Below are 70,705 nucleotides of genomic sequence, written 5' to 3' on the forward strand. Positions count from 1 at the left end.
TTCTCCGCTAAATAGCACCTCAATTAACTATAGAACCAATTTACCCTTATGAGAGTATTCTTCTTTTTCTTCTTCCCTCTTCACTACTGATTCTACTATAATCACAGGTCTTATCTTAAGTCTAAAGCAATTAAGATCTTATAACAACTGGAAAAATATATACTGAACCCATAAATCTGTTAATCCTTCTCCACCAACCCTAATCCAATTCTCCATTAAATAGCACCAAATTAACATTAGAACCATTTTACCCTTTATAGGAGTATTCTTCTTCTTTTCCACTATAAATAGTACCAAATTAACTATAGCCTAGAACAAACAAGATAAGATAGGGGTGAAAATGCGATTACGGTTAGCGGTTATTAGCTAAAACCGCTAACCGTAACCGCCTAGCGGTTATCTAAAATATGGAAATCGCCTAGGCGGTTGGCGGTTATGAAATAATCGCCGGTTGGTGGTTATGAACCGCCAACCGTCAACCGGCAACTGATTTTATTTTATTTTATTATTTTAATTTTTTTTTTCGGCCTTTTTGCTGTTGGCCGATCGCCGATCATACACAAAAAATAGCAGATTTCACATCATCAACCACAAACATTCAGATCTAAGACCTAGAATAACAAATCAAGGCCTAGAATAACAAATCAGGGCACAAAAATATTCAGATCGAAGAACTTATCAAAAAAAAAAAAAAAATTCAGATCTCACTGAAGTCCGACGGTGTTGATTGGGTTCATGGCGACCTAGAATCATCCATGTAGCGACGAAACTCCAAGTTTCTGCCATCCTAATCGACATTGCAGACCTTGAAGAATTAAGAATAAAATGTGATCCATGGAGAATCTCGGAGATGAGAGACAGAGAGGGTCGAGAGGTTGAGGGTGAGTGGCGGAGTGGAGAATAGAGATTGAGAAAATGGAATGAGGTGAGTCAGAGGGTTCATTTTGTATTCTTTAGGGTTAGGTTAAAAACGGCGTCATTCATTTATAATCTTTTGGCCTTAGTTTTAGGATGAAAATAGCGTCGTTCTCATATGTAAAAATATATTTTTTTAAAAAAAGTATATATATAATAATAATAATAATAATAATAATAATAATAATAATAATAATAAAAAAAAGGCAGTTAGCGGTTATAACCGCCTTTCTAGGGCGGTTACCGGTTTTTAGGCGGTTTTAACGGTTTTGCGGTTATACGATTAGCGGTTATAGACAGTTAGCAGTTAGCGGATGGTTATTGCGGGCGGTTATTTTCACCCCTATAAGATACCAGTCTTTCAACTATTTTCCACTATTTGCTACTTGGTCATAGCCCCTAGCAGAGAGATTAACATTCAAGAGTAGTAGTGTACTTAGGTTTGAAACATTTCACATGCAGCCACAAACATTTCACACTTCCAAAAGAGTTTCCTCCCTCGGGGGTCGTCACTTCGACGAAAGATCCTACTAACAAAATCAAGTTCTCTCAGCAGAGCCTCCCGGTCCCAGGTTGGTGCACAGTGGTGGAAAACATCTTTAACCCAACCAAGCAGTTCAGATGTCCGATTGCAAGCCCGGCACCTGAAAACCATCTCAGATGGGCCTGTTCCGCTATTAACAGAAGGGCCCATACAAATGAGTCCATCACGAATAGCACAATCCGTATGAGTCCAATGCGAACACAAATCACACCCAATCCAGCGGCAGGTATTAACTTCAAAATCAAACTTGTTACAGATTACACACATGCAAAGATTGCAGAAACCATTTCTGTTGGTGCATATCTCACAAGTACAATCGTCAGATGGGAGCTGGTTTTGGCATGCTATATTTCTGCATCTCTTGTAAACAAAGATCTCAATCAGCGAAGTCTGAGAGAGACTGATACTAGGATGCAAGAATGCCTGAATCCCACTATTTATTGCAACAAGAATTTCAAGTTGTATTCTGCGAGCTCTAATCAACGTCTTAGCAGTTAAGTCAGTCCTACTCTGGATAAGCTTCTGCAACATCAAAAACTCTTCTCTTTGCTGCGAACTACCATTGCCTTCAAGGATACCTCGGAGTCCATTCTTCAACTCTTCTAGAAACTCATCAGGTAAACGGTGCATCTTTTCAGAGATTATATCAACTCTCTCTCTCTCTCTCGCTATCTCCCGAAGGGATATCTTATCTGCAGAAGGGATATCTTATCTGCAGAAGGGATATCTTATCTGCAATAGAAACACGGCGAATAACCGACTGTTCAGGACAATCATTCTCCCCTTTACCATTCTCCATCATCTTCTTTGCCATAATTGCATCGGCAGTAGGCCAAGTTTCTCGAGAACTAGCACTCTCAGTAGGGGATTCACGAATTTGATCAGAATTTGATCTGGGTTCCTCAGGGGAGAGGCGGGCATTTGAAGAGACGACAGACAGAGAAGTTTGTAGTCCTCCAGGCCATGGTTGCTGACGCGGAGGTAGCATTTTGGACGAAGATTGTTGGTGGATGTTAGACCCAGATGATGTACCCATCAATCAATATCCCTAATCCTGTAACCATTTGCACAAAAAATAAACATTTACTTATTATCTATCATCAAGACCCGTATCCCAATATCTCTATAACTTCTTATTTCTTATCCTAAAGAGCACATTGACTTAGAAGGACAAGCAAATTTACAAAAACAGAAATATCCAACAATTTACAGTCAAAACAGAAAAGCCATATAGCATGCAAACCATCTTAAATGTTTCTCATCATCAAAGGGCAAACAACCACTCAAAATACAAACACAAAGGGACACAAGTCCAAACACACGCACACGTACACTGCACAAAAAGACAAACACAAACACAAGCATCTGAAATATTTCTCTATCAACGAGTAACCACCCACTCAAAATACACACAAAGAGACACAAGTCCAAACACACACACACACACACAACTTTTCTTTTTTGATGAATGCACACACAACTTTCATTTCTTAATAAAGAGGACAAATAATGATTATCATTCCAAATAGCATATGCTGAGCAAATTAGACAAACTGTCAGTGACCAAAAACGGCCAAGAGAAACAGCATATTTTCAAGCTTCCACTGTTTTTTCCATATACCATGGTTGCATACAAACTAGTTTAACCTGAACAATATTTTCAGTGCACTTTTCAGCTTCCAAAATTCTCACACACACCCAAACCTTATATTGATGCTGTTGTTGTACATAATATCCATAATTTCATTAAAAAAATTATTTTCTAACAAAAATATTGAGTAAAAAAACAAACATGCTGCTACAGATCACTGGCATAAACAGACCAAAGAATCACAACACAAATTCAAGCAATAAATATACTTCACCAAAAAAGTTATATTTTCCTCTTTTTTACATAGCAAGAAGAAATCACAAAAATAATTCAGCATGCCAAACAAATCAGCAGATCTCAGCCAAAAAAGCCATGCTTCTACGGATCAGCTCAGAACAAGATTTCCCCCTTGTTTGATTACTGAGAAAACGCAGGAAAACCAAAAATTAGAAACCCCCGAATCCCAAAGAGTTCCATATGCAAACAAGAAGAAAATTAAGCAACGAAAAGAAGAAAACCCTCTCATTTCAGCGCAAACAACTACTTCCCCTCTTCGCAAAGAGTACACCTTTTTTCCATTACTTCAAATTAAGAAAAAATAAATAAAGAGAGCCGAAATTTTTCTTTCGGTTTTCCTCCGTTTTCTCAGCGACCAAACACAAACACGCCAAAACAAAAGCGAGAATTTAAAGAGAAAGAGTACTCATACTCACCAGACGAAAACGCGAAGCCTGAGATGAAGGTGAGCTCAAATCCAAGGAACCTGAATGAACAAAAGAAATGATTTTGTTCCCGTTTTGCCCTTGAGAACACAGACGGGGGTTTTCTAAAATTTCTACACAAAGAAAGTCCACTGGTGGTCAATGATCGGATATTTGTGGAAATTTGGTAAATGACGCGGTTGGAGTTTTCAACGCTGAGAGTGACCGGCTCGGCCGGTCGCGAGCTGGGCTTGACTGGTTTAGCGGGTCTTTTTGTTTTATAATACTTGTGTTTGCGTTTGCCTCGGGTCGTGCTCATCTGTCAGCCGTAGTCGGTTCTGGACTTCTGGTCACGGCTGCGTTTGTTGTTCAATTTTAGATTCAGTATTTTATTTATTTATTTTTTATTTTTAAGGAAAAATCTGTTTTACCTTTTATCAAAATAAATATACAATAAATAATGGTGCACATTTACCCTAAGGCCCTTCGGGTTGAGGGTACTTAAATTACCTAACTACCAACAGCCCATAATTCTTGTCTATCTTAGGGCTGCTCAGGCCCAAACACAACTAAACTATACACTGACAAGGAATTCATGAGGCCTGTCTGCCAAAGAGTAAATCATTATTAAATATTACATCATTAAAAATACCCTATCAACAAATTACTAAATCTCGTATGAATTTAATAATTATGATTCTAATAAATATAATATAATACTCTAATAATTTCATAGGATCTTGATCTATTGTTATATGATGGGTGGTGTTGTTTACATAATCTAGAGAAGGAAAAAAAAAAAATAATAATTTGCATGAGATGGAGTTAAAATGGCAACGGCAGTTTGATAGTTTTAATGAAAGCATAGGTGTCAATTGAGTCAATTGATGAAGTACATGATTACTCCCATCCATATGCCCCATAAAAGATTATACTATATCTTCAATTAATAAATATCTTAATACATTATTATTGTTTTTTTTTTAACAGAAATACTCATACTCTTCATTCATAACAAAATACACTTGACCCTCAAAATCAAGGATCTAGGGACATACAGCTTCCCTAACAACAATACTGGAAATACTAATGGGAGTATCCTCCAGTAAACACAAATCACTCAAAGAACTAGCAGCCTCTTTAGCTAGACAATGAGCTGCACAATTGGCTTCACGATAAACAAAATTGAAACTACATGTATGTAATCTTTGCCGCTCAACATGAATGCTTTCCAAAATATGGCCTGATCTCGAAAGGTAGGGAGGATTTGAGTTAATCTCCTCAATAACATGGGCTGCATCTCCTTCAAATATAGCATCTAAAAACCCAGCTTCTCTAGCAAAAAGAACGGCTTCCAACGCAGCTAAAGATTCTGCAGTCTTAGCATCCACCTGTAAGATTTTAGTGAGACTACGAACTCCCAAACAATTCCCCAAATAGTCCCTTGCTATGATGCCCAAACCAATCCATCCCTTTTTCTTATTTATAGCCGCATCCCAATTAAGCTTTATGGACCCGTTTGGAGGAGGACTCCAAGTAACTGTATCACGGCTATTGTCAGGTCCCTTTACAGACTGCATGGGAACTGACTGGTCCAATTGCTTGCTCTCCTTGTATTCCCGAATAAACCTCACTGCAGCAGTATAGACTTCATCTGGATGGTTAAAAGTGCCTTCAAAAACAAATTTATTTCTCCTAAACCATATTCCACGGGCCACTACTATCAACAGTTCCAAATTTTCCTTGCTAAAGCGCTGAAGACCATCTTCAAAAATCTCCTTGAAGGTCGCTCCTGAAACACAACACTTTTGGAACGGTGATGTTTTACTTCCCCAGACATCCTGAGCTGCCGGACAAATCCATAAGGCATGAATTAAAGACTCCTCTTCTAATCCACAACAAGGGCATTTAGCATCTTCAATAACCCTTCGCTTAAATAGGTTTCGGCGTGTGGGCAGAATATTTTGACAAGCTCTCCATGCAAACATTTTCACCGCATTTGGCACTTCCATTGCCCAAAGAGCCTTCCACAATTCCTGCCCTGTGTTCAGTTGGGAACTTTGAGCTGCTCGTCTCTCCTTTTCTTCTTTGCCGAGATGGTAGGCACTCCGAACTGAAAAAATACCATTAGCAGTTCCACGCCAAATCAACCTATCTGCAGGCAGCAATGGGCTTAGAGGAATATTAACTATGACTTGAGCTTCTTCTTCCGTAAACACTTCTTTAAGTAAAGCCTCATTCCAATTCTTGGAGGTGGGATTAATTAATGAGGCCACCATAGACTGTCTATCAATGATCTTTGGAGGAGATTGGACCTGAAAAGTTTGTGGTGTTGGGAGCCAACGATCTCCCCAAACCTTTATATTGCATCCATTGCCCACTCTCCAAACCAAGCCTTGTTGCAACAATTCCCTAGAATTCCATATGCTCCGCCAAACAAAAGAAGGGCGAGAGCCTAGGGAAGCCTCCATAAAGCCACTTCTAGGATGGTACTTGGCTCGGAAAATTTGTGCTGAGAGAGATGAAGGGTTTTGAATTAACCGCCACCCTTGCTTAGCAAGTAAAGCCTGATTAAACAGCACCAAATCCCGAAAACCTAGACCTCCCACTGCTTTGGAACGTCCCATTCTTTCCCAAGACATCCAATGAATTTTAGCATTTTGAGACATGTGATTCCACCAGAAATTTTGCATCAAACAATTTATCTCCTTGCATAAGGCAATAGGAAGTTGAAACACACACATGCTATATGTAGGTATCGCCTGAATTACCGCTTTTAACAACACTTCTTTGCCAGCTTGGGAGAGGAATTTGACCTTCCAATTACTGATCTTCTTCGTCACTCTATCTTTAATAAACCCAAAGGACTGAGCCTTGGACTTACCCACAAAAGAAGGAAGTCCTAGGTATGAATCAATCCTATGTGTTTCCATCAACCCAGACAGGCTCAAAATTTCCTGTTTCCTTTCATGGCTGGTATTGCGGCTGAAGAATAAAGATGTCTTCTGCAGGTTAAGCTTTTGACCCGACCCTTTTTCATAAATGCCCAAAATCTTCATAATTCTTCTCCACTCAACTGAGTTCGCCTTACAAAAAATAATACTGTCATCCGCAAAGAATAGATGACTCAATCTAGGTCCCCTCGGAGAAGTTGGAACACCCGTAATTATCCCCTTCCTTTCAGCTTGTTGTAATAAGGCACTCAGGGCCTCTGCGCAAAGTAGGAACAGATAGGGAGAAATGGGATCCCCTTGACGAATCCCCCTTGATGGCTTAATATTTCCCACCGGGCCACCATTAATGAGAATTGAATATGACACTGATCTAACACAGACCATAATGAGAGTAATCCATTGCTCCGTAAACCCCATCCTCCGCATGATCACCTCTAAAAAAGGCCATTCCACTCGATCGTAGGCTTTACTCATATCAAGCTTGAAACCCATATATCCAGTTTTACTCCACATCCGGGTCTGCATTGAGTGTAAAGTCTCAAAGGCAGCCAAAATATTATCTGTTATCAGACGACCTGGAATAAAGGCACTCTGCGTGCAGGAGATAATCTCTGGTAACACTAGTTTAAGCTGATTAGCCAAAACCTTTGAAATAAGTTTGTAAAGCACATTACAAAGACTTATAGGTCTGAAATCTGACACACAATTCGGTTGCTGGATTTTAGGAATAAGAACTATATGGGTTTTATTTAAATTGCTATCCAGCAGCCCAGAATGAAAAAAATGGAAAATAGCTGAGCATACCTCAGTGTGAACAGTTTCCCAATTATGTTGAAAGAAGCAAACAGAGTACCCATCGGGGCCAGGAGCTTTCAAAGGGGCCATTTGCTGTAAGGCTGTATAGATTTCCTCCTCTGTAGGCACAACCATAAGTTTAGTATTCATCGCCGGTGTCACCTTACAGTCAATTGCACTCAGACAATTCTCCAGCTCTAGATCAGTTCCAGCAGTAAAGAGATCATCATAATAACAGATAAAAGCATTTTCAATATCCTCCTTTGAGCAGCAGAGCCGGCCTCCCATATCCATAATTTCCACAATATTCTTCCGACGGTTCTTTTGACTAGCACAAGCATGAAAATATTTAGAGTTTTGATCCCCATACCTCAGCCAGTTTTCTTTTGCCCGTTGACTCCAGTGAAGGTCCTCCTGCTCAAGAAGTGAGTTTAGTTCCTCCTTCACGGTCAGTTCTTTCTCTACTGTCTCCTGATTTTCCTCCATTTGGATTGAGTGGAGCTCTAATGACTTCTTGTGAATCTGGGAAGCAATATTATTTTCAGATTTTCTCACCCATATCTGTAATGACTTCCTGCACCCATTCATCTTTCTATTAATCATTCGCCAAGGGTCAATTTCCTTGTGTTTTACTCTCCAAACTTTCTTGATAATATCTGCATGATCCTGTTTTTTGGTCCAGCTAGCTTCATATCTGAAAAAATGATACTTCTTCCATTTGATGTCCTCCGAGTGGGAAACAGTGATCAACAAGGGGTGATGGTCAGAGACACTGTTAGCTAACACTTCAACCTCTGCAGCATTAAACAACTGATTCCATTCAGGATTGGCCACCGCCCGATCCAATCGTTCCCGAGTAAAATCTTCTCCTTGCCTTCCGTTCCACCATGTAAATTTCGGACCACGGAACCCCAAATCTGCTAGATTGCAGTCCCCCAATGCTGATTGAAATGCCTGCATTTGACTTCGAGGTCTGATGGAGTTGCTAGTTTTTCCCGAACTTGAAATGATTTCATTGAAATCTCCCATACACATCCAAGGAGTAGGATCCAGCTGAGATAAGTGTCTGAGGAGATTCCAAGCTTCCATCCTTTTCCCCACATCCGGGTGCCCATAAAAACATGTCAGCTTCCATACAGGCTCATTACTTTGATTCAACACAACTGCATTAATATGACGTCTACTGAAATTCTGGATTTCCAGATGAGAATCCGAATTCCATAGGAGTAATAGACCCCCACTCTTCCCCTTACAATCAACTACAAACATCCTGTCAAACCCAAGTTTTATTCTGATGAATTCCACTTTATTCTTCATCATCTTTGTTTCTATAAGGAACACAAGATGGGGCTTCTTAATTCTCACCATACTAGTGAGAGCTCGAACTGCCCGGGGGTTCCCAAGCCCCCGGCAGTTCCAACTTAACATCTTCATTGCTCCGGGCGGGGCTGTACACCAGCCACCGCCTGTTGTTTCTGCTCTTGAGGAGCGAGGGTGGTAGAACGTCTACCTTTTTTTGTAGCCACATGATCTCCCAAAGATGCCGACACCACTGCCTCTCCCGCCTCCCTTCCATTAGCATGGGTCTCCAAAATAGTTACAGTATTAGCACAATCCCTTGCTCTTTTCTTCCAGGAGCCTGATTTGCCCTTTACACTCGCTGGACGTGATACAATGCTCCGAGGATCGGAGGAAGAGTCCAGCAACTTCGTAGTTGATTTGGTTTCACTTAAATGGAAGGAATTCAAATACCCAAAGTAATGTGAATTTCTTTCCCACATTACTGAAAAGTGAGAATCCACATTCTCTTGTCATTGAAAAGTTTTATTTATTTTAAATGACAAAAATGCTTAAATTTTGCTTAAATTTTAAAAATCCTAAACTTTTTTCTCACACACACACACATATAAGCCGATGCTTAAATTCCTGTATCATGTGTTTTTACTAATAAAGTGCTAAACTTTTTCTCTTATATGTATATAAGCCGAGTTTTTTTATAGAATGGTGATACATGGCATGAACTCATATTTTTTAGTAACTAAACCGGTCCTTTAAGTACTGAATTGGTCTTTTAAATAAAATTAAACCGGACTATTTAATATATATTTCTCCCTATTAATGATACAAGTAGTCTCTGGTTCTTTCAATTAATGATACAAGTATAACTCTTTTGTGGAAAGAGGTGTTTCTTTAGTATTTTATATTTTTTATTGAAATTTAGATATGTTTCCATTTTGTTTGTGAAATTTTTGGTTGAGCAATTCTTCATTTGAATGTTTATGAGATTTTTTGTTTTTTTCGTTCATTTGTAATGTTCAGAATTATATAGGATTGAAATATAATAGGCATGACATCGACAATATAAAAAATTTCTGCTAATTTTCTATTTTATGCTTTGATAATCAAAATCATGGTTTTCTTCTTGCTATTTTTCTTCTTCATATAAATGCTTTTAAAACATTAAAGAATTAGTTAAGCATTACATTTGAAATGATTTTTTTTTTTTTTTAATGTTTAGAATTATATGGATTTTAATTTTATTGAAACATAATAGGTAGACAATATCATAGATTCCTACTATTAATCCTACTATTAATGCTTTGATAATCAAAATCCATGTTTTTTCTCTTGCTATTTTTTTTTCTTTCTTTATACTTCTTTCAATTTTAAACAACACATATGAGAATATTTTAAATGTTTTAATTGATATGGATTAAAACTAAAATTATGGTTCTTTTGATAGTAAAATTTTATGTAATTTACATATGAGTAATGTTTCTTGCATAACTCTTACACACTTTTATACATCTCTAACAATGGAGAATTATGACACGTGGTGTGAACCCATAATTTTTAGACACTAAACCAGTTTTTTAACTAAAACAAACCGGTGAATTTTAAAGGTTGAATCAGTTGTTCATGATTTTAATAAATTTATTGTACTTTAATGAAAAAGATCATGAGTGTTAATCTTCATAAGACCAAAATAAGAACTTTTTTGCATTATATCATTAGGTATCATTATAACCGCATTAAGTTGTGAGATTTTTTTAAAAAATAAAATAAAATTAAAAACATTCATTAATTCTAAGTGGTCAGATTTTTTTTTTCTCCAAAATTTTATTTCAAAAATTTTCCTTATATGGAATTTCATTAAGTTCAAAATTTTAATGTACAATAGATTATGGTTTCAGAATTTACTACTCTCCAAAATTATAGAGAGACAAAATTTAAAACTAAGAACATACTACATTAACTATCTAGAATTAATCAAATAGGTATTGTATGCATTAATTCTAAAGAAATCGTACAAGTAAGCTGAAAAGTCATATTACTCTCTTAGATTGGTTAATTCTATCTTTTTTTCTTTAGGGTTTGAAACATCTTGAATTGTGAAATCAAGAACATCCAACAGCGATATTCAAGAAAAGATCAGGGTGTTGAAATACATAATTTTATTTTATTTTGTTTTCTTTAAGGACTTAGCTTTTTTTTTTTTTTTCTTTTTCTGGTTTTGTGGAGGTTGAAGGACTCTGTGTTTTATGCATTTTTATAATTAGAATCTAGATATTCTTCTTGCTATTTTTTTTTTATCTTTATACTTTCCGTTTTCAACCATGTCTACTTATGGGAATAAATTTTCATAAAAAAATGTTTATTTTTCTTTGTAATTTTTTTCCCTAGTGTTCATAATTATTTGCGTTTTATTTGTATTGAAATATATAATAGCAGGGACGAGGGAGGGGGGCTGGCAGGGGCCATGCCTGCCCCCCCCCCCCCCCCCCCAAATTTCCTAAAAACAAAATTTATTAGGTGGAATTTTTTTTTCTAAAAAATTAAAGAATATAAGGTAAAAAAAAAATAAAATAAAATAAAAAAATAAAAAAAAATAAAAAATTGACCATTGGCCCCTGCCCATAAAAACTTCTGGCTTCGTCCCTGTATAATAGGTATCACACAAAGATTGCTACTAATTTTGTATTAATGCTTTGATATTTATATTAAACTATGTATTTTTCTTGATATTTTTTTTTCTTTATACTTTTCATTTTAAACCATGTATATCTATGTGAACAAATATTTAAACATGTTTTAATATATATAGATTAAACTAAAATAAAGACTCTTATGTTTTCTAGATTTTATTTTTTTCATTTATGTGATTCACTCCATTTTTAGCCAATTTTTGAAAGTGTTTTTATGCTTGTGAACAAAACAAGGCAAATATTTATTTGATTGTTGTGCATAAAAGGAATATAAATGGGAAATGTTGAGGTATCCACCAACATCCCACCAGAAACCTACCAAGCCTGCATGGCTTTCATTGTTTAAATGTAAAGAAATGAAAGCCACGTAGGCTTGGTGGGATGCTGGTGGATACCCTAGCATTTCCCAATATAAATACTTTTGGAACACCAAAGAGATATTAAGCATTAAACATGATATGATGATTTATTAGATTGCATTATATGTTTAATGAAATATTTTTTTTAATTTGTTCAATATTTTGTTTAAATGTTTATAATTACTTTAGTTTTATTTGTATTTAAATATAATAGGTATCATACTAACAAAATCATAAATTTCTGCTAATTTTTTTATTAATGTTTTGATAATTAGATTAAACCATGTTTTTTTCTCGCTATTTGTTTTTTTTTTTTTTTTTTTCTTTATACTTCTTTTTGTTATAAACTATTCATATGGACACAAAGATTTTAACATGTTTTAATTTATATGAATTAAACTGAAATTAAGTGTCTTATTTTTTAGTTCATTTGAATATTTTTGTTTTTGTTTTTATGATTTACTCAATTTTCAGTCATTTTGTTTAATTTGTTATGAACTTTTTTTTTTTTAGAATGTTCAGAATTATATGGGTTTTATTTGTATCGAAATGTAATATGTATCACACTAATAATAATCAAGACTCCTGCTAATTTTTTTTATTAATGCTTTGATAATCATAATCTACAAGTTTTTTTCTTTTCTTTTATTCTTCTTTTTATTTAAAGCTATTGATATGAGAACAAAGATTTTAACATGTTTTAATTTATATAAATTAAAAAAAAAACTAAGTGTCATATTTTTTAATATATTTGAATGTTTAATGGTTTTTTTTTTTTCCAGATTTTGAAAGCAAAATAAGGCAAAAATTTATTTGATTAAGCATTGAACTGATGTGAAAGGATTTATTTGATTGCATTAAATGTTGAGTGAAATTATTTGTTTTATTTTGTAGGATTTGGCTTAGGTGTTGTAAAAAGAAAAAAAATTACAGCAACATCTTGACCATTGAAAAAACTGTAGCACCTATGCTGTAATATTTGAAATTTAGATTTTCTTTTTGCTATTATTATTATTTTTTTATACTTATTTTCATTATAAACTACAACTACGTGAACAAATATTTTAAAAAGTTTTACTTTTTTTGGGTTATAATAAAATTAAGGATCTTAATCTTTATTGTCTTTTTATTAAAAGATGTGTGATAATTTTTTTGACAAGTATTTTTTAACCTATAATAAAATGTAGGATGAAGATGTATTTAAATTCTGAAATTAAATTATAATGAAGAATTTCGCACATAGCGCGGGTTATGAGCTAGTATCTATCTTTTTTTTTTTTTTTATATGTCCACACAAGAGGGAGATGATAGATTCGAAGTAATGATCTTCACTTCATGAAGTGTAGTTCCTATCCAATTGAGCTACCCTTTAAAAACATGAGCTAGTATATATCTAATGCACGGTAAATAGCACATGATGGAATATGGATCAGCAACATTTTGCTCATGATCAACTAAAAAGCTTAGGCATTGAATCATAAAACCATAAAAAGAATGTAAAGAAACTATAAATAATGCATTTAAGACAGTTGATAATTAATATAAAGAAAGAAAAAAGTTTCCAAGTAAAATCAATTATATATATATATATAAGCTGAGTTTTGCTTTAGTGGTGCGTAGAATTGTTCCACGTGGCATGAACCGGCGATTTGTTAAATACTGAACCGTGCGTGCATGTTTGCTGAACCGTAAAAATTACTCCCAATAAAAGCAAACCGTCAAAAAAGAAGAAGCAAAACCGTCACTCCCTGCTCTGTCTAATTCACAGACGGACGTTCTCTCCCTTTCCCTCTCCCTCTCCCTCTCCCTCTTTATTCTCTCCCTTCTTTCGTCTTCTCTGCTATTCTCTCTTCATTTTTCCTCTGTTTTCCTTTTCTCTCTCTAACGTACATATTCTTCTCCTCTCTCTCTCACTCTCACTCTCATCGAGTTCCTATTTCTCTCCCGCCGTAACCTCCTCTCGATTTTCTCTGGGACTCTATCTTCCAGGTTTTTGTGCCTTTGTTTTTTTTGTTTTTTTAATTTTTGTTCGAATTTTCGAATGATGGCTTGGTTGGGACTGATCCAGTTTTTTTTTTCTCTGTTTTTCTTGATTTTTCTATTTTCTATTTAATTTTCTTGATTTGTTTGTTTGTTTGCTATTTTCATTGGAGAAATCCTGTATCAGAGCGACAGTCCAGATTGGGGCTTTCGGTATGTATATTCTTCTCCTCTCTCTTTGTCTCTCTACAATTAGGTTTTTCTTTTTTTCTCACTCGCTCACTCTCAGAAGATTTTCTCAAATCTTCCGTATTACGCTGAACATAGTTATGGGTATCATTCTGATTCTTCAAGCTTTTTTCTTTTTTGTTATTCAATTGCATATCCTATGATGCTTTTTGTTTGCATTGAAAATGTAGGAAATAAAAGAATGTAGAATATTGAGGGAACTAGATTTTTTTTTCTTACCCTTATTTGCGACCTGGGAGAAAATGGGCGTTACGTTTCTTTTGGATATTGCCTAATGAATATTGTTAAATGTTGTTTGATTGGAGAGAACGTATTGGGAAAGAAAAGCGTAAATAGAATATCGGAACTTTGTTATGTTATTCTTTGTGGATTTGGCTTGGGTGCTTTAAAAAAAAAAAAAAACTACAATAGTTCTTTGTTCAGATTTAATTTCACTTTCTTTATTTCTCATGGAAAACTTGGAATAAATTTCAACCATTGAAAAATTGAAAGATTTGGGTTTATTTGACTGATGGGTGCTAATTGAATTTGATTGTGATTGTTGTTGATGGGTTTTTTTGAGATATAATTGAGTTTGTAGCTTGCAAGTTTATGATCCTGAGGAGTTTTGGATTTGAATTCGTCGCATCTACTCTGATATATATCATATTAAATCATGTGGTATCCTAAAAGTTTAAGCTGGTTGGAAATTGTGAATTTAATTAGTTAATATTCTAATAATTTTTACATACTTCTTTTGAAATAAGTAGATGTCCAAGACCTGTACCACTAATTATTTCCTAATCTGCTTTATAGTTGTTTTCCCCTATGCCTTTCTTTTTCTTTCTCACCCCCCTCCCCGCTCCATCTTCTGGGATTACTCATAAGAAGGAAATATATTAGATGGTTAAAAATTTGCACTTTACGTACATGGACTATTGAAGGAAAGTGCAGATGGTATAAAGCATTGGGCATATGGAGTTGACTTTGTGGGGATATTCCTAATGATTTGAATTTCTGTTTGAATGGGATTATGTGGCCAGATCGAACTCCTCATCCTGCAATACATGGTAACATGATGTTTTGTGTCATACTTAAACTTAACAACGTGCTCAGAGTTTTTCAACACAATAACTGTGTCACTTACCGGTTTGTATGATGGCTCATGGCTATAATTATTATTTTCAGAAGTTAAGTATCTCTATCAACCGATCAAGGTTTCATTAGAGAAGGGAACACTTAAGGTGCTTACATACTTCACTCACCTTCAACTTATCTTTTAGTGGAACCTATTCTTTATGTTTGGTTGGAATTTTATATTGCAGATAACAAACACCCAATTTTTTGAAACAACAGAAGGATTGGAATTCAGCTGGCCTGCTAATGGGGATGGATGTGAACTTGGAACTGGAGTTTTATCTCTTTCACTGATAGAGCCACAGAGCAGTTTTGGTATTGGATGGAAGTCGGGTCCATGGTATTCTCTATGGGATTCATAGAAATTAAGCCCAACTAGATTCAAATTCATTTTGCAACTTTATTTTCTGAATGCACTCAAAACTGGAATCAATTTCAAAACATTTTCAACTTTAAGTATTTGAATCTCTCTCCGTCATACCAACAAAGTGAACATGATTTTTAGCATGCTAAACATTTTGCACCGTAATTCCATAAATTACTCTCAGGTTTAAAATTTTGATGTTACCACCATTCTCTAGAGCCTTTTCACTAATAATATTGTATTAATTATGACATTGTGAACAATGGTTTTACACCAATTCTTTTTGCATATGATTTTATCGTATTTTGTTATTGTCCATAAGACCTTATTACCTCGAGGGAAATATTCCTCTTGTTCTGCTAATGGTAGATATTTTGAGATTTCAAATTAAAAATAATCGAAGTTATTGTGTGCTGCACACATGACCTTAGGGACCCACCTCACAGCATGGCTTAAATCACACCCTCATATGTTAGAATCTGAATCCTAACATGTAATTCTTTGAAGTTCTAAGGGTTTTTTTTTTTTCTTCAACCACACCCCAGAGCTTTCTTTCTTTTATTTTGTGTTTTTTTTTTTTCCCTCCCTTTTGGAGATATAATGGATTATAATCTATTGCAGATCAAAATTGTGCATCTTGTGAGATTGAGATTATAAAGAATGCATTGCAGATCAAAACCCGGCCCGTTGACAAGAATGTATTGCATTCTTTCAATAAATTTGGTTCTTTCTCTGATAGATTTGTTTGTCATCTCTTGATGAAAATTACAATCATTATGTTAGGTTTTTCATGTGAGATCTTGATTAGTGTTTCTGTCAGTTAGGGACCCAAAATAATGATGTGTCCTATAATGTTCATGTTTGAGTAATAAACAGCAGACAGGAAAACTAAAGAAAATTATTCTTATTATGTTGGTGTCCATTTACTTTTTGTGAAGCATGTGATTAAGGACGTATGAAACTTCACTACAAGAATTTTGGGTTTTAGTAACCTAAGTTTACTAACGTGCAAAAGGCTTTTGCACGTTAGTAAACTGTAGTAACGTAAAAACAGTGGCGTAATTTTAACGTCCCTAATCCCATAGTTACTAAAATAATTTTAGTAACGCCCAAATCAATATCACGTTACTATGTAGTAACGCAGAAAAAATGCACGTTAGTAAAAATATAGTAACGTGGAAATTTACGTTAGTAAATTATGGTAACGTGATAATTTACGTTAAACGTTACTGAGTCTAGCAACGTGATAAATATCACATTATTGATTACAATAACGTGATAAATATCACGTTCCTGATTATAGTAACGTGATATTTACAATAACGTGATATTTGTCACGTTGCTAGACTCAGTAACGTGATAAATATCACGTTACTAGACTCAGTAACGTGATATTTATCACATTACTATTTATAACGTTACTAAACTTAATAACGTGTTATTTATCACGTTACTGAGTCTATTTTTGTCGTGATAAATATGAAAAAACTGAGTCTAGTGTAACGTGTATAGCACCACTGAATTTTGCACGTTACTGTTTTTTAGTAACGTGCAAATCTTAATCAGGCTACTAATATTAGTAACGTGTATTACTAACCACGTTACTGATATTAGTAACGTGGTTTTATTTAGCACGCCACTAAATTAGAATGGGATTAAAAAAAAATAAAAAAATAATTTTTTTAAAAAAAAAATTAGAATGGGATTAAAAAAAAAATAATAATAAATTTATTTTTTTTATCCCCAAAATAATTTTTTACCGGACCTGATAAACGAATTACAACAACCAATATAAATTAAAAAATTCAGTACAATTCCAACAATAATCATAATAATATACACTCCCATTGATCATCAACGTCAATCACAAAAATTTATACGTTCCCATCAATTCATCAACAATTACAACGTTTAATTCTAACAATAATATACTTTCTCATTAACCATCAACGTCAATCACAACAAATAAAATCATACAACCAAGTCTTTAATTATTACATGAATTCAAATATAAAAAGTTTCATCAACATTAAAAGAAACAACTCCACACAAAAAAAAATTTTAATTACCACCTGAATTGCTGCAAACAGACTAGCTAACATTCAAACGAGACGTGGAATATTCGTCAAGTGCTATGGTAACCTGCAAAATACACAATGTACCAAAATTAATGCTATATACATGATGCACACGAACATGAATTGATTTTAATTATTTGAAAATGAGAACTATATTATTTACCTAATGCACACTTTAATCATTATCATATGTATTAAATATTCACCAATTCGTTAGCAATTACCAATCAATGTAGAAATAAATAATAGGAAATCAGTCAAGTTTTATTGAATAACATACGCTAAGATTGGCTCTAAGTCTGGTCGGACGTGGTCAAATTCATCACTTGGATCTTGATTGCTATTTCTGGTTAATAGCAACGGCTCGCACTCGTAGTAGGTGTCTAGTGAATCATGAGACCCTTGACCCTGACCAACGTCGTAGACGTTCCTGGGTTTAGTCCGCACAACAGAAGCCCAACCTGGGTTCCTTTCATCTTCGACGTAAAATACTTGGTCAACTTGTGAAGTTAGTACATATGGGTCATCAGTCACCAGGTCTCCCCTGTGGACAAGGCGATTGAAGCTGACAAGTTCCATGCCATACTCATCCACCTTATATCCCCTATCTCTCGTGGTGTCCGCCCAATCACACTTGAACATGACGTACTTAGTTCTGTCGTAATACTCGACCTCAATTATATCCGTTAACTTCCCGTAGTACGTCAAGCCATCAACGGTAGGCACACACACGCCGCTGTTCTGTGTTCTCTTCCCTACATCATGTGCAACAGTGCGAAACATTTTGCCGTTAACCACGTATCTGTTGAACCTACTTGCTATCTCCTTCGGGCCCCTACAATGCATAACCAGCTTGTCGCCCATCTCCTCCATACGTTGAGAGTCCAACTGATTGACCTGTGAGCATAATTAAGTAAAATGAAAAATAGATTAAAAATTAGTTCGATTAGTTTATGTGAACCAGAAGCTAAACATGTAATAGCCAAGCATTACAAAAATTAAACTTACATAGTCACGATACCAATCGCAGAACTGTTGATGATGTTGGGCTTCCAATTGATCGTCTGTAGTTCGCCCCCTACCGCATGATCGCCTAAGCGTATCCATGTGCATCCTACAATTCAAAATTGTTGGGTCATTATCTATTATTCACAAGTCCACTTTATAGAATCTAACACATCCTAAATTTGTTTTAGCTTACATCCTCAGTTGAATAAACTCGTCAGAATTGAGAGTAATATATCGGTGAATCTGGCTCAACTGAAGACGGTTAAGGCTGACTCTTGTTCCTGCCCCCTTTGGACCATCTGGATTTCGTTGGGGTTTGTTGTGGAAGCTTGGTGCGTTACCTAGATACCTCGAGCAGAACGTTACCAACTCGGTTGCTATGTAACCCTCTGCAATGCAGCCTTCCGGAGCCGCCTTATTGCGCACAGTAGACTTAAACCCCCCAAGGCTCCTACATATGAATATTAGTCACTCAAGTCAATTAATTATTGTGTTATAAAACTCATACCAATCTAAATTAATAAATATACATACATAAATTTTACCTTTCTGCCGGATACATCCACCTATACTGTACGGGGCCCCTGAGTCGGCATTCACGAACAAGGTGCACAACCAAATGAACCATGATAGTAAAAAAACCGGGGGGAAATACTTGTTCCATCTTGCATAAAGTGGCACAGACATTACTCTCTAACCGATCCATGTCCTCTTGGGTTAAGTTTGTTGAGCAGAGGTCTCTGAAAAATGCGGACAGCTCAACAAGAGGTCTAACCACATTATCTGGCAGTGAGCGGCGCAATGCAATAGGGAGAAGCACTTGCATTATTACGTGGCTGTCATGGCTCTTCAAGCCTGATATCGTACGTTCCTTGAGGCGTACACATCGAGAAACGTTTGATGCATATCCGTCAGGTACCCTTACATTTTTTATCACCTTCAAAAAATTTATTTTATCTTCGTTGGACATTGTGTGACAAGCTGCAGGGAAATAGGTTTTACCATCTTCACCCATGTACGGATGTAATTTTGGCCTCAAATTCATTTCTTGCAAGTCTTTGCGGGCTGCGTAATCGTCTTTTGTTTTTCCTTTGATGTCGAGAATTGTGCCAAGTATGTTGTCCGTCACATTTTTCTCTATATGCATGACATCAAGGTTATGCCGCAATAAATTATCTTTCCAGTACGGCAACCTAAAAAAAATACTTTTCTTTTTCCAAACGACATTCTCAGTTGCATCTTCTGTCGCTTGTCTCTTCTTCCGCTTCTTCTCCTTTTTCTTGCCCGCGCTCTCATCCCCAAATACCATCCCCTCCAACTGTCTCAAGATGTCATCACCACTTTGCACGTGGGGTGCACTTTCTTGTTCTTGGTTGCCGTCAAATGTTCTCTTGTTCCGCCTCCAAAGATGATCCATTGGCAAGAATCTTCTGTGTCCCATATAACAATATTTTTTCCCGTGTTTTAACCGTTTAGACCATGTTGAATGCATACAGACAGGGCATGCCTTCTCACTCCTGTTGGGCCACCCGGACAAATCTGCATACGCCGGAAAATCATTAATCGTCCACATCAACTGCGCCCGCATCTGAAAATTCTTTTTATTTGAGGCATCATATGTGCGCACCCCTACGTTCCATAATTTCTGCAGCTCCTCAATCAATGGCTGGAGGTACACATCTATATCCATGCCAGGAGAAGTTGGTCCTGGAATGATGAGCGATAGTATGAATGACGTTTGTTTCATGCACATCCAAGGAGGCAAATTGTACGGAACAAGCATGACTGGCCAAGTACTGTGAGAGGTGCTCATGTTCCCAAACGGATTAAAGCCGTCTGAGGTCAGACCAAGCCTGACATTCCTACTATCGGCTGAAAATTCTGGATATTGGAGGTCAAACGACTTCCATGCATCGGCATCGGCCGGATGCCTCAACACGCCGTCCTTTGTACGGTCTTCTTCATGCCATCTCATATGTTGTGCAGTATGTTCTGACATAAAAAGCCTCTGTAGGCGTGGAATGAGTGGAAACCACCGCAACACTTTCACCAGACGTTTCTTTCTCGACGATGTGGGTTGACGATCCTCGTCCAAATAAATTTCATCCTTCCACCTAGATTCTCCACAAACGGTGCATGACTCTAATTCCTGGTTGGCTTTCCAGAATAACATACAATCGTTACGGCACGCAGGAATCTTCTCATACCCGAGCCCCATGTCACTGAGATACTTTTTTGCCTCGTACGTATTAGCTGGCAAAACGTCATCACATGGAGGCATCAACTGATTGATGAACTGAAGGAAATCTGAGAAAATATTGTTGCTCAGTCCGCCAACGCACTTCAAGTTGTACAAGTGTACTGTAGCACTCAATTTGCTATGTTTAGTGCCCCCATGAAGTGGCCTATCCGCCTGTTTAAGCATGTCATAATACTTATGAGCACCGCTTTCAGCTGGTTCTTCTGTAACATTTTCCACACCCACCTGGTCAACACACTCTGGCTCACGATTGGGCTCTCTGACTTCATGCATGCCAAATGCATCACGCAACATTGTGTGCATGTCCCCACCTTGTTCTGTACTGTCGGCACTTGCAACATCTGTTGGATGAAGGTTCGAAGAAGAGGCTGCATCAGGATTATACACAGTTGTCTCACCGTGCAAGAACCAATTTCTGTAACTGACCATGATTCCTCTACCCGCCGTCAAGTGCTCAAGGACGATATCGGGCGAGTGGCGACGATTATTCCGACAGACCTTACAAGGGCACCGGATTTTACCATCAGGTGTTTTGCAGTTATGAACTGCAAATGCCACAAATGCATTACACCCATCATTGTATTCCCTCGTACCTCGAGTCTTTGTAATCCAAGATCTGTCAATCTTCTCCGATACATCCAATACACAACATCAACACCAACACAATGAGATATAGAAATCTATCTTCAATTTATTACAAATTAAGGCTTAATCAATTTAGAGTTTCCTTAATCAATTCATACTAATTTGTTTTTAGTTACTATCAATTTAGAAAATTTTACTATATTGTAGGTATATATCTTGTAAAGCTTTAGTTTAAGGCTTTTAAGGTTTCCTTAATCAATTCATACTTACTACCTTTTAGTTTACAATCAACTTAGAAAATTTTCCTATATTATAGGTATATATCTTGTATAGTTTTAGTACTTACTTATTACTTAAGTTTTATAAAGCATTGGACATAACATTTTAAGAGGGAAAACAGGCAGAGTTCTTGACAATAATTGTTTTGTTATTACATTTTACATTTTTCCTGATTGAGTCCTATAGCTTTGTTTTTTTTGTTCTTTTGTTTTTATTTTTTTGATTAATAGAATTTGACTAACTAAAAAATAAGGTTACACCACACTTTAGCATTAGAGCTAGATCACCAATAAAACAACAATTCCAACTAAGATGATTTTTTGGTATCCTTTTTTTTTTTTTTTTTTTTTTTTTTCTTTCTTGAGGCTGCCAAGCCAACCTTTTATTTTTTATTTGTTTTTCCCAAAATTTTATTCCAACGTGTCCCAACAAGCTAGCTTCCTCTTCATTATGGGCTCTAAAGTTTTCATGGCATCATAAATATAATAAGCACTAATTAATATGACAACCTACCAATTGATCGGTTCCATTAAATAGTACATTGCTTGTGATGGACATAAGATATAAAGCATCTATAAAGAAGAATGGAGCATTCAAACTTAAAGTAGAATATTGATTGGAAAGATAAAAGATTCACAAATAGCTCCATTAGTTAGTGCAAGATTATCATAAGTAAATTAATGTGCACATAACTCCAAATCATCATCCTCTCTAACAGAAGGTTCACAGTTTAATACTATGTGCATGTAGATGGTGTCAGTGTTAGAGTGGGTGTCACAATCTCAACATCGTCTAAACATCAATTTTAAATTTAAAAGCAAAATACAAAAGCCAATGCTCCAATTGCATGTAAAAGAGTTGAAGGTATATAGTCAAAGACAACACTTTTATTTGGTTTTATTTTGCACGCCTACCTATTATTAGATGGGTCCATCACATTTCCCACGAAGAAAGCAAGCATGTGGAATTAAAGAGTTACTTTAGAGGTTTTAATTTTAGAATTAATTAAAGAGTAATATATAGTTGAATATTAATTGAGGTTCTTTTTTTATATATATTTTCCTGTCTAGTTTCTGGTTGCTGGCATGGAAATGAAACTTATTTAAGTCTGATATATGCTTGCTTTAATCTTTGCAAAATTCATTGAACAAATGCAATTGCCTCAATAATGATTTTCTTCATCAAGCATGCAGTATTATTATTTTTTTTCAATACAAAGGGAAAAGGGTAAGGGGAATATATATTACATCAAACATACATAAACAAACAAAGAAGGGTCAAGTGTTCAATCTAACAATAGTCCCAAAATAACAATCACATTTCAAGAAAAAGAAACCTAAAAACTAATGAAAATGGGTAAAATAAATGGCCGGACCTATTGAGTATAATATATACCTGCATATTTCGGCTGGAGGGAGAGCAGAGAGGGAACGACGACAGTGAGAGGGAGAGACACAGAGATGGAGGGAGAGGGGAGAGGGAGAGAAGACAGTGAGCAAATAAAACTTAATGAAAATTAGAAAATGGGAAGGGCTGTAGTTCGCGGGATAAAAGTCCCGCGAGGCGCGATTGTCAAAAAACATTAGTAACGTGCAAATATTTACACGTTACTAGTATATAATATAGTAACGTGCAAATATACTTACGTCACTAATTTAAATATTTGTAACGTGTATATGCACGTTACTATTTTTTGTAATAGGCGTACCAGTTGTACACGTTACTATTTCATATAATAGTAACGTGCAATTACACGTTACTGTTATAAAACTACAGTAACGTAAAATATTTTTAGGTTACTAATTTCATAAAATAGTAATGTGATGCATTTGCACGTTACTAATTTATTAAAATTAGTAATAAATTAATCCAGAATTTTATTAAAATTAACTCATAACCCGCGCTATGCACGGGATTGTTCATTATAATTTAATTTCAGAATTTAAACACACCTTCATTTTAAAATGTTTTTTAAAATATTTGTTCACAAAGATGTAGTTTATAACAAAAATAAGTATAAAAAAAAAATTGCAAAAAGAAAATTTAAATTCCAAATATTACAACATAGGTATTATGGTTTTTTCAATGGTCAATATGGTTATGTAATGTTTTTTACAGCACCTACATCAAATCTTACAAAATAAAACAAAAGTTTTCAGTTAATATTTAATACACACACACACACGTACACACACACACACACACACACACACACACACATATATATATATATATATATATATATATATATATATATATATATATATATATATATATATATATATATATATAAAGCAAATATCCTTTAAAACATTCAAATGAATTAAAACATAATACCCTTATTTTTAGTTTAGAATGAAAATAAGTATGAAAATATAAAAAAATAACAATAAGAAAACCATGATTTTGATTATCAAAACATATGGGTTCATGCCACGTGTCACTAATCTATGCCATTATAAGGAAGAACCGGTTCAATATGGCTACCTGTGTCACTAAAAAATACCAATCCAATGCACTTAGAGATCATATGCACTTGAACATTATACTTACCCAATTATACGTACGTTGTATACCGATCATATGCACGTGGACATTATATGAAGTGGAACCCTATTTCACAATCTCCTTGGAAGCTGACTGATGTGGGACAGGACAAGCTAGGGGTAATTTGGTCTATTTGATTTATTTTATTTTAATTCTTTTTTAATTTTTTGAATTTTATTCGAATTTTTTTAGATGACAAGAGAACAATAGCCTGGCAAAAGGTTTGGCCCAATCCGGGTGCCCATTTAGGTTAGGTGCCAAATAAATCGAACCCACCATTGCATTGATTTGAGATATTGATAAGTGAATACCCCATCTATTCAATGCTAGGCATAATGAGTATCAGGACCTCAAAAACAAAATTCTATTTTCGTCCTATCTTATGAACTTTAAGGTGTATGAAGTTTCATATTTTATTCTTTAAGCAGAAGCAGGTCGATAGAGACTCCATTTAACTTAAGTTGATCTAGTACAAAAGCAGACCTACGTCGGGATAATCCTTCTTTGAAACAATTTGGTAGTGCTCCTTTCAAGTTATTGGAATCAAAATAATGAATCAGAGCACACGGAGCCGAACCTTATCTTTCTGTCAAGAAAAAATATGGTAGACTAGCCGATATTTATATTAGTTAATGAAAGAGCCCAATGCAAAATAAAAAATGCATGGTGGGTCTTTGAAACAATTCAAATCATTTTGATAATAATCAGTTTGATCCGTTTTACCGAGAAGGTTTACGGTTCGAGCTCGTATAGCCCTATAACTATAATATAATAAAGGAAATGTTTGTTATTAGGGTTAAATACCTCTAAGGTCTCCGTCCAAAAACTAACGGTCCGCCACGTGTCAACCTCAGAAGTTGACACGTGGCACTATATAAAAAAATTATAAATCAAAAATAAAAAATAATTAAAAAATTAAAAAAAGCCCTAAACCCGAACTTTTTTTTTTTTTTTGTTTTTTTGTCCAGGGGGTGGCCGAACCATCCCCAAGGGCCATGGGGGTGGTTCGGCTACCCCCAGACCGGCCGATCTAGGGGTGGCCGAACCACCCCCGTGCCCCTTGGGGGTGGTTTGGCCACCCCCAAGGGCAAAACCCTAAACCCGAACTTTTTTTTTTTTTTTTTTCTTTCTGTCCAGGGGGTGGCCGAACCACCACATGGGGTATCATCTGTGATGCGAATTGAAACTCAAGGACTAAAAAAGAAACTCAAGGACTAAAAAATAAAGTTGTCAAAACTCAGGGACTAAAAAGGTGTTTAACCCTTGTTATTATAGTAACGTACATTTACATATACGTAACTATTATAGTAACGTGGTATGTAAATACACGTTACTATAATAGTAACGAAGTATGTAAATACACGTTACTATAATAGTAACGTGGAAATTATCACGTTACTATATATGAATAGAAGCAAATTTAATGCTTCGCGCGCCCACAATCAATTTCGTCAGTGTGCATTTAAATAATTTAGTAACGTGTAATTAACTACACGTTACTATAATAATAATATAGTAACGTGTACATATTGTTCACGTTACTAAAGTTTAGTAACGCTCAAAACACACGTTACTATTTTTATATTATAGTAACGTGTTTTTTTTGTACGTTACTAATTAAAGTGAAGTAGTAATGTGAAAACATAAGCACGTTACTGTAATGTAAAAATAGTAATGTGCATTTAATTGCACGTTACTAAATCTCTTCTTCTTCCCGACTCTCTGGTTTCGTTTTTCAAGTTCCCTCGCTCTCCCTCACTCTCTCTCTCTAGCGAACCTCTCTCTGCCGCTCTCCGTGGTGAACCTTTGTCGTTTCTGCTCCTCAATCAAGGGTAATCTACTAACTTCCTTTAATTTCATTTGCATTGTGTTTGATGTTTGTTTCTCGGTTGAATGCCCTGTTTTGATGTTGGTTTTGCCTGTCATGTTACTCAGTTTATCTAATCAAAATAATGTTTGTTTTGCACATAATTTCTGTTCTTTGTGATTTGATATGTGATTATCTAATCAAAACATCAGTTTATTTATAAACAACCTTTAAAAGTGTCGGCACCACTGAATTGTGGATTCAGTATTAATAAATCAGTTTATTTATTTGTTTGTTTGTTTATATATAGATAATATTAATAAAGCAGTTGATTTGATACGTAGTTTTACTTGGACGGCGGTTTAGCACATTCATGCGCCGGTTGTTATTCCGTCATTCTCCTTTCATATTATTATACTAAAAGTTCAACCTTTAGAAAAATAAATAAATAAATGAACTTTGAGAAATGAAATAGACCAATTTGCGTAGATTTCGCATTAAATTTCGATTTGAGGCTGCCTAAAACTTTTGAAAAAGAAAATAATGATGACAACTAGTTAGACTTTTTTTTACCATATAACATAAATCATGAGACAAACACATCTTATCTTTTTTTCTTTTTCTTTTTTTTTCTCTTAAATAATAATAGTACTTTTCAGAAAGAAAGAAAAATGTCCAAAGGTTAATGAGATATCACTTTTTGTCAAATCCCTCTTTATGTTTAAATTTTCTCAATTTACTTTTTAAGGTTATAATATGTAACAAATAAATTATTATGTTGGAGTTCTGCTAATTATTTTTGTTATTATAATCTGATTATTTTCATCATTTCCCATTAATTTGGGCTTTCAATTGGTTTATTGTACTCTCAACTACTTGGCCTTCCACACTCTAGTGGCAATAAATTAAAGAGGCCATTGTGGGGGAAACAATAAAATATGTGTTTTTTCTATATGTAAAATTCTCTTGATGAATATAGTGCTTTCAATATACCTCTTTTTCTTTTCTTTTTTATTTGTTTTATTATCTTAGATCAGAATTGAAAGTTCACAAATTTAAAATTTAATTTTCATATAATATTTAATTAAAATGAGAGTGATTGAAGAGGTCACATTTTTCAAAAGCTTAAATTAATAAAAAAAAAAATAGTTGATTTTGTTAAAGTGTCCCACATTGTCAAGAGATATATGACATAGGCACTTTATAAGCCATGGACACCCCTCTTCTCTCGAAGCGTCTTTTGAGAGTGAGTCAGGCCTATGAACTTTTACAGATTTAATCATTTAATTAATATGCTCATAACTGATAAGAAAACAATTGTTATGTTATTGGCAATTCCTACTTGTCAACAGTTTTTTCTCTTGGTTCTTATCAAACCTAGACTTGGATCTAGAAAGAAATGCAAATTAGACAAACTAGCAGAAACTTCATATACTCCTTAAAGAAATTAAAAATTAATTGAAGACCAAAAAACCAGAACCCCTAATTTGCTTTCTATAAATTGATATAGTCCAAATCATGCCAACAGTTCGTGCCAAATCTGAACCAAATTGAAAGCCAAAGAAATGTAATTTTTTTATTTAATATAATTAGCTTGGCTTGTACAACGATAAAATTTTTTTATTTAATTCAATGAGAACAAGAGGCAGAAGATTGAGGTTCTATTCACATACAAAGCCTTGAGGGACCTTCTTCCCGCAAGCATTAAGAAGCAAAGTGATGGCAACTTGGAATAATAAGCAGGATGGGGATCATTTTGTTTCTAAGAAGTTGGATAGAGTTTTATCCAATTTTTGTTGGCTTCAGAAGTTTCCTCATACTGTTATTGAGTTTCTGGAGGGAGGTATTTCAGACCATTCTCCTGCTTTGATCTCTGTTGAGCAGTATGTTAGTTAGAATTTGGCTCTGGCTCTAGTTAGAAGTTTTCTGGAAGTCAGAGTGTTGGTGTTTAAGATTCTGTTTAGAAACTTGTGTTATTTGGTTTGTGTTTCTGCTCTTGTGTAGGTTTTTGTCCTGTTGTTGCAAATTAGTTGTTTTCCTGATTGTGGGAAGAGGATCTAGTTTTCTGGAGTGACTTTTGTTTTGTTGAGTTTGGTTTTATAAAATTTTTGATTCATCTAAAAAAAAAAAAAAAACTATTGCCCTGTTATATTTGTATTTACGTTATAAAAATACAAAAGGTCAGAATTCAAGTTCAAGTTTATCTCTTTTTCCTGTTTTTGTATTGTCACCATGCTCGATGCTCACTGCACCCACCCTTTCACCTTTTGTAATTTCTCAAGTGGCTCTCATGCAAATGACCTTTTACACCATCTCCAACAGAATTTTTTTTTTTTTTTTTTTTTTTTAAGGCAAATGATTCATAATAGTTGAAAAAAAAATTATATTTTAGCTTTTTAAATTACTATCTATTTTGTAAATAGTCTCACAAATTATCAACATTCCGACTCTGATCTCCCAAAACTACCAAAACCTTGAAAAAATGTTTCATTTGACAAGATATCATCATATTACTCCTATCACGAGTCATTTTTCAATTTTTTTCTTAAAAAATTAAAAACTAGAAAAATTAATTTATTTTTTTTTAATTTTTTCAGACGATATATTTTCTGCGATTTGGTTTAAAATTATACTTTTGGTCTGCAAAATCACAGTGCCAAACAAACTCTATATTTTCAATCACTCATGCCCTCCTTGAATTTTGATTTAATGATAAATTTAAAAGCTACATCAATTTAAAAAAGAATTTTTTTTATTAAAAAAAAACATGAGTCTTTCATTTTAATATTACTCATCGTTTGATTTCCCCCACATATGTTGCTTTTATTCTTGTTAGAATATTAATTAAATTTAGTACTTTTTAAAAAATAATGTTTGATTTTTTCCCAAATTCACAGGTTAAAATGAGTTCTAGGAGATACCCAGGTTTCAAACCCACTGTGCAGAGGTCCCCGCCCATGCAGATTCCGCGATCACATGATGGGGCTTCATCCAGTGCACCAATGTCGGGATCTGCCGACACCGGGGAGCCAAATGCACCGTACAGACCGTCACTCCCTGGTGAGCCAGGGTATCTGCAGAGCCCGCTTTCCCATCACGACATGACCCAGCCGGGTTCGATACACATGCCAGGCATGCACGATTTCATGATGGACACCTTTGCTACTCCTTCCCCGAGCCAGGTGGCATCGTTGTTTGATGATGAGGCTGGGATGTCACATGGTGTGGAGGGCCACCAGGGTCCAGATGGGGATGCTGGGGTGGCACATGATTCGACAGGCCCCCAGGATCTGGATGGTCAGGCGGGCCCCCAGGGTCAGGATGCCGAGGATCCTAATACGCGTAGGCTGCAGCCGGACCAGCTCCTATTGATAGGTAAGTGTGTGTGTGTGTGTGTGTGTGTGTGTGTGTGTGTGTGTGTATAGGCTTGCATTATTTATTGTAATTAAATAACTAACAATTAATGCACATGTGTCAGGTACAAATGCTGAGGGGGTAATTGAGTACGAGGTGGTAGATAAACCATCCCCTTATTGGGAGATCCCACGAGACAAGAAGATAGTGCTGCAGTTCAATCAATCAATCCAGCCCGTAGGACTCAGCGCCAACAAGTTCAGACGAACTTGTGGCAGTTTGGTTAGAGCCGGGCAATTCGTTAATATGCGGGACGGCTGGGGGTCCGTTGGAGCCGAGAGAAGGCAACGCTTATGGGAGGCATTAATGGTATGTTATATCTGTCACACATTATATATATATATATATATATATATATATATATATATATATATATATATATTCATATGATTTTATTTTTATTTAATTTAATGTCATCAAATTTATAATTGTGCAGACAGAGTACTTCATTCCTCCTACTATTAATCAGGCAGAAGTAAAAAGAGAAGTGCTCAAGGACGTGAGCCAGAAGGTACGGACCTGGAGATGCAAGTTGAAGAAACTACTCAACATTCAACAAGGAGATACGCCCGAGGTTGTACGAGAAAGAGTAGGGGAGAAGGCTCTCGAGGGCTACGATGCCGAGGACGTGAGGGTGTTAATAGCGAGATGGTGTGAGCAGCAGGATCAGGTAGGTTATAGTCGAGTTATATTAATATTTGGTGTTCTTTCCATAATTTATTGCGTTTGTGCGTATATATCTTATGACTAACATATTGAGAATGTTAATTGTGTAGGAGTACGCAGCCTACATGAAGGGCTTACGAGCACGGAACAACACTCCACACACTAGCGGCACCAAAAGCTTCGCTAGGGTTTCACATGAGGATGTATGTATACCAAGTTAACATATACATATATAATTATATGTTTAAATATTTATTTAATTCACATATATTTTTTCTTGACAGGCACTGGCGTCTGGCACTCCTCCGACCCGTGCACGGTTATATAGTAAAACACATAAAAAGAAGGATGGAAGCTACCCCAATGAAATAACGCGCGAGAGATGTGTATGCTAATCATATTTATCTTGTTTTTCGATTTATTGCTTAATTAATTATCTCTTTACATTTGACATGGTGTCTGGCGTCATTAATTTAATACAACATACAGGACTTAATGGAGAGGCCAGCACCCACTAACCCCACTGCATCGTCAAGCGTGACTGATGGGACCGTACGATGGCGTCCTGATGATGCGTATTCCCAAGCGTTTGGGAATAAGCCCGAGTACTCGGGCAGGGTTAGAGGGGTTGGCAAGAATGTGAGGCCTGTCTCGGGGACCACACAAAAGTACTATACCCCGACACAAGCACGATCACAGAATGTTTGGCCCTCCGCTGAGTCATCGCAGGAAGAAATAAACCGAGCAGTCAACCTCGCCGTATCACTTGAGGCACGCGTTTCTGAGCTCCAGTCTATGATGTCAATGCGCGAGGAAGCGTGGGCAAAAGAGAAGGCTGAATGGGAATCTCGTTGGAGTAGCTTCACATTGATGATGACCCCGTCCACGTCCGCACCCGCAGCTGAACATGATACCCTCGCACCTGTCACAGGTGATGCACCTAGTCAGCTTGTGGGTTCGTCTGTGGGTAGCGCTCCCGGTATTATACATCATCAACGTTTCTGTACATTCTCCACATTGTTCAATGCAATATTTCTTGACATGATTTTATCATGTTGTTTGCTAACTTTGTTTGTTTTATCATTCGTAGGTGTTGCAGTTCAGGTTGATACAGTTGATCATGACCATGGAGCTGCCCATCCGGCTGAAACGAACACGACCGAACTAGATAGTGCTGGCAAATCCACACCTTTTGAATAGTTGTATTCATAATTTCATAACTTTATTAGAAAGTAACTAGTACTAACTCGAGGTTGTTTGCTTTTTATTATTGCAGCTTGTGTTTTGATTTTCAAAGGTTGTGTTTGATTGCTTTTTGTTATTGTAGCTTGTGTTTTGATTTACAAATGTTACATTTAATTGTTTTTTGTTATTATAAATAGTATTTGAAGTTCGACTTTGTGAGATGAAATTAGAAAAAAAATTAACATAATATATTTTGTTTAGAAAAAAGTTAAATAACATATGATCTGTTCTTGAAAAAATTAGAAAAAATATAATTTTTTATTGGAAAAAGCAAACACCATAGCAAGTAAAAAATGCTTTGTACTTGCATCCAAACTAACCATAAGAGTTTATAAATTTTGAATTTTGGTACGTGGAAACATTAATGGCGTGGTAATTAACCACATTACTAAGTCAATTTTTCAACATATCCCAATAAATCTCACTCACACGAGCCTCTAGGGTTAGTCCCAACTTCACAACTGGACAACTGATTCTCAACTCGTACAAGCAACTTCACAACTGTAAGCCCTTTCACGAAGTGATTTAAGGCACTGATTGGAGGTTGTAAAGGCCATCACTATTTCATAATGGAAGCTAGAAATATCATCATAATTAGATATTATACGTTGTATACCAATCTTATGCATTTTAACAATCCTATGCATTTTAACTATTAGAATGTGGAATATTAGTAACGTGCAAATTTGCACGTTACTATAATAGAGGAAATAGTAACATGCAAATATGCACGTTACTATAATAGTAACATGCAAATTTGCACGTTACTATATATAGCGTGCAAATTTTCCCAGTATTATATAGCAACGACGAAAACTTACGCGTTACAATAATTGGAACGTGTTATATTTACACGTTACTATAATTGGAACGTGTCATATTTTCACATTACAAATATAGTAACGTGCATATTACACCGCGTTAGTATATATTCGAATTTATATATACTGTTAAAAAAAAAATCGAAATATATGTTAGTAACGTGTTAAAGTTAGTACGTTACCAAATTGTAACGTATAATGTTTTACACGTTACTATCTTGTAACGTGTATTAATTACACGTTAGTATATAGTATCGTGCTAGTTTTTACGCGCCACTACAGTATTTAGTAACGTGTATATTTATATGACGTTACTAATTTCAGTAACGTGTTAATTTATGCACGTTAGTAATGTCTAATTTTTTTGTAGTGCTTTTCCTTTTTTTTTTTTTGGCAGTATGGTGTGCTTTTACCAGCTTCATAAGTTTTTTGCCGAATTCCATGTTTGTCAAATTGTGCATGGCCTTTGATGACCATGCGAAATTAGCCACAATATACAAGTCGGAGAAGAGCAACGAGATGGTAAAAGAGGGATATCAGATTCTTATTTCTTTAGTATTTCGAAACCGTTTTAATTCTTTTTTTGTACAACCGTTTTTATTATTTTTTTATTATTATTCAAATGGTTTATTTTTCTTTTTGTAAATTTTACACTGAATTCATAGAAATAATGGTGAGATAGAGTTTCTTATCATTAATTTTGGTGCAAGGTATGACGATTGTTCAGGCTACGCTGTAATTGAGTGAGTATTTTTTTTTTTTTTTTTTTTGTAAACATTCTTAATTGATTGCTGACATTAGCCTTCAAGGTTTTATAATGATTATGATTTGTTTTTATAGTTTTTTTTTTTTATGGGATTTTATATTATCCTTTATTCAATTTATAAGGATTAAACTTTATATGAATTTTTAAATTTATTTGATGTGTGTTTATACTATTGAGTAAAAAACTTTTGTTCTAAATGATTTTATAAACAATATATATATATATATATATATATATATTTGGTAGCAATTAGTTAAATGAGTGAGAAAAGAAAATTGATTACTTTTTGAATAAATTATAATAAAAAAATTAAAAGCCCGCTCATAGAGCGGGTTATAAGCTAGTTAACTTTTAAAGCCACATATAATACTCTTATACAAAGGGTGAGATAAAAAGGATTTTTCGACCATTATTACTTACGAAAACAATATAGAAAGAGCATATATATAAAAGATCTTACCAAAGCATTTTACATACAACATCGTAACGCTATGCTAATTCAAAATACACAACAATAATGAAAACAGAAAGAAACACATTACACAGAAAATTAAGATTACAAGTAAAAAAACACACGGGTATAATAACAAATATATTACTTTGGGAAGACATCATGTCCAGAATGTTCTATTTGATTTCAGCGTCTCCTACTCAATGGCCTTATTCAGAAGGTCTTCATTAACCAATCATGCTTCCTTGCGATCACAATGGGCCCAATTATTACTCCAACAACAAATCCAAATCCATATCCAATAACAATTATTTTCCAACCAAATTCAAATGGTGATCCAGAATTTTGACTTTCTTCAAAGATTGAAGGTTGAGAAGTCGGCTCATCAGAATTCCTGCATGTCTTTGTCAATGGTCTCCCACACAACCCTGGATTCCCTTCAAATGAATTGTTCTCAAATGTACCAAATTGTTTCCCTTGTGGTATAGGTCCCGTGAGATTATTATGAGAAACATCGAAGAATCCTAAGAAAGTAAGTTGTGTTAGTTGTTGTGGAATCTCCCCTGATAACTTGTTTTGAGAAAGGTCCAACGCTTCCAAAGCTAGAAGGTTCCCTAAAGATGGTGGGATGGGACCGTTAAGATAGTTATTGGAAAGATTGAGCAACTGAACTCCCTTCAAATTTTCAATAGATTTCGGAACCTCACCGACAAATTTGTTGCATGAGAAGTCAATGGCTATGAACAATTCAAGGACCTTCTCGTAGAACATATTCATGCCTTTGTTTGTCAAATTCATGGAGTAAGTATACGTCTTAGAATAATAGGTATAGAATCCACCACTAGTTTGTATTTTGGTTAATTGATCTTCATAAATATATGGTAACAAACCCACATTCTCAATTTGTCTAGCCTTCCAATTCTCAAGAAGTCTTAATGGCAGTATTCCCATAAAATCATTGTAGGAGATGTCAAAGATTCGTATTCTGGGAAACTTAAAATAAGTTTGAATTGTCCCCATTGAACCGTTGAATTTATTTGACCGTAAAATGAGGACCTCTAAATTTGGAAGACGTCCCAACCAAAATGGAAATCCACCATTGAATTGGTTATCACTAAGATCAAGGACCTTTAGCATCGTACACTTGGCCAGTGATCTCGGTAAATTCCCTTGAAATTTGTTTTGACTAAACTTGATTATCTTCAATTGGCCTCCTTTTATCCAATTTTTTGGAATGCTTCCTTCAAATTTGTTCCTTTGCAAATCAAGTATTAATAGAGAATCACCAAAGTTGCCCGAGCATCGAGGAAGTGAACCACTTAAGTTGTTACTAGCCAAATCAAGGACTTCGAGAGATCTCAGATTGCAAAATAATTCTGGTATATTTCCGGTCAATGAGTTGTTTGAAATATAAAAATGTGAAGTATTGATTGGCAGAATAGGAAGTGATCCTTTGAGCGAATTGGATCTGAGATCAAGAAATTTTAGATGAGTCCATGGAAGAAAAGTTGGATGTTGACCAAAGCTTGTGAACAAGTTATTAGAAAGATCCAGATATTGTAGAGTTGTAGGCCCAAAAGTAAGTAGTGGGCCACTTAACCGATTGTTGTTCAGTTTAAGGAAGGCCAATCGTGTCCCGTTCATAAGCCCAAGATGCATTTCACCGTGCAAAAAATTATAGCTAAGATCAACATGCCACAGTTGTGGTAAGTTTAAAACCTCAAAAGGGACTGGACCTGTCAATTGATTGTGGGAAATGTATAAAGAAGATAGTTGAACAAGGTTTCCAAGAATTAAAGGGACTGGACCTGTCAATTGATTGTTGGAAATGTCTAAAGAAGATAGTTGAACAAGGTTTCCAAGTGAATGCGGAACATTACCCACAAAATAGTTATCGGAAAGGTAAAGAACAATGAGTTTAGTGAGGTTACCAAGTGAAGATGGAATGGGCCGCGAAAAATTGCAACCCGGCATACTCAAGTAAGTCAGGAAGCTAAAGTTTCTTGTGGAAGCGGGTAGCTCACCTGAGAAACTCGTTGATGAGAGATCCAATGTCTCAAGCGGACTACTCCATGTAAAGTCAGGCAAATAACCGGTGAGGCCTTCATTGTATCCCACATCAAGATGCCGTAACTTTGATAGCTTTAAGATGTCTTTTGGAAATTCCCCGTGCAAACCACAATAATAAAGACCGAGGTGCGTTAAAGAAGACAAATTTGCCAAAATATTAGGTATCGTAGAGCTCATGTTCACATAACTCAAATAAAGCTTTTGTAGGCTGGTCAAATTTGCAACTAGGCTTCTGAGGATGGGCACTTTGAGTTCCAAATCAGAGTTATAAGACAAATCGAGGGATAAGAAGTGCGACAATTATGAAATTTCTGACGGGATTTGACCAGAAAAACCAGACAACTGGAGATCGAGATCTATTAGCCTTGAAAGATCACGTACCTGGGATGGGATATGAGAGCCGTTAAAGTCATTCTCGGCAAGGTCAAGCCTTTGGAGGTGAACAAGGCGAAAAAGGCTACTGTTGGAGTTAATAGAACCAAATAGACAGCTTTTACTGAGGTTGAGGCCAATTACATGACCAGTGTCCTGATCGCACTCCACCCCATCCCATGAGCAGCAATCACTTTCGTCTCCTTCTACTATCCAAGACGCAACCTTTTGACAATTCGAACGATAAGCAGATGCAGATTCTTTGATGATAAGGCTTTTTTTGAATTGCAACAAGGCAGAGCTGTCATCATGATGGCACATGGGTTGCATGAAAGGAGAAGAAAGGGTGAATACAAGATGCAACGTCGAAAGCACGAAAAAGGAAGGGCATGAAAATGAAGAGAGAAAGAGGTAAACCCATAATTAATGTTGTACTACTGTTTTTCTATTTGGTCTTAGATATGCTTGGAAGTGAAGGTAGGAGATGGAGCTTTAATCTATAGGCTGCACAGAAGTTTTGTGCACTTACTATGAAACTTGGGCAGTGGGAAGCTTTACTCTATTGAAGTCAAGAGTCATCTGCGTGTGTTATAAGTCTCAATTGAAGTCAAGCGTTTGCGTGTGTCAGGGGATCTTAGATCGATCACAAGTAATGAGCAATCTCATTATAAGATGGTGTTACCGTTTGTCCTCACCGTCCAATACTTTGAGATATTTCATGAGGCGTGATCCCTAGCCAAGTGAGCTACCCCTTAGAGACGTGAACTATTATATATCTAATGCATGGTAAATAGCACACGATGGAATATGGATCAGCAACATTTTGCTTATGATCAACTAAAAAGCTTAGGCATTGAAGCATGAAACCATATAAAGAATGTAAAGAAACTATAAATAATGCATTTAAGACAACTGATAATTAATGTAAAGAAAGAAAAAAGTTTCCAAGTAGAGATCAATTATTAACTTTTAAAGCCACAGATAATACTCTTACATAAAAGGGTGAGATAAAAAGGATTTTCCGACCATTATTAACTTGCAAAAACAATATAGAAAGAGCATATATATAAAAGATCTTACCAAAGCATTTTACATACAACGTCGTAATGGTACGCTAATTTGAAATACACAAAACAACACAGAGAAAAATAAGATTACAAGCAAAATAACACACACGTATAATAATAATATATTGCTTTGGGAAGGCATCATGTCCAAAATGTTCTATTTAATTTCGGAGCCTCCTCCTACTCAATGGCCTTATTCGGAAGGTCTTCATTAACCAATTATGCTTCCTTGCGATCACAATGGGCCCAATTATTACTCCAACAACAAATCCAAATCCATATCCAATTGCAACTATTTTCCAACCAAATTCAAATGGTGATTTAGAGTCATGACTTTCTTGAGAGATGGAAGGTTGAGAAGGCGTCTCATCAGAATTCTCACATTTCTTTGTCAATGGTATTCCACACAATCCTGGATTCCCTTCAAATGAATTGTTTTGAAATGTATCAAATTGTTTCCCTCGTGGTATAAGTCCTGTGAGAATATTATGAGAAACATTGAAGAATTCTAAGAAAGTAAGCTGTATTAGTTGTTGTGGAATCTCCCCCGACAACATGTTTTGAGAAAGGTCCAATGCTTCAAGCTCCGTAAGGCTCCCTAAAGATGGTGGGATGTGGCCAGTAAGAGCATTATTAGAAAGATTGAGCAAATGAAACCCCCTTAAATTTTCAATAAATTTTGAAATCTCACCGACAAATCTATTTCTTGAGATATCAACAACCATTAATAATTCTTGGACCTTCTCATAGAACATAATCTCCCCTTTGTTTGTCACTGTCATGGAGTAACCATATTCATCATAACTCCTGTAAGTAGTAGTTGAGCTTACTTGAATATACGTCAAATGATTTGCAGTCTTGGATGTTTTTGCATTACAGTTGCCGAAAAGTTTTAGTGGTAGCTTTCCAACAAAATTGTTGTGAGAGAGGTCAATGATTCGCAACTTTTGGAACATGTATTCACTCTTAGAAGTCCTTATTGGGCCATGGAATTTGTTTGACCGCAAAATGAGAACCTGTAAATTTGGAAGATTTTCCAACCAAGAGAGAAATCGGTCATTGAATTCATTATTGCTTAGATCTAGGACCTTGAGCATCGTACACTTGTCCAACGATCTCGATAAATGCCCTTGGAATTTGTTTTGACTTAAATTTACTATCTCCAATTGGCTTCCTTTAATCCAAGTTTTTGGAATGCTTCCTTGAAATTTGTTCCTTTGTAGATCAAGTACTGATAGAGAAGCACCAAAGTTGTCCAAGCATCGAGGAAGGGAACCGCTTAAGTTGTTACTAGCCAAATCAAGGACTTTAAGAGAACTCAGATTGCAAAACGATTCTTGTATATTTCCGGTCAATGAGTTGTTTGAAATAAAAAAATGTGAAGTATTGATTGGCAGGATAGGAAGTGATCCTTCGAGCCAATTGGATCTGAGATCAAGAAATTTTAGATGAGTCCATGGAAGAAAAGTTGGATGTTGACCAAAGCTTGTGAAAAAGTTGTTAGAAAGATCCAGATATCGTAGAGTTGTAGGCCCAAAAGTAAGTATTGGGCCACTTAACCGATTGTTGTTCAGTATAAGTAACTCCAATCGTGTCCCGTTCATTAGCTCAAGATGCATTTCACCGTGCAAAAGATTATAGCTGATGTGTTTTAAAATAAGTACTCGCAAGTGCACGAATCGTTATGCAATATAGCGTATTGCAAGTGCGAGGTCGATCCCACAGGGAATTGTGTTGCGAAAATTAATCTCTATTCAAACTAATCCTATTTTAACCTAGTTCCAAATTTAGGGGTTTTTGATAAAAGAAAACATGAACAAAAATAATGAAGATAAAGGGGTCTAGGGTTTTGGAATCCACACTCACCAAATCATATCAACCTAATCTCATGCTCATCACACTTATTCGAGGTTGTCACGTATAAATCTTAGGTATGCTCTACATTGCTTCAAAAATCATTTAGATCATTCAATGATTTCGTTCATAGCACAAATCACAAAGAGTACCAATTGAAATCCAAACATCCAATGTATCATTCAATCACAATGGATATCTTCATTCGAACCGATAAAACAATGTATTAGTCAAACGACGCACAATGAATGTCCAATGTTTTGATAGATGAAAAACCAAGCAACCGATTTAATGAAACTTATTCCACATCATCACTTGTATCCGGAAACCACAAGAGATATCAAAACATCATTTCAAGAAAATCGAAGTAGAACAATGAGAAATCAAACCCATAAACTCAAATAGCATGAACAAGCAAGAAACTCGGTTTCTCTTCAATGGTGAGGTTTCATCCTCAACCCCAAACGAAAATATTAGCTACACATGATAAAATAACTACAACTTAAAACATTAAAAGCATAAAAATCAAAGAGTTGCAAAAGGAAAGAAATAAGCTACAAGAAGAAGAAAAGCAAGAAGTTATGTACAAAGAGGCTCATGCCTCTTCTCCTCCTTGATTTTCAGCCTTGGTCTCCTTTTATAGCCAAGTGGTTTGTGTGGAATGGGTGAGTGGGTGTATGAGTGGAGAGATGAGTAGTGAGTGTTTTATGGAATGAGTGGTGAGTGTTTTATGGAATGAGTGGTGAGTGTTTTATGGAATGAGTGGTGAGTGTTTTATGGAATGATGTTGAGTGGAAAAAAAGGTGATTAAGTGGCTGAGAATGTGGAGAAAAACGTGTATTGGCTCTAGCTTTGGGGAGACAAGGGATGAAGCAAAAGAAAAATAATAAGAGAGATGGTTCCGGATTTTCGGGATGATCCGACGACTGAAATTAAAACAGCCATATCTTTTTCCACGCATCTCCAAATTGGCTGAAACTTATTGCGTTGGAAAGCTGACATCTTGAACTTCAATTTAGACCTAAGAAACTCCCAAAAAGGATAGCTTTTGGTCCTGTTATGATCAGTCTAAATGTACTGGTCTGCTGCATCCGAATTTCCTTGTATTTTGCTTGAATTGTATCATTTCTCTCTTATTGTCCTACAAAATATAAAAACACTAAAACTAACCAAAGCATTAGAAAATAACAAAGCTAAAGGTTTAACTAATGTAAATTAAGGGGTCCAAATACACAATATTTGGTACTCATCAAATACCCCCAAACTTACATTTTGCTAGTCCCTTAGCAAAACAAAATGAAAAACAAAATCAAAGCATGAAACATAAATCCTCTTTCGTGGGAGACACGATTGCATTTAGCATATGCAACAAGCCTTTTAAACCCCTAGGACTCCCTAGTGGACGAGTGAAGTCTCGTGAGGGTTTGCCAGAAATGATACCCACAAACATTCAAACATTATACTGTCAACGAGAAAAAGTTTTACCCAGACCATGGTTCATACGTCATTGGCATGCTTAAAAAGGCAAACCCCATCATAAACATCAACAGGGGATCCAATCATCAAATCACTCATAAATGGACAGTTAAGACATCACATTTCCTCAAAAGTGTAGAGTGAAATCAACATGCAATTATGAGGTTTCATTTTAATCTCAAGATAAGTACTTCAAAAATCATTGGAATCCCTATCAAATGAAACAACCAAGGCAAGATATGCAAATTATTTTATTTTATTTATATATATATATATATATATATATATATATATATATATATATATATATATATATATTTTTAATATGTTGGCTGTGCAATGCTCGGCTCCCTTAAGCTTTCTAATTGACCCATGTAACGAGTGTTGGGCCAGTGGCTCCCAAACCAAATGGTCTTAGGGCACTAGATGTAGAAACATCCCTAAGGGCTTAATTACTCAAGTCAAAAAGGCTACAAAGCCAAACTAGCCATACAATTAACCAAATTGAAATTCTCACCTTTTGACGCGAACACTCAATGCTTAGTGAGGCAAGAGGCCCGGTTACTCAGTGAAAAACTCAAAATGATCTTCTTTTTTTTTTTTTTTTTTTTAATATATATATATCTTGCAAGCCAAGGTTATTTATCAATAAGTCATCCAACAACTCTCAAAATACACAATTAAGCACAAATTCATACCCCACAAATTACATGCTAACGTGCTCGTGATAGTTCAACTCAAGTGAAATCTTACTAGCCCAAAAATAAGTCAAAAGACTCAGATTCCTAAAGACATGATGTGTTCAAAAACTTAAGCAAGCCGATGAAATGCAAACCACAGCTATGGCTTAACTCAAACTTGACAACATATTTTTTTTTTTTTTTTTAATTAAAACATTTTAAGAACAAAAAGACAACTAAAAATAACTAAAAACAATTAGAAAAATTAAATAAACACACAAATGGAAACTTAAACAAACAGAAAATTTAAACAAACAAACAAATGAAATAAACAAACAAACAAATGGAGAACAAAAAGACAACTAAAAATAACTAAAAACAATTAGAAAAATTAAATAAACACACAAATGGAAACTTAAACAAACAGAAAATTTAAACAAACAAACAAATGAAATAAACAAACAAACAAATGGACAGAGTGCTTTTCCATACCCCCAAACTTGAATTACACATTGTCCGCAATGTGTAGTGTAGAAATACATTACCAGAAATACGGAAACATCGAGGTGTGAAAGGTCAAGGCGTCCCCCAAACTTAAACACCAAAACACCTGTCAACAAAAACTTAACAGCAACATTTCTCATAGACACAAACACCAAAATGTTAGTTGCTGTCAGAAACGAAAATAAAATGAAAGAAATCAACTGTACAAAAAAGTAAGAGAAAATTTACAGCGCCTTCCCCGATCATGTGGATGTCCAACCAATCCCTTCCACCCTTTCTTCTTTAGAATCTGATATCCCTCTGGAAGAATGTGTCGCCTTCTCAGGTGACCAACTTGCTTGCTTCGAAGGATCTTCGTAGCGCCATTTTTTTTTTATTTTTTATTTTTATTACAGTCCATAAATAAATAAAAAATAAAAATAAAAATAAAAATAAAAATAAAAATAAAAAATATAATTATTGTCTTACAAAACGAAGTACTTCTAAGAAAACATAAACTTGCGAATCGGACCTTTCCTGCAACATCCCCAGAGTATTCGGTATGCTTATACCTGACTAAGTTTCTGGGCGGAAAACCCTGAGGTTTTGGACTACACGCAAGAGGTCCTGGTGTTGTTCTTGCAGACGATTGGTATTCTGCTCCAACTCAGCATACCTCTTTTCCAAGTCTTTCGCATACGAATCTACCACCTTCTTCAGCTTTTTATTTTCTTGCTGTAGGACCCGATTCCTACGCCTAAAGTCCATGTACATTCGCTGCAAAGCCAAAGTTTGAGCTTTTAGCGCTTGAACTTCATTCCCTCGAACTTGCAGACGTCGAGCTATGTTTGTAACTGAAGAAGCACTCTGAATACTGAAAGCCAAAGAGTCATTGATGGCTTGAGCATCAGTCCTATCCGCCAACAACTTATCATCTCGAGGAGTTATGATGCCTTGAGCCACGGCTGCAGCTGCTGCATCATTCAGCATCACAGAGTCATTGGTCATGAGAGGACCTTTTTGCGTTAAGAATAATGGACGCCAAATTTCAGGTTGTACTACTGGCGTAGCATTCAGATCAAGATTATTTTGGGAAGAGGAAGAAGCCATTTTTCTGGAAAACTTAGGAAACGATGATATCCCTCAAAGAATCTGAAGGAGAGAAAGATAGAAATGAAGCGGTGATTCGAAATATTTGAAGGGAAGGAAAGAGAACTTAATCAGTGGGCGAGACGCGGTTTAATCAACGTCATTCTGAGCGCAGCCTCCACTATCACTAGTAGACAGCCGCCCACGAATCACGAGTTCTCTTCTTTCTGAGCGCAACCTCCACTATCACTAGTAGACAGCCGCCCTCGAATCACGAGTTCTCTTCTTTTTCAAGTTTTCACCCTTTTCACCTTCTCGAATTCCGAATTTACCCAATGACTTTTCCGGATTCATCGCCGCACTTTCCGCAACTAGCAGTCGTAGAGGGGCATCCCGAGAATGAGCTGGATGAGCGTTCCGAGAAAGGGATGGAGATATTACGATTCACTGTCGGCACCACTTGCACCGTCCCCTCTCAAATTTTCTCTATAAATTCACTCGTCTTCTCTCTTGCAAAGCACACCTATGAGCTCTCAACCCTTCACACTTCGAGAGCCAAATCTTTCTTCTAATCTGAACTCATCATCGCTTCCTGGAAGGGAAGATGTAGTTCATAACCAATTTCAAAGTTTAAAGTTGGGAAAAATGCAGCATCACAACCAGATTCACAAACAACGAAGCAAGACTATTCTTGATCATACTATCCAGAAGCAAGATTATTCTTGATCATGCAAGACCTTCTCTTCCGTCTTGTCAACCTGGACGCTCCTCACATCTATCCTCAATCCGGTGATGGCGATCTATGACAGAAGAGAGAGAGCACTACGATATGAGTACCGCACTCATATCCTTTCCGGATTGCTTGCCTCGCCTTCTTTGCTTTCTTCACATTCCCCACCTTCCTCTCCTTCGAGGCTTCCATGTTCTCATTTAGCAAGCTTTCCATGGTTCATGTGGGTTGAAACTGTAAGGGTAGTTGGTTGGAGCAAGTGTCCTACCACTAGGTGAAACATGTTGTACAGAAGAATCACAATAATTATCAAAATAAGAATCCATGCTTCACTTACACCCTATAGCAAGAAGTTATCCCACCATTGAAAAATTAAAAATAAACTAACAAACAAAAACAGACAACAAAATAAGGTAAAACAGAAACAAAATATTTAACAAAAATAATTAAAAAAAACAACTGTGCAAAAAGGTAAAAGAAAATTTACAGCGCCTTCCCCGATCATGTGGATGTCCAACCAATCCCTTCCACCCTTTCTTCTTAAAGAATTGATGTCCCTCGAGAGAAATGTTTCGCCATCTTATGTAGCTAACTTGCTTGCTTCGAAGGATCTTTGTAGGACGATGGTTCCTAGATTTGCGCGGTTGTGTGCATAGATCCTTGACAGTTTTGGCATAAGATGGCTCTTTGAGACATGTAAGAATTAAAGCTTGGGGCTCATGAAATGTCTCAAGAGGGATGGTGATGAAGGAATGAGCTTCAGTACTCATTTCCTTGTCATTGGGACTATTTGGATTTGGCAGGGGCGCTGCTTGCTCCAGGTGCTCCTCTTTTTTCTTCCTCATTGCTATCCACAATTTCCTCAGTCTCAAACATGGTGATGGTGGGGACATGCTCATGACAAGAATGACTAGCATCATCCTCATCAATCATGTAGTGCCCTGCAACCATCGACTGACTCTGAAGCTCTTCTTCCTCTATTCTGGTGAATTCAGCAACCAGATATTCAAGCTTTCCTTCTATCCTGGCAATCGCCTGAGTGTGTTCCATAGTAGCATTCTTCACGTCACTAATAGCCTGGATGTTTTCCAAGGTGGCATTCTTCATTTCATTAATTGTTTGGCTTGAAAACTGCATGAAGGCCTTGAGAGTGTCTTCTAAAGTGGACTGTGAAGAAGAGGCTGGATAAACGTAGGATGAAGGATGGGAAAATTGGTTATCAAACTGTGGATAATCAGGATAGTGCAGTTCCTGAAATTGGGGAGCACAATTTCCCATGGCTTGAGCTTGCCACGAGAAATCAAGTGGTTTGTGTGGAATGGGTGAGTGGGTGTATGAGTGGAGAGATGAGTAGTGAGTGTTTTATGGAATGAGTGGTGAGTGTTTTATGGAATGAGTGGTGAGTGTTTTATGGAATGATGTTGAGTGGAAAAAAAGGTGATTAAGTGGCTGAGAATGTGGAGAAAAACGTGTATTGGCTCTAGCTTTGGGGAGACAAGGGATGAAGCAAAAGAAAAATAATAAGAGAGATGGTTCCGGATTTTCGGGATGATCCGACGACTGAAATTAAAACAGCCATATCTTTTTCCACGCATCTCCAAATTGGCTGAAACTTGTTGCGTTGGAAAGCTGACATCTTGAAATTCAATTTAGACCTAAGAAACTCCCAAAAAGGATAGCTTTTGGTCCTGTTATGATCAGTCTAAATGTACTGGTCTGCTGCATCCGAATTTCCTTGTATTTTGCTTGAATTGTATCATTTCTCTCTTATTGTCCTACAAAATATAAAAACACTAAAACTAACCAAAGCATTAGAAAATAACAAAGCTAAAGGTTTAACTAATGTAAATTAAGGGGTCCAAATACACAATATTTGGTACTCATCAATAGCTAAGATCAACAAACAACAGTTGTGGTAAGTTTAAAACCTCAAAAAGGGACTGGACCTGTCAATTGATTGTTGGAAATGGATAAATAAGATAGTTGAACAAGGTTTCCAAGTGAATGCGGAACATTACCCACGAAAGCGTTATGTGAAAGGTAAAGATTAGTGAGTTTAGTGAGGTTACCAAGTGAAGATGGAATGGACCGCGAAAAATTGCAACCCGACATACTCAAGTAAGTCAGGAAGCTAAAGTTTCCTGTGGAAGCGGGTAGCTCCCCTGATAAACTCGTGTTGCCTAGATTCAATGTCTCAAGCGGACTACTCCACGTAAAGTCAGGCAAATAACCGGTGAGGCCTTCATTGTATCCCACATCAAGATGCCGTAACTTTGATAGCTTTAAGATGTCTTTTGGAAATTCCCCGTGCAAACCACATCTGCTGAGACCGAGGTGCGTTAAAGAAGACAAATTTGCCAAAATATTAGGCACCGTAGAGCTCATGTTCACATAACTCAAATCAAGCTTTTGTAGGCTGGTCAAATTTGCAACTAGGCTTCTGAGGATGGGCTCTTTGAGTTCCAAATCAAAGTTATAAGACAAATCGAGGGATGACAAGTGCGACAATTGTGAAATGTCTGACGGGATTTGACCAGAAAAACCACATCCTTTGAGACCGAGGTGCGTTAAAGAAGACAAATTTGCCAAAATATTAGGTACCGTAGAGCTCATGTTCACCTCATTCAAATCAAGCTTTTGTAGGCTGGTCAAATTTGCAACTAGGCTTTTGAGGATGGGCTCTTTGAGTTCCAAAGTGATAAAGTGGTCAAAAGAGTACATATAATTGTCGGACAGGTCAAGGGATGACAAGTGCGACAATTGTGAAATGTCTGACGGGATTTGACCAGAAAAACCACATCTTCTGAGACCGAGGTGCGTCAAAGAAGACAAATTTGCCAAAATATTAGGCACCGTAGAGCTAATGTTCACCTCACTCAAATCAAGCTTTTGTAGGCGGGTCATATTTCCAACTAGGCTCTGAGGATGGGCTCTTTGAGTTGCAAACCATAGTTTATAGACAAGTTGAGGGATGACAAGTGCGACAATTGTGAAATTTCTAACGGGATTTGACCAGAAAAAACAGAGTATTGGAGATCGAGATTTATTAGTCTTGAAAGATCACGTACCTTGGATGGGATATGAGAGCCGTTAAAGTCATTGTCGGCAAGGCTAAGGCTTTGGAGGTGAACAAGGTGAAAAAGGCTACTGTTGGAGTTAATAGAACCAAATAGACAGCTGCTACTGAGGTTGAGGACAATTACATGACCAGTGTGTTCATCGCACTCCACCCCATCCCATGAGCAGCAATCACTTTTGTCCCCTTCTACTCTCCAAGACGCAACCTTTTGACAATTCGAAGGATAAAGAGATACAGATTCGTTGATGATAAAGCTTTTCTTGAATTGCAACAAGGCAGAGCTGTCATCATGATGGCACAGGGGTTGCATGAAAGGAGAAGAAAGGGTGAATACAAGATGCAACAGTGAAAGCACGAAAAGGAAGGGCATGAAAATGAAGAGAGAAAGAGGTAAACCCATAATTGTTGTACTACTGTTTTTCTATTTGGTCTTAGATATGCTTGGAAGTGAAGGTAGGAGATGGAGCTTTAATTGATAGGTTGGACAGAAGTTTTGTGCACTTACTATGAAACTTGGGCAGTGGGAAGCTTTACTCTATTGAAGTCAAGAGTCGTCTGCGTGTGTTATAAGTCTTAATTGAAGTCAAGTCGTTTGCGTGTGTGAGGGGATCTTAGATCGATCACAAGTAACGAGCAATCTCATTATAAGATGGTGTTACCGTTTGTCCTCACCGTCCAATACTTTGAGATATTTGTTATGAATTGAAAGACGATCAGATATGGTGCCTCCAATGAGCCTTCCATTATGTCCTAGTGGGTAGTTTTAAATAGTATTTATAGTATTTATTTTCCAATAATATGTTTGTTTATAATTATCTTTTTCCTACCACTCCAGCTATTATTAGATTTACATACAAATATAAAGTATAGAAGAGATTCGAATTTTTTTTTTTCTAAAAAAAAAAAAAAAGTTATATAAGAGACACAACTAATCAGAACAAGGAAAAAAAAAACATTTCTTTTCTTTCAAAAACACTATACTGATTCATTATGAACAGGAGTATACAATCGCAACTGCGGTATCTGGTTATTTCCATTTAAATAACCACAGAGACCGGTTGCGGTTATTACCAACCGCCGGTTATTCGATTATTAACCAGATAATCGGTTTTCATACATTGATATTTTTTTCAGTTTTTTTTTTTTTTTTAAAATCCAATATCCAACCATTCAATATTTAATGCTAAATAATAAATATTACTGGAAGTGCGTAATTTCATTTACCATTCACCATTAATTCATCTCAATGAGCTCACAATCAAGTCCATAATCAAACAAACAAATATTATAAAATATAATGACAATTGTATTGTAATTAAAATATGATGATAATTCAAAAAAATACCAAACCTTCATATTAAAAACTTAAGATGATTAATTCCTTGAATTTACAGGTTAAGTTTGAGGCTATTTACAGTATGTATATATATAAACTGGTTACTGGTTACCCGGTTATTAACCAATTTTTTAAAACCCTATAACAGGTAACTCCACCCGGATTACTCGTTTATCTAATTGCGGTTATTTTTTTATTCCCGCTTGTACATTCCTAACTATGAAGATTGCCACTCATTATAAGAAATTGTTTTCATCATATTTGATGTGCATTTTGTTCAATTCTTATAAGAAACAGATTCATCTAAAATGAAAAATATTTAGAAACAAGTGTATCTTTGTTCCTACGATGGTGGAACTATTTCCTACGACGATGGATCTGCTCTTGGAACTCTTGGACTTCTTGGAACTCTTGTTCTAATGCTGTGAGTTCTGCCTGAAGCTTTCCTTCATTTTTCCCTATATCATTAAAATATTATTTTGTTACTTTTACTTTAATTAAAAAAAAAAAAAAAGATAAAGTAAGAGAGAGATTATATTTTTAGAATAAACAATTGAATGGGAGGTGAAAAGTGCTTCCCAATGCATTGGGAAGCACTGTTCACTTCCTAAGGAACAGATAATTGTAGGGAAGCTGCTGTGGGATGGTTTTTTTGACTTTCTTGAAATTTTTCCTAAAATTTAGGGAACAGATCCCTTGTAGAGAAGCTACTAAGAGCACTAGCAGCAGATTCCCAACCATTTTCTCTATGTTTAGGGAACAAAACTACTTTTTGCTTCCCTATATAAAAAATACCCCACAATAGATTCCCTTACGTTTCCCTATATCAATTAAATATTATTTTTTTACTCTTATTTTATTCTTTTTCTCTCTTTCCTACTTTTTCTCTCTTCCCTATATCAATTAATTATACTTCTTTTATATTAAAATAATACATAGGGAATGAATAGTAGACATGTATACATTAGGAATCACTATTCATTCCCAACCCCCTCATCTAAATATAGGGCATCTGCTGTGGGAGGTTTTTTTTATGTTTTTCATGAAATTTTTCCTAAATATAGGGAAGGGAACCAATATAGGGTAACTGCTACTAGTGCTCTAATAATGCTCTTAGCAGTGAAAAATTAAGGTTTTTTTTTTTTTTTTTTTTTTTTTTTTTTTTTTTTTTTTTTTTTTTTTCACAATTCGAGCTCATCTTCTCGCAATCATCAAGGCTTCAAGCATTCTTTTTCATGCTTAAGAAAATTAGACACGATAATTAGATTATCTTTTTCCTTCCTACTTTTTTCTCTTTAAATTCACAAATCCTTGAAATGAAAAATTTGATGAGATAATACATGGACAAGCTCAAGGAATCATAAGCTAGTCTTTTTGGTCTGAAACATAGTACCTGAGCTGCAGCAGTTGCTGGAGTTTCTCAAGGCAAAGGATCAGTCTCTAATACCCGTGGTGTCCGCTCCGGAGGTTAAACAGAAGCGGGTGGTACTCTCATCCAGTCGCTCTTTCGCGGAAGTCCTACACTCGGCACCTAGCGTTGATGGGAAGGTTGTGGGTTTGAGGTCATAGTCGGTGATCCCTCTTGATTTACTACCGAATGTTTCTTGTAATGAGTTGGCAAATGGTGGAGAGGAGGTGAGATCGGCGGTTGAATTGTTTTGAGTTTGAGTCTTGGTCCTCTGGGTCGTTGGCGGTAGCTTCCAGCGCATTTTTCTCAATTCCTCCGACTATATCAATAGTGAACTGTTTCACCCAAGAATCAACCACACCGTACTCTTTCATCACCCATATGGAACAAGAAAAGTTTTTCTCATCATAACATAACAAAGCAAGTGATCCGCTAAATACACAAGTAACAATATCGGTGTGCAAGCGGGTCATATTATGTGGAAAGATCATCTCGCGAAACACTTCATCACGCAGATCAAACGACAATACAAATCCAATCCCAGTACCATTCCGCTGATCGAGTGCTGCAAAATGGACAGAGCCTTTTAAGCAAGCTTTGGGTTTCCTCCAATCAGTAAAATTAGTCGAAGGCGTTAAAGAGGCACTGCTTAATCTCCAGGAGCATGTGCGAACAGAGTAAACCTCAACCAGAGCTTCCTCAACCGGAGCTTCCTTGGTCGAATGATGAATTACAATTCTCACCACCTTATGATCGTTGGTCCGCGGATCAAATCCGAAGGCTTCGTGACAAGTAGAGCCACTGTGCTTCCTGGCCGTAATGCATGGTTTTGGAAGATTCCAACATTTTCGAATCGACGGGTTCCAAAGAACATAGCGCTCTTGTTCTGAAAGACATATCAAACCATTCTCAGATGCAATTAACCGAAAATGTTTAAGACTACGGCTCTTTGTTGGGAAATCAAATTCCGCACACTCCTCGAATGCTTCGTTATCGTAGAACAATTTGTAGTGCTCTTTATCGAGCGCTCTATTGGCGCTAGAAGAGCAGTGTCTGACTATTAAGAGTGGGTGTGGGAGATTGTTGTTGTTTGGGATCGATTGATTGAGATGGGAATGAACAAAGGCAGGACTTGTGATGAGAGAGTTCCATGATTTGGAAACACACCTGAATCGGATTAGGGATTTCACAGGGAGTCTCTGGAGGATGTTGACCACCACTTCGTCTGGAACATACTCTGACATTGCTCTCCTTCTTCCTCTTGGCTGCTGCTGTGACTGTCAGCGACTCTCGAAGTTAAAAGCCTCCGACCCTAATTTTCTTTTTCCCTCTCTATCAATGCGGTTTGTGTTCTTTTCTTTTTAGGTCCGTTTGAGTTTGCGATTTCAAAAAGTGCGATTTAAAAATTGTGATTTTAAAATGTGCGATTTAAAAAAAATAATTTTTAAAAACACAGTTAAGCGTTTGGCAAAATCGCAGTTTGATCTTTAATATCGTAGGTTAGCCTTTTAAAATACTGTATTTTCAAAAAAACACCTAATTACCTACGATTTGAATAAGCATTTTTCTGCGTTTTCAAATCGCAATTTTTTAAAAATGCAAATTTCAAACGATTCATTTTTTGCGATTTGGTTTAAAATCGCATTTTTTCTCTATGAAATCGCAATCTCAAACGCACCTTAATCCTATGCGGTTCATTTCCTATCTTACCTCGTTTATGTTTATGGTACGTCGGTTCAGCTTCTCGTCTAAAAATTGATTGAAATTAAGTCAACAGTTTTAAAAAGTAGACGTATTATATGTTTAATTAAAAATAAAAAATTTAAGTAATAAAAGTTGAAATAAAATAAAAACGTAAAGTAATAATGAAATCAATTTAAAAATTAAGCAAAATTTAAAAATCTTATTTTTAAAATTAAAAATCTAATAATTAAATTTAAATCAGATAAAAATTTAGAAACTAAATATGATTTTTTTGAGAAATAACATAAAGGGGAAAAGGAGGAGGATGTTCCATATTTTTAGGCAGTGGATTTGTGGGTCATGGGCTCCACGAATTAGTGACCTCCGTTTCATGAGGCGTGGTCCCTAGCCAATTGAACTACCCCTTAAAGATGTGAACTAGTATATAGATCAACAACATTTTGCTTATGATCAACTAAAAAGCTTAGGCATTGAAGCATAAAACCATATAAAAAATGTAAAGAAACTATAAATAATGCATTTAAGACAACTGATAATTAATGTACAGAAAGAAAAAAGTTTCCAAGTAGAGATCAATTATTAACTTTTAAAGCCACAGATAATACTCTTACATAAAAGGGTGAGATAAAAAGGATTTTCCGACCATTATTAACTTGCAAAAACAATATAGAAAGAGCATATATATAAAAGATTTTACCAAAGCATTTTACATACAACGTCGTCATGGTACGCTAATTCTAAATACACAAAACAACACACAGAAAAATAAGATTACAAGCAAAATAACACACGGGTATAATAATAATATATTGCTTTGGGAAGGCATCATGTCCAGAATGTTCTATTTAATTTCGGCGCCTCCTCCTACTCAATGGCCTTATTCGGAATGTCTTCATTAACCAATTATGCTTCCTTGCGATCACAATGGGCCCAATTATTACTCCAACAACAAATCCAAATCCATATCCAATTGCAACTATTTTCCAACCAAATTCAAATGGTGATTTAGAGTCGTGACTTTCTTGAGAGATGGAAGGTTGAGAAGGCGTCTCATCAAAATTCTCACATTTCTTTGTCAATGGTATTCCACACAATCCTGGATTCCCTTCAAATGAATTGTTTTGAAATGTATCAAATTGTTTCCCTCGTGGTATAAGTCCTGTGAGAATATTATGAGAAACATTGAAGAATTCTAAGAAAGTAAGCTGTATTAGCTGTTGTGGAATCTCCCCTGACAACATGTTTTGAGAAAGGTCCAATGCTTCAAGCTCCGTAAGGCTCCCTAAAGATGGTGGGATGTGGCCAGTAAGAGCATTATTAGAAAGATTGAGCAAATGAAACCCCCTTAAATTTTCAATAAATTTTGAAATCTCACCGACAAATCTATTTCTTGAGATATCAACAACCATTAATAATTCTTGGACCTTCTCATAGAACATAATCTCACCTTTGTTTGTCACTGTCATGGAGTAATCATATTCATAAACCTTGTAACTAGGAGATGAGGATACATGAATATATGTCAAACGATTTGCAGTCTCGGATGTTTTTGCATTATAGTTGCCGAAAAGTTTTAGTGGTAGCTTTCCAACAAAATTGTTGTGAGAGAGGTCAATGATTTGCAACTTTGGGAACATGTATTCACTCTTAGAAGTCCTTATTGGGCCATGGAATTTGTTTGACCGCAAAATGAGAACCTGTAAATTTGGAAGATTTTCCAACCAAGAGGGAAATCTGTCATTGAATTCATTATTGCTTATATCTAGGACCTTGAGCATCGTACACTTGTCCAACGATCTCGGTAACTGCCCTTGGAATTTGTTTTGACTTAAATTTATTATCTCCAATTGGCCTCCTTTAATCCAAGTTTCTGGAATGCTTCCTTGAAATTTGTTCCTTTGCAGATCAAGCACTGATAGAGAAGCACCAAAGTTGTCCAAGCATCGAGGAAGTGAACCACTTAAGTTGTTACTAGCCAAATCAAGGACTTCAAGAGAACTCAGATTGCAAAACGATTCTTGTATATTTCCGGTCAATGAGTTCTTTGAAATAAAAAAATGTGAAGTATTGTTTGGTAGAATAGGAAGTGATCCTTGGAGCGAATTGGATGTGAGATCAAGAAATTGTAGATGAGTCCATGAAAGAAAAGTTGGATGTTGACCAAAGCTTGTGAAAAAGTTGTTAGAAAGATCCAGATATTGTAGAGTTGTAGGCCCAAAAGTAAGTATTGGGCCACTTAACCGATTGTTGTTCAGTATAAGGAACTCCAATCCTGTCCCATTCATAAGCTCAAGATGCATTTCACCGTGCAAAAGATTATAGCTAAGATCAACAAAAAACAGTTGTGGTAAGTTTAAAACTTCAAAAGGGACTGGACCTGTCAATTGATTGTGGGAAATGTATAAAGAAGATAGTTGAACAAGGTTTCCGAGAATTAAAGGGACTGGACCTGTCAATTGATTGTAGGAAATGTCTAAAGAAGATAATTGAACAAGGTTTCCAAGAATTAAAGGGACTGGACCTGTCAATTGATTGTAGAAAATGTATAAAGAAGATAGTTGAACAAGGTTTCCAAGTGAATGCGGAATATTGCCCACAAAAGTGTTATTGGAAAGGTCAAGATAAGTGAGTTTAGTGAGGTTACCAAGTGAAGATGAAATGAACCCCGAGAAATTGCAACTATTCATTCTCAACTCAATCAGGTTGCCAAGGTTTTCTATAGAAGGTGGTAGCTCCCCTGATAAACTCGTGTCGTCCAGACTCAATGTCTCAAGCGGACTACTCCATGTAAAGTCAGGCAAATAACCGGTGAGGCCTTCATTGTATCCCACATTAAGATGCCGTAACTTTGATAGCTTAAAGATGCCTTTTGGAAATTCCCCGTGCAAACCACATCTTCTGAGACCGAGGTGCGTTAAAGAAGACAAATTTGCTAAAATATTAGGTACCGTAGAGCTCATGTTCACATAACTCAAATCAAGCTTTTGTAGGCTGGTCAAATTTGCAACTAGGCTTCTGAGGATGGGCTCTTTGAGTTCCAAAGTGATGTCGTGGTCAAAAGAGTACATATAATTGTAGGACAGGTCGAGAGATGACAAGTGCGACAATTGTGAAATTTCTGACGGGATTTGACCAGAAAAAGAAGACAAACGGAGATCGAGATCTATTAGCCTTGAAAGATCACGTACCTGGGATGGGATATGAGAGCCGTTAAAGTCATTGTAGGAAAGGTTAAGGCTTTGGAGGTGAACAAGGCCAAAAAGGCTACTGTTGGAGTTAATAGAACCAAATAGACAGTTGTTACCGAGGTTGAGGCCAATTACATGACCAGTGTCCTCATCGCACTCCACCCCATCCCATGAGCAGCAATCACTTTTGTCCCATTCCACTGTCCAAGACGCAACCTTATTTTGACAAGGAAACATATATGCCAAAGGAGAAGCAGACTCGTCTATGACAAGGCTTTCCTTGAATTGCAACAAGGCAGAGCTGTCATCATGATGGCACAGGGGTTGCATAAAAGGAGAAGAAATGGTGAATACAAGATGCAACGTTGAAAGCACGATAAGGAAGGGCATGAAAATGAAGAGAGAAAGAGGTAAACCCATAATGTTGTACCACTGTTTTTCTATTTGGTCTTAGATATGCTTGGAAGTGAAGGTAGGAGATGGAGCTTTAATTTATAGGCTGCACATAAGTTTTGTGCACTTGCTATGAAACTTCGGCAGTGACTCTATTGAAGTCAAGAGTCGTCTGCGTGTGTTATAAGTCTCAATTGAAGTCAAGTCGTTTGCGTGTGTGAGGGGATCTTAGATCGATCACAAGTAACGAGCAATCTCATTATAAGATGTGTGAGGGGATCTTAGATCGATCACAAGTAACGAGCAATCTCATTATAAGATGGTGTTACCGTTTGTCCTCACCGTCCAATACTTTGAGATATTTGTTATGAATTGAAAGACGATCAGATGTCCAAATGGAACATACGGTTGGAGGGATGAGAGATGAATCATTTATGTGGTGTTTAACGTACACTCAAATACACTCACCCAAGGCCATTTGGATTGAAAAAGAAAGCTATTTACAAAATGCGTCAACTTCGTGCCAATGTGTTGTACGCGTTCCCTGTCTTTTTCTTTTCTTTTTTTCTTTTTTTTCTCCACATTGCCTTTTAATTTGTATTCTAAATTATGAGTTCAATTAGAGTTATAATTTTTAAAAAATAAAAAACAAAATATTGAACCATCAGATTAGTTGTCTTCAAAATAGTAGGAAAAGGATATTAAAGCTAATCATATAATTTAAAATTTTATTACACAAGTTTTTCGTTTCTTTTTTTCCTTAACAGAAGCTAGTCCTTTTCACAATTGTCTTTCCCCTAAATCTGTCATTGGTGTTTGAATTATTTATCTTTATTGCTTTACATATTTAGTTATTTGTTTGGTTGAGGTTCTTTGGAGTCTTTAATTATTCAATAATAGCCAGATGTCATATAAAGATTGGAAAATGGATTAGAAGAGAAAGAGAAATTCTAATCCTATATATACAAGTCGAACTCCTACTCGAGAACTTAAAACGAAGGATTAGAAGAGAAAGAGAAATTCTCAGACCAAAAAAAAGAAAAGAAAAAAAAAATTAAAAAAAAAAAGAAAAGAAAAGAAAAGAAGAAGTTATTTAATGAAAAGGAAAACAATGCCTTAAATTTGAAAAACAAAGTTCAATCTCCTAAATTCCTCCAAATATTTCATTAAAAAATAAAATAAAATGAAAAAAAAATTAGAAATAAGTTTTTTTTTTTTTTTAAATGCATTTAATATGTATATTTTTTTTTAATCTTAAAGGACATAATGCAACTCATACTGACACTGTAATTTTTTAACAAAAAAAAAAAAAAATTAAAATTAAAATTGAGTGCCACCTTATTTGAAGGGAGGCCGGGGAGAAGAATGCTAATACATGGTCTTTTTTTCTTTCTTTTTTTAATATAGATAATCATTTTATTTGATTCAATCATACAAGAATCCCTCCCACGTGATTCCGGTTGCTTTGCGAAAAAAAAAAAGAGGTGTAGATAAAAAGAAGAAAGAAAACAAAAGGGCAGTGGGCCAATCCAAGCTAATGGGATCTTTTGCTTTCATCAGTAATAATATGTGTTTCTTTTCTGGACACAGCAGATATAAAGCAACTTATCACTGTTTTCTTGAAGAAGAAAGCAGATATAAAGCAAGAACTGACCGAATATTTAAAAAACATGAAAGTAGAAAGTAAAGATTAAAGTATTTGGTTAAGAATAAAGGCATTCTCAAGATCAAAAAGTTGATCTTTGTGGTCCAATGGAGTATGCCGTGAGCCCGTAAAAGCAGGAAAAAAATTCCACACTGACGACCACCGACACTTTGAGAAAACAGTGATAACATAAAAAAAAACACAGGCTGTAAACCAGTTGTGAAAAGTAGAACTCCTCGTCGTTGATGTCAAGCTGTCACTCTCACCCCTCGCCAATACAAGCATGGTCCTGAAACGACTCCACAGTCCTCGTTCACACTAAGAGCATTTACAATAGTTTTTCTTGTACGTAGAAAATAAAATTATTTTTTTATCTTAAAAAAAAATTTCCACCGCAGATTCTCTTTATTTTTTCTTATATCTTTAAAATATTATTTTTACTTTTACTTTAACTAAAAGTAAGAAAAAGAAAATAAGGTAAAAGAGAAACTATAATTTTTTACTTTTACTTTAATTAAAATTAGAAAAAAAGAAATAAAGTATCGTAGATATAATATATTTTGTGAATAAATAATTGAATGGAAAGTGAATAGTATTTCTCAATGCATTGGGAAGTACTATTCACTTTATAGGAAAACGAAAATTTTAGGAAAACTATTATGGAGGGGGGTTTGTAACTTTCTTGAAATTTTCTCTAAAACTTAAAGAACAGACTTCCTTTAAAGAAATTACTGTAAATGCTCTTAGTCTACGAAAATATCATGGAAAATAATGTAAGATGATGTCCCACGTACGTGTTCTTTGCATCTTATCAGCAACGTACGTGTTCTTCGCACTCTTCTGAGCCACACAATTAAATTTTCCTTAATCATGGTCGTTGGTTTTACTTCCATCTCATTTATAATGCCTCCAACAAGTTTTCCTCATGTCCCTAGCTTGCTCCACTTTTGCTCCCTCCAAACGCTTTCCCATGACTTCTTTAAGCCGTCCGATTCTTGCCAGTTGTCAAACTCTAGCCTTTTAAGCATCTCAATTTCAATTGTTAGATTGGACCTTTAATCATAGACCTCCAATCCTTATCATTTAATTTCTCTCACTTACTCAGCCATGGAGCAGTCATGTTGGGTGTGTTTGATAAGGAGGAGGGATCCCTCCAATTTTATTAAAATTTTAGATTTTTAAATTACATGAATTCAAGTCATTTTTTGTATTGAATGGTTTAAAAAATTATATCTATTGAAAATTGGACATATTACCAAGACATCAAAAGACAAACAAAAAATCATTTCAAAAAATGCGTTTTTCTTCACTTTTGAAGAGACGCTTTTTCTTTAATAAATTAAAAGATAGTTTTTTGCTCAAAGATTTTCAACGACGTAAAGCGCAAAAACCTGATGAAAATATACTCAATTTTCGTTATAATATTTTACATTTTTAATAAGTAGCATTTTCATACCATTTGATACAAGAAACGGCTGGAATTCACGTAAATTGAGAATTTAGAATTTCATTAAAATTGTAGGAGATCATAATCCAATCCATTTGGTAAAGGTTTTTTTAGGTGAGTTTTATTTTTGATTAGTATTAAGGAGTGATTGATGTCAGTGACAAATTTGGGCAGAGGCGGTATAGGCGATGCCCCCTCCCAATCCTTAGAAGCAAAAATTTATAAGGTAAGAAAAAAAAAAAAAATTAGCCTACTTGCCATTAGCAACAACATTTTTTGGTCCCTGACCCCTACTCATAATATCATATAGCTCGGACCCTGATTAATATAATATAAAATTTAAAAAATTTGTATGAAAAAGTGAAATTATTTTGTTTTGTAGTGAGTTTTTTATTTGAATAGTAATTAAAAAAAATAATTGATGTGAAAAAAAAAATGAGATTTTTTTTTTTTTTTTTTTTGTTATGAGAAGTGAAAATAAGGGGAGGTAGTGGAAGGTGGTTACCGAATACACCTGTGATCACTCTCATTCATATTTGCTTTGAAATTTGGAGTGCCCCTCCAGTAAAAGATGTGCTCTCATATTTGGTTTCTTTTTAACATGCTTCACATACTATGATGGGATGTGCTGCATTTGCAAAATTGTTTACAAATCGTTCATCAAATTTTCATACCGATTTCAAGATTGGCCCTCTTTCTGTAAAGCATCTCCTATTTTCAATGCATCACCCTCTGGCCTCTAATATAATATTTTGTATTCTTAAATCTCAGTCAAATTCCACAACTATTTATGTTGCAAAGGCCTTTATTACAGTTGGGTTAATTATATAGAGCTTGGACGAACACTTGGTTGCCAAGACCTTTCTCTCATGATCTTTAATTATGCCTACACTCATCTTCTTTCTTCTTTTTATCAATCACCGCATCTTAATTAATTTCGATCACATTATAAGGGACGAACATCCATTTTGGTACAAATGTGGTTGGGGTACGGTCCACATTATTTTTTGCCTTTTGTTCCATCACTGCTTCCTTCGAACTTCCAACTCACATGTCATGGTTCAATTCGTTTTCTAATATCAATGTCCACGATGAGATTTGGTTGCAAGAATCCCATGGTTTATGGAAAATGTTACGAAATCGGCAGACATGCATGGTGTATTAGTACAAGAGGTATATGATACTAGCTTGTAAAGAAATTATTCTCATATCTAGCTACGTACCTCCACTATTATATGCCCTATTCTTCTATCTTAAGAAAGGTAGAGTAATTATATCTTATATATGTTCGCCTTGTAAGGCATCTATTCTTAAGTACTGCTCTGTTAAAATAAGAAAATTCAGATAAGCAATCAGCAAGAGTTAGCATTAGGCTTTTCCAACCCAGTACACCTCCACGCTTTATAACCCATTGTCATTTAGCTCGAAAAAATGTCACAGAACTTGCGTTTATATGAACCTTTAATTTGCTTCAAGTGATGGTGATCTTATTCATATCAAACATTTTATTGAGAGGTAATAAATAAAGTTTTCATTCAAATTGAGTTTTTTTCTCCCACCCGCTATACATTTTTAAATCACATGCTCTACATATGTTAGTTATTGGAAGTTCTTTAATTTCACCGAAATTTATTTGCAGTGGTAGAATTTGCAGTCGTGTAATTGTGTGACATATATGGAATGGCCATCAGTTGCACCACCCTACTTTGTAGTGTCAAGGGTGCATGCTCTATCATTAATGCTGTGTACTCTTTTCACATTATTTTTTTCTCCTTTCTTTCCACAAAATCCTTGAATCTCTGGCTAATGATGTCGCATCTTGACCACGTTCCCAAAGTCCATTGTGCTTGTAACGACCCACCCCTAATAATGCAATATTGTTCACTTTTGGCTCCCCAAACTAGACTTCTCAAAAGGTCACCTATCCTGGGATTGCTCTCGCAGAAGCACACTTAACTACAGAGTTCTGATAGGTTTATGATCATAACGGCTTTAAAACACGTTGTGTCATAAAAGATGCATTTATATATATAAGCACATCTTCATTCTCAGGCGATGTGGGATGTCACAGTGCTTGTTCTTAAACTCTTTCAAGTTAATAAAAAATTAAAAATTAAAAAGAAAAAAGAAAAAGAAAAAGGTGTCACTTGAAGTCAAGTCTGGAAATGACTTTCCAGCATTAAAAACACAACTTGGTTATGGAAAAAGTGTAACCCTTGGCGACGTTGGCGTAGAGTTTGCGTTGTTCCTTTCATATTATTAATATATATATATATATATATATATATATATTTAATGACGCCGGAACAGAATAGTGATTATTCTGTAGGCTAACCAATAAGTACTTTGCAAGGAAGAAACACGAAAATTCACCTAAAATAGAGAGAAAACTCTGAATTTTGATAATTGAACAATAACAATAAGCTGTAAAAAAAAAACGCCCACAAGCCGGGCTTAAATAGCTGAAAATTAGGTTTAGGAGAATTTTTGCCAAAAATAGCAAAATCCCGAAAACCATAATAAAACGAAATACATAATAAAATAATTATTCTGTCGAAAATCTGGCCCAAATCGGGCTCAGAATCACCTCCTAAACAATAAAGGAAAAGTTACCATAAATAGCAAAAAATATCTAAAATTAGGATTTTGACAAGGAAAACAGCGGATTTTGGGGCTCGAAACGAGGCGCACCGAGCGAAGCTGGGTGGCCACAACGTGCGCGCCGAAGAGAGCTTTCCGAATTGGGGTCATATGCGCGAAACGGATACACGTAGCCAAAGTTATGGCCAAATTACTGCGGCGCACTCGGAAATTGCCCCAATTAGGTCAGATTACGATTTCTTGCCAATTTTGCGCTGATCCGCCTGCTCCAAGTAATTCAGCGCCTTTATTGTGCAATCTGACAACTCAGCGTCATCAGACTCGGACCCTCCTGCATCATTTAAGAAGTGATTATTATTGGAGTCTTTAAAATGAATTTTCCAACATAAGTGGTGATAATGGGAGACGTGGAAATTAGTCAATTACTTTTACTAAACAAGTCCTCCACACTATGAAATGCTTATTATTTATTACTAATCTAGATTTCGAAAGAAGTCTTCCACCATGAAAACGATGAAGTCCTCCGCTGTGTCTAAGCTTATTTCACTAACAATAAAAGTTGGGCTGTCTAATTTTTATTAGGTAATTAGGTGAGTTTTATAAGTGGTCTCTCATAATCACCTGCTCGAATTCTCTCAAATTCGGACAGATAACTTAAAAAATCCTAATCATATTGGAGCAGCTAGCCATCTTTTTGGCTAAATTGGCTAGTTGGATGGAGATCGATGAACTTTTGCCAATTTTTTACTTGGGAGGCTAGCCGAATGTTCTAATGAGAATGCTCTTATATATTGGCCTTCTTATATTACGGTGGCTTGTAAATTTGTAATTTCTATATCAAATGCAAGAGGGTGGAAACCTTACGAAGACAAAATGTGGAGATGCGCCCAACATAATGCCAAGGAATGATTCGTGAAAGGTAAGGAGAAAAAAATTGGAGGCAAGCGTTGCATTTGATAACTTACAAAAATTTAACGAAGAGGAAAGAAGGACGTTCTAACTTCTAGTGGAATTTAGGTAACTCATATGAGCATAAATGCTCTGTAGCAGTTATTTTCTGAGAGAAAATGTAAAGAAAAAAGCCTTGTTTGTTGAGGAGGACCATGGTGTTTTGGGTTTGTCTTCTTAGAAATTGATAGGGTGTTTTCTTTCTTGGGTCGACGTTTTTCCCTTCCGAGAAGAAGGTGGTTTTGTCTCGTCCTTTTATGGGATAGAGATGTAGTTTTTATGTTTTGGTTATGGTTATTCTCCGGGGAAGGACACCCAATCTGGGATTAATGTTTTCACGGTCCTGGGTGAAAATAGTTTTTGTGTTGAGTGGTCGTTCGCTCCTACGTGGGGGACCAACCCATAAGCCAAAGAAACTGTCGTCTCTATTTCTGTTAACAAAGGGCAAGTCACGCTCGTGACGCGCCCAAAGAACCTAAAAAAAAAAAAAAAAAAAAAAAAAAAGGGGGGGGGTGGGGGAAGCTGATTTTCAGCTTGAGACAGAGTGAGGGAAGAAGTCAACTTTTTGAAAGAGGCTCGAGCAAACAATGAGAGAATGAGAAAAAATAGAGTTTCTACCTAGCCATTTCCGTCAAAGATTGGAGGATTGTTTATGGTCCGATTTTGATGAAATTTCAGTATGTTATTCATGATGACGAGGGCTTCGCATTGACTGGTGTCGATCGTTGGACTTTCTCTCCAGTTGCTTGGTTGTTCATCCCCACTTGGTGAGACTTTTCTTTGTTCTTGTTAGAATTCACTTTTGAAGTGATGAATTTATGTTTTATCCAAGAATGTTTGTATTATTGATGTAGTGATAACCTCTAAATATTGTTTTAGAGAAGACATTTGTAAGCCCATTATTGTTGATAGTAGAAGTTTTAACTGGACTAGATCCCGTAGTTTTTTCCTTCACACTGGATGGTTTTTCACGTACAAATTTTGATGTCTTGCTTGTGGTGGTTGCTAACTTTATTTTTCTGCATGGTTCTCGGGTGAGTTGATATTTTTAATGCTACATTGACTATTTAATTTGCAAAAAAAAAAAAAAAAAAGATAAATAATTTCCATTGTAATTTTGTTATTGGCCTTCACTTCCAACACAAAGGCTAATGATGCGGTTTTGTTGCCTACTGGTGGCACAACCGTATGGTACAACCTGGTTTCAGGTCTTTGTTTTGAAACATTTCCATTTATGGGGTCAAACTGGCTTTGGGACTTTTCCAACGTGAAGAATTCTCGGGAGATAACCATGGTTTTTCTTTTTTGCTTTCTTGTTTTTTCAGTTTGTATGTTGTTAGTTACTTACGCAGTCTGCTATATATGTTGGTTTTAGTTTCAAATCTTGTTTATAAAAATTATTTAAAGCTCAGAATGTGTGCCTTCTCATATATTTTTATAGATATTCATGTAAAGTAGATACATCTTTTGTTGTTTATGTTATTTTTTAACAATTGAAGTCTGTTATGGTCTCAGTCTGACTTTGCATGAGTGGAAAAAACTGTATTTCTTGCCTCTGACTTAGTTTATTATAGAGTTGTTGTAACCCTGAATATTAGACTGTTTGGTCTCTTTTATATATATTGGAATGAATCTTTTAATAAAAAAATAATAAAAGTAAATAAACTTCGAAGGGAATTTAATTATATTGATCAGTAGTAGAAGTTGAATCTATTTGAATGCAAAACGACAACCTTTAAATTTTGAAGATTTTCCAACCAATAAGGGGATATATAATAAACACTGCTATTTGTCATGCACGTATCCTATTTTTATTCACTGTGCTGACATTAGCCGTGCCTCTTGCTTCTACCATGTTAGCCCTTGTTTAAGAAGAAAATGAATATTATTTCGTCGACTCAATAAGATGAGATGAGATTGGGGCATGACAAATAGAATTTCTAATAATTATTGGTTATTATATATATCGACGTCAAGGCTAGGACCTCTAACATGGTACAATTGGCCAATGATCTTGGTAACCACCCTTGAAATTTGTTTTGATTTAATTTATTATACTTAATTGGCTTCCTTTTGTCCAAGTTTCTCAAATGCTTAGCTTCCTCGAAATTTATTACTTTGCGTATCAAGAACTAATACAGAATCACCAATGGCTGCAAGTATCAATGAAGTCAACCATTAAGAAGACATTTATCAAATCAAGGATTTCAAGTGAACGCAGATTGCAAATCAATTCTGGAATATTAATTTCAAGTGAATGAATTGTTTGAAAGATAATAATTTGGAGACTAGTGGATGGAATTTGAGAATCCTTTCAAGTAATTTTTGGCACGGTCAAACTTTTGGAGGTGAAAAAGGCGGAAAGGGCTAGTGTTAAGAGTTAATTTTCACAAGTCTTCTAGAAAGGCCAAGGTCAGTTATAGAGTAATTTTAGAAGTCACTCTTGTATTAGGGTTACACTTGTTGGTATGCTCATGGTGAACAATTTGAGCTACTTCTAGTCAGGCTACAAACACCCCTGTTCATAGGGAGCCAGTACATGATGATTTCAGCAAGATGCGCGAAATGTTGCATGAGGTTTTCCACGGGATGCATTGTTGCTAAAGAGCACATATGTGGCTAAAAATTACACGAAGGAGTTGGGCTTTGATATGACAAGATCCAAGTATGTGGCAATGGTTGTATATTTTTCTAAAAGGACAAGGAGAATATAGAAAAACTGTAAAGTGGGTGGAACAAAGCCTAGTGATCTTGGAGGTTTGTTGGTCAACAGGGCAAAGGACCGAGAATCATGGGTATTGGAGTGGTGTTGATTTTCTAGCAAACTATCAAAACATTTTTGTATATAGAAGATGTAAATTAACTATACAAACATTCAGCAATGCTCAATGCCTTTAGCTCTAGCAAATGCTCAGCTGAACAAACCACAACATTCAAAGAATATGCTGAAGAGAATACCTAGCGAAAACAAAGTACAGGGTGTTCAGCAATTAAATTACACATGCGAAATACATCACACAAACAATTCACTCACAATTTGAAAATTACAAATCTCCTTTCTATTCTAAAGAAATTAGATTTGAACTTCAGCCAGTATTTAAGACAGCTGATAATTAGAATAAAGAAAAAAAAAGGTTTCCAAGTAGAAGTGTGAGATAAAAAGGATTTCGCGTTCATTATTAACTTGCAAAAACAATATAGAAAGAGCATATATATAAAAAAAATCTTACCAAAGCAATTTACATACAACATCGTAATGCCACACTAATCCAAAATACATAAAACAATAATAAAAATAGAAAGAAACACATTACACACAGAAAAATAAGATTACAAGTAAAAATACACGGGTATAATAATACATATATTGCTTTGGGAGGCATCCTGTCCAGACTGTTTTATTTAATTTTGGCGTCTCCTCCTACTCAGTGGCCTTATTCGGAAGGCCTTTATTAACCAATCATGCTTCCTTGCAATCACAATGGGCCCAATGATTACTCCAACAGCAAATCCAAATATATACCCAATCACAACTATTTTCTAACCAAATTCAAATGGTGATTCAAAGTCTTGATTCAGAGTCTTGCTAGCTGTCAAACTCTAGTCTTTTAAGCATTTCAATTTCAGTCGTTAAATTGAACCTTTTAATCATAAACCTCCGATCCTTATCATTCAGCATTTAATTTTACTCTAATTTTATTAAAATTAGCTCGTAACCCTTGCTATTCGCGTGATTCTTCCTTATAATTTAATTTCATAATAATAATAATAAAAAAATGGAAGAAGAGAAGCATAGAAAATATAAATAAAAAATAAAAATTGAAAAACACTAATATAATATAATATAATAGGGACAAAAATTTCTTTACAATGAAACACACCCAAGTAAATCAAAAGTAGTGCCAAAAATAAAGACATTAAGATCATTAAAGCTCAACTAAATGAAGGCAATTTCTTTTACCTAAAGTTGTTACTGTTATCCGTTGAATCCCACGCTCAATGAAACGTATTATAGTAAATTAATCAAAACCCATTAAAAACACGCGCGAGCACGCACACACACATTTCCTAGTATAAAGCATAAATAAGATAGAATTGACTAAGAGCATTTGATGCTAAGACTTTGAGGTGAATTACGCTTTTACCTATTTTTCCTCTTCTTGGTCACCCTACGTCTGGAAACTAAATTCGCTTGGTTGAGTAAGACAAGGTTCTCCCTGTATGTGTCAACACAAAATGTGTGCATATTCTTCTGCATTTCCAATTTTGTAGCTTGTTGGCTTTCAGGGTCGTACGAGAAGAGCTCCCAATAATAAACTTCTTTCCTAATCTCCAATATTATATGACCATTCTTCCTGAAACCTAGCACATTTTTCTCAATTCCTCCAGCTATATCAATAGTGAACTGTTTCACCCAAGAGTCAACCACACCATACTCTTTCATCACCCATATGGAACAAGAAAACCTTTTCTCATCATAACATAACAAAGCAAGTGATCCGCTAAATACACAAGTAACAATATCGGTGTGCGAGCGGGTCATATTATGTGGAAAGATCATCTCGTGAAACACTTCATCATGCAGATCAAACGACAATACAAATCCAATCCCAGTCCCATTCCGCTGACCGAGTGCTGCAAAATGGACAGAGCCTTTTAAGCAAGCTTTGGGTTTCCTCCAATCAGTAAAATTAGTCGAAGGCGTTAAAGAGGCACTGCATAATCTCCACGAGCATGTGCTAACAGAGTAAACCTCAACCAGAGCGTCCTTGGTCGAATGATGAATTACGATTCTCACAACCTTATAATTGTTGGTCCGCGGATCAAATCCGAAGGCTTCGTGACAAGTAGAGCCACTGTGCTTCCTGGCCGTAATGCAAGGTTTTGGAAGATTCCAACATTTTCGAATCGACGGGTTCCAAAGAACATAGCGCTCTTGTTCTGAAAGACATATCAAACCATTTTCGGATGCAATTAACCGAAAATGTTTAAGACTACGGCTCTTTGCTGGGAAATCAATTCCGCACACTCCTCGAATGCTTCGTTATCGTAGAACAATTTGTAGTGCTCTTTATCGAGAGCTCTATTGGCGCTAGAAGAGCAGTGTCTGACTATTAAGAGATTGTTGTTGTTTGGGATCGATTGATTGAGATGGGAATGAACAAAGGCAGGGCTTGTGATGAGAGAGTTCCATGATTTGGAAACACACCTGAATCGGATTAGGGATTTCACGGGGAGTCTCTGGAGGATGTCGACCACCACTTCGTCTGGAACATACTCCGACATTGCTCTCCTTCTTCCTCTTGGCTGCTGCTGTGACTGTGAGTGACTGTGGAAGTTAAAAGCCTCCAGCCCTAATTTTGTTTTTCCCTCTCTCTCAATGCGGTTTGTGTTCTTCCCTTTCAGTCCTATCCGATTCATTTCCTAGCTATCTTACCTCGCATTTAATGAGAAGTAGTAATATGATGGGCATCACGGTTTGGTGCCCATTATATGGAAAGACTGCACAGCTTGGTTCGGTGGGCCAGTTATGGAAAACACACATGTCTCTCCTGCTGCACGCCATGTTCGGTGCTGCTCTTGATGCTCAAGAAAACCGTCTTCATGCTACCAGGTTTGCATGGTTCGGTCCCTGTTTTGGAAAAGAAAACAATCTCCATTCAACGGGATTTGTGCTGCAGGTTATGGAAAGAATATTGAGTCGGTGGACCACGAACAAAGCCAAAAAATAGAAACCTCCCCTCCCCTGTCTGGTTGTTCTTGTGATTTTCGGTGGGGGGGGTCCCGATGACCTGGTGAAAAGCGTGCTCTTGGGGTGCCGCCGGCTATTGACAAGGACCTGAACCATGTGAATGTGAAGGAAAGGAGGAGAGGATTTTGAGGGGAGAGGACAGTGACGTGGCCTAATCTCATGACCGCTATATCTTCCACGTCGTGTATATTCACCACGTCGATAGTGTTGCCGTTGAAAGCATGCTTGGCACAGCCCTGTTTATCCAGCCCAAACAGCAAGGAAACTGAGAACGATGATGAGAAAACAATGGGGTCCACTCAGAATGCAACAGAAAGCCTAAATGAAACGGTGTGTTTTGGCCATTAAATGAAACGGTGTGTTTTAAATAGAAGCAGAGGTGATTTTGAAAAGTTAGGCTTTAAAAGGTAATGTACTTGGCACGTGACATCTTTTCTGTTACTTTTGACAGAATAAGTGACGGAAGGGTTTAAGTGCCAAAGTTAGTTATATCAAGGGAGTCATCTACTAATTTTTAAACATTGAGCGTCAAATAGCCAATACGTGAATGCATTAGGGGAGTAAAGTGTACTTTCCCCATTATTTAATTGTTCATTTCCTTCGATTAGCTGCATTACTTTTGTTGACTCTTGCAGAAACAACCATTTTCATGTATTGAAGGTGGGCTGTTGATATATTCCTATGTGCAATTGATAATTTATTGAGCAACAAGGCTGGATGTCCCACTAAAAGAAGAAAGAAATTAAAATTTGCTGGAATATAAATCCAGTGGATTTTCTTGCCGCTCTATTCTTTTATCTTGTTCATTTTGACATCATTAGCAAGGAATCAATCAGATAAGTAAAGCTTGCTACCCTGCAATTGGTCCAACCTCTGTTTGACGAATCCAACTCTAGAAAATTCTAGTCTCATCTCCTTCTCTTTGTCATGAACCCGAGGAAACCAGTTTGCATCCACATATTCATTGGAAAATGATTCAATTGATTTGGGTTGAATTCGTTCATAATGCCTTGGGGAATATAAGCTGCTACCGTGATTGTCAAAATACATTTTCACCCACAAATTAAGCATATTAAGATCATGTAAAACAACTATCCAGTGGTGAAAGAGTATTGACAACGAAAAATTTTAGTTCCACCACTATCATCTCATAACCCTTGTTCCAATGAAGCGGAAACAGCGTCATAAGACGTTAGATATGCTCTTGTAACTCTTTTATTATTGCTTCAAGCTCTTGCAACTCTGCTTTTACTTCTGCATGAAGCTCTCTGAATTCAAATACCAATTTTTCTATCAGTTGTCTTTGCGGGGAATCCATTTCCATTTGAAAGTGAAATTGTCTTGCTATGGATGTCACTTCTTCCCTCAACTGTTCCTGCCTCTCTTGTTTCCGTTTTATATCCTCCAACTGGCGGTCTATTTTTGCCTTCAACTGTTTTTGCCTTAAAATCTCTCTTTCAGCCTCCTCGCTTTTCCGTTTCATCTCCTCCAACTCACAGCTGAACTCGCTCACCCAGATTGATGATAATGAAGATCACAAAAACTGAAAGAGTTAGTATTTTATATAATTATATTATTCAAAAGGGCAATTATGATTAATACAAACAAAGAATGAAAACATTAATAGCGATTCGCTTACAGGATGTGCTACTCTAGATAGGTATTTGATGTATTCACAAAAAGAAAAAGACTACCAAATATTGAGCAAAAAAATCATAAGCTAGTCTTTTTGCTCAGAAACATATTACAGTTGTAAAGGAGTCAGGATTATGCACATCAATAACACTATTTCAACCCTTTTTTCCCTTTAAGAGCATTCCTAAAAGCTTCCCTTCCCTCCCTAATCATTTTCCCTATGTATAGAAAACAAAAACATTTTTTGCTTCCCAATCAAAAAAATCTCCATAGCAGCTTCCCTTTACTTTTCCCTGTATCATTAAAATATTAATTTTTACTTTTTTTTTTTTTATTCATTTCGTTTCTTCTCTCTCACTTCCCAGTAGGTACCATCCCTTTTGAATCAAACCCCACATGGGGATTGAAGTGCAGTTGCCAGTCTTCAGAGAGTGGAGCTTTGAGAGTGGCGTTGGTGTCAACGTCGAAGACCCAAACAAAGCTGTCAAGAGAAGCCGAGGCTAGCCCCGACAGGTGAGCCGCCATTGACGCCACTCCCAGGCAGTGGCCTTTGTTTGTACGCTCCAGGACCAACTCATCGGAGCTCCAAAGCCCCACGTCGACGCCCACACAGAGTCGTCGTGTGCGTTCTCTACCGATCGGACTAACCGAGGACTCCCCAAGATGCCTCCTTTTTGTTGGCGTTCTCTCCACACAGAGTCTTCGGGGCGCATTAGGATCGGACCAATCGAGGACTCCCCCTAGATGCAAACCCAGCCGTCGAACACAGATGCAAACCCACCACCTGAATATCGTCGAACGCCGACCATTCTACGGCGGTGACGTGCTCGGTGGCAATTGGGGAAAGATTTGGTCTGATCTTGAGGCAGGGAAAGCTCGATCCAAAGGGGAAGGTTTGCTGTGTTTGATTTGAAGTAGAAAAAAGAGAGAAAAAGAAAAAAGAAAAAGAAGATAATGTGGAGAGAGAGAGAGAGAGAGAGAGAGAGAGAGAGAGAGAGAACCACAGGGGAGAGACGGAGTCCCTAAAATTTAGGGAACAAACACCTTATAGGGAAACTGTTGTGAATGCTCTAAGTTTACCAATGGCACCCCTCTACTTCACTGCAACAAAGAGTGAGCCCCACTTATGTAGAAAGTAACCTCAAAGACTCAATGAGCAAACATTATATTTAAAAATATATTCCAAAAAAGTCATATATATTAGAATATTCTAATTTTAAGGGTAGTTTAGTAATTTTACAGAATTGTGACAGTTTTAAAATTAGAAGTCATTCGGTTATTTTGGTAATTTGAGTGTACACATGTCCGAAGTTTACCTGACAGGGATGGATACATGAAGTGACTCTACCTTTGAGGGGCTCCTAGTCATAAAAAAAAAAAATTTGAGGAGTGTGTAGCTTATTCTATTCTTGTTTGGGCAACGTCTGAGTATTATTTTGTTATTAAGAAATGCTTTCCTTCTCTAACTAGGAAGTTTTAGCTTTTCCATATTATCTTAGGACTTCACTGCAATGTATGTAACCAAGCAAACCTTGTGAACTTGTAAACAATTAAAGAGAACTTGATTAATAAAATTTCAGCAAAATTTGCTCTCTTCTTCTCCTTCTTTTTTCTTGGTAAGTAATTTGCTCTCTTCTAATTGCGATACTCCATTAAAACTCTTCTAGGTGAGACTAAATCCTATTCACAGCCCCTGGGCCGCATGTTTAATTTTCTGTTTTCTCATGTTATTTTGACTGCAAATCCTCCATAATCCTTAACACTATTCTTCAAAAGCAAAAAACCTTCAAATATAAAGCCTTTTGGCCCACCTATATCGATCACGGGAAACCCAAATCTCCAAATTAAAGGTCTGTCCTACATCAAGTACAAATTGCTGACCTCTTGCTAGAACAAAATGTACATCTGATTAACAGAAGATCTCTATACTTACACACAGAATGATTCAACAAATAAAACTGATTCTAGCCACCAAAGGAAACAATGAGGAACTAGCACTTGCCATGGGTTTAGAAACAGATAGAAATTGAATTGCAGAATTAAAATAGCTAGATCTTGAGCAGAAGGAAAACTTATCAAACCATGTAAATTCTGGCCATGTATCCTGTTTTGTTATCAACAGATTTGAAATGAGTGTATTGTAAATTTCAACTTAACAAATAATTTTTTGATGTTTCAAGAACAAGTGGGACCAAGGACAATTACAACCTAAAAGTGACTTTAAATTTTATATCATCGAAAGATTCTTAAGAAGCATATAGATGTTA

The 70,705-nt window shown here is 36.0% G+C and overlaps 10 protein-coding genes across 16 annotated transcripts in view; 1 reads left to right on the forward strand and 9 right to left on the reverse strand.

The window, feature by feature from the left end:
* Positions 1-1,261: 1,261 nt before the first annotated feature.
* Positions 1,262-4,082, reverse strand: LOC133862031 (protein OBERON 1-like). Its single transcript, XM_062297870.1, has 4 exons — positions 3,764-4,082; positions 3,390-3,470; positions 2,207-2,513; positions 1,262-2,166 (listed from the first exon to the last, which is right to left on the reverse strand). The coding sequence occupies exons 3-4, from the start codon at positions 2,493-2,495 to the stop codon at positions 1,352-1,354; spliced, it is 1,104 nt and encodes a 367-aa protein (XP_062153854.1). The 5' UTR covers positions 2,496-2,513; positions 3,390-3,470; positions 3,764-4,082; the 3' UTR covers positions 1,262-1,351.
* Positions 4,083-4,294: 212 nt separating this feature from the next.
* Positions 4,295-8,934, reverse strand: LOC133861980 (uncharacterized). Its single transcript, XM_062297812.1, has 3 exons — positions 7,510-8,934; positions 4,810-7,350; positions 4,295-4,357 (listed from the first exon to the last, which is right to left on the reverse strand). Exons 1-3 carry the CDS (start codon positions 8,932-8,934, stop codon positions 4,295-4,297), a joined length of 4,029 nt encoding a protein of 1,342 aa, XP_062153796.1.
* A 4,658-nt stretch (positions 8,935-13,592) lies between these two features.
* Positions 13,593-33,072, forward strand: LOC133861214 (uncharacterized). 7 transcript variants are annotated; one of them, XR_009898974.1, is made up of 6 exons: positions 13,593-13,834; positions 13,999-14,038; positions 14,998-15,123; positions 15,242-15,297; positions 15,379-15,530; positions 16,176-16,512. XR_009898974.1 is itself a non-coding variant. In XM_062296945.1 (5 exons), the coding sequence occupies exons 2-5, from the start codon at positions 15,087-15,089 to the stop codon at positions 32,732-32,734; spliced, it is 318 nt and encodes a 105-aa protein (XP_062152929.1). In that variant the 5' UTR covers positions 13,877-14,038; positions 14,998-15,086; the 3' UTR covers positions 32,735-33,072. The 7 variants fall into 7 exon arrangements, 1 of the variants encoding a protein (XP_062152929.1); XR_009898976.1 differs by having other exon boundaries at positions 15,008-15,123; XR_009898971.1 differs by having other exon boundaries at positions 14,013-14,038.
* A 622-nt stretch (positions 33,073-33,694) lies between these two features.
* Positions 33,695-35,728, reverse strand: LOC133861989 (receptor like protein 22-like). The gene has a single exon (XM_062297823.1). It carries the CDS (start codon positions 35,726-35,728, stop codon positions 33,695-33,697), a length of 2,034 nt encoding a protein of 677 aa, XP_062153807.1.
* A 1,328-nt stretch (positions 35,729-37,056) lies between these two features.
* Positions 37,057-38,616, reverse strand: LOC133859344 (receptor-like protein 9DC3). Its single transcript, XM_062294727.1, has 2 exons — positions 37,682-38,616; positions 37,057-37,588 (listed from the first exon to the last, which is right to left on the reverse strand). Exons 1-2 carry the CDS (start codon positions 38,607-38,609, stop codon positions 37,152-37,154), a joined length of 1,365 nt encoding a protein of 454 aa, XP_062150711.1. The 5' UTR covers positions 38,610-38,616; the 3' UTR covers positions 37,057-37,151.
* A 6,615-nt stretch (positions 38,617-45,231) lies between these two features.
* Positions 45,232-46,206, reverse strand: LOC133861991 (receptor-like protein 9DC1). Its single transcript, XM_062297826.1, has one exon. The coding sequence runs from the start codon at positions 46,204-46,206 to the stop codon at positions 45,232-45,234; it is 975 nt and encodes a 324-aa protein (XP_062153810.1).
* A 3,101-nt stretch (positions 46,207-49,307) lies between these two features.
* On the reverse strand, positions 49,308-50,369 carry LOC133861992 (F-box protein At3g07870-like). The gene has a single exon (XM_062297827.1). The coding sequence runs from the start codon at positions 50,367-50,369 to the stop codon at positions 49,308-49,310; it is 1,062 nt and encodes a 353-aa protein (XP_062153811.1).
* A 1,085-nt stretch (positions 50,370-51,454) lies between these two features.
* Positions 51,455-54,553, reverse strand: LOC133861307 (receptor-like protein Cf-9 homolog). Its single transcript, XM_062297060.1, has one exon. The coding sequence runs from the start codon at positions 54,435-54,437 to the stop codon at positions 51,675-51,677; it is 2,763 nt and encodes a 920-aa protein (XP_062153044.1). The 5' UTR covers positions 54,438-54,553; the 3' UTR covers positions 51,455-51,674.
* Positions 54,554-65,110: 10,557 nt separating this feature from the next.
* On the reverse strand, positions 65,111-66,388 carry LOC133861998 (F-box protein CPR1-like). Its single transcript, XM_062297833.1, has 2 exons — positions 66,050-66,388; positions 65,111-66,008 (listed from the first exon to the last, which is right to left on the reverse strand). Exons 1-2 carry the CDS (start codon positions 66,335-66,337, stop codon positions 65,193-65,195), a joined length of 1,104 nt encoding a protein of 367 aa, XP_062153817.1. The 5' UTR covers positions 66,338-66,388; the 3' UTR covers positions 65,111-65,192.
* A 1,607-nt stretch (positions 66,389-67,995) lies between these two features.
* LOC133862006 (F-box protein At3g07870-like) overlaps positions 67,996-70,705 on the reverse strand; it is a 4,384-nt gene continuing 1,674 nt past the window's right edge. Inside the window, exon 2 of the mRNA XM_062297841.1 lies at positions 67,996-68,302. Within this exon, the coding sequence (XP_062153825.1) occupies positions 67,996-68,302 (307 nt within the window). The remainder of the gene's footprint in view (positions 68,303-70,705) is intronic.

Source organism: Alnus glutinosa, chromosome 2 (assembly GCF_958979055.1).
Source record: "Alnus glutinosa chromosome 2, dhAlnGlut1.1, whole genome shotgun sequence".
NCBI lineage: Eukaryota > Viridiplantae > Streptophyta > Magnoliopsida > Fagales > Betulaceae > Alnus > Alnus glutinosa.

Excerpts from the sequence above, each read along its gene's own strand:
- LOC133862031 (XM_062297870.1), bottom strand. The coding sequence starts at position 2,495 with ATGGGTACATCATCTGGGTCTAACATCCACCAACAATCTTCGTCCAAA. Across the intron at positions 2,167-2,206 it reads TGAACAGTCGGTTATTCGCC|ATATCCCTTCTGCAGATAAG; the intron begins GTGTTTCTATTG and ends TCTGCAGATAAG.
- LOC133861980 (XM_062297812.1), bottom strand. The coding sequence starts at position 8,934 with ATGAAGATGTTAAGTTGGAACTGCCGGGGGCTTGGGAACCCCCGGGCA. Across the intron at positions 7,351-7,509 it reads GGGAAACTGTTCACACTGAG|GTTTTGGCTAATCAGCTTAA; the intron begins GTATGCTCAGCT and ends CTTATTTCAAAG. Across the intron at positions 4,358-4,809 it reads GTATTGTTGTTAGGGAAGCT|ACAGGCCTCATGAATTCCTT; the intron begins GTATGTCCCTAG and ends ACTCTTTGGCAG.
- LOC133861214 (XM_062296945.1), top strand. The coding sequence starts at position 15,087 with ATGTGGCCAGATCGAACTCCTCATCCTGCAATACATG. Across the intron at positions 15,124-15,241 it reads TCCTCATCCTGCAATACATG|AAGTTAAGTATCTCTATCAA; the intron begins GTAACATGATGT and ends TATTATTTTCAG. Across the intron at positions 15,531-32,661 it reads GGATGGAAGTCGGGTCCATG|TATGGTGTGCTTTTACCAGC; the intron begins GTATTCTCTATG and ends TTTTTTTGGCAG.
- LOC133861989 (XM_062297823.1), bottom strand. The coding sequence starts at position 35,728 with ATGAGCTCTACGATACCTAATATTTTGGCAAATTTGTCTTCTTTAACG.
- LOC133859344 (XM_062294727.1), bottom strand. The coding sequence starts at position 38,609 with ATGCATCTTGAGCTAATGAACGGGACACGATTGGAGTTACTTATACTG. Across the intron at positions 37,589-37,681 it reads CTCAAGAAATAGATTTGTCG|GGAGCCTTACGGAGCTTGAA; the intron begins GTGAGATTTCAA and ends CACCATCTTTAG.
- LOC133861991 (XM_062297826.1), bottom strand. The coding sequence starts at position 46,206 with ATGACCCGCCTACAAAAGCTTGATTTGAGTGAGGTGAACATTAGCTCT.
- LOC133861992 (XM_062297827.1), bottom strand. The coding sequence starts at position 50,369 with ATGTCAGAGTATGTTCCAGACGAAGTGGTGGTCAACATCCTCCAGAGA.
- LOC133861307 (XM_062297060.1), bottom strand. The coding sequence starts at position 54,437 with ATGGGTTTACCTCTTTCTCTCTTCATTTTCATGCCCTTCCTTATCGTG.
- LOC133861998 (XM_062297833.1), bottom strand. The coding sequence starts at position 66,337 with ATGTCGGAGTATGTTCCAGACGAAGTGGTGGTCGACATCCTCCAGAGA. Across the intron at positions 66,009-66,049 it reads TGATTTCCCAGCAAAGAGCC|TTGATATGTCTTTCAGAACA; the intron begins GTAGTCTTAAAC and ends TCCGAAAATGGT.